This window comes from Nicotiana tabacum, chromosome 3, assembly GCF_000715075.1.
Source record: "Nicotiana tabacum cultivar K326 chromosome 3, ASM71507v2, whole genome shotgun sequence".
In the NCBI taxonomy this organism is placed as follows: Eukaryota; Viridiplantae; Streptophyta; class Magnoliopsida; order Solanales; family Solanaceae; genus Nicotiana; species Nicotiana tabacum.
This window is the reverse complement of record NC_134082.1, coordinates 101,441,103-101,513,191: the sequence shown is the minus strand read 5'-3', so window position 1 is coordinate 101,513,191 and position 72,089 is coordinate 101,441,103. Positions and strand designations below refer to the sequence as shown.

Genomic DNA, 72,089 nt, shown 5'->3' with positions numbered 1-72,089 from the left:
AATTTACAAAAGTTTCGAGACACGCTAACTATAGAACTAAATTATTACTATTTTTATTATTTTTATCTTGCCTATAGTGAAATATATATATATATATATATAATTAAGAAAATATTAATAATTTTAATATTATTAATTATTAAAAGTGGATATCATTAATTATTAGGTAAGTTAAAAAATAAAAATAAAAACAAAAAAAAACAAAAAAGGGGGAAAAGGGCCTAAAAGCCCATAAAAGGGTTATTGGAAAACAAAAGGCTCCCAGCCTTGAGAGAAATAGAACCCAAGTTCTGATTCATCAAAAAGGGCGGAAGGGTTTTGCCTTAGACGAAGAACAAAACAGTACGAAACAGAGGCTTCTTATCACGCAAGCAACGGAAAATCTAGTGTTCTTCACAAATCACTAATTCTCAAACTCACGTATATAAAATTCCCTATTGTCAATTACCCTACAGTAGAAAGAGGTAAGAACTGAATAGTTATTCCCTTCTTTCTCTATATCAATAGTAAAGTTCCGTATTTAGGTGCGAAATTTTAAAATTAATTAAAATACACTAGTTATTGTAGAATCCATTGTTTGACTGGTGTCAGTTGGGCTGAGACCTACGTATTGGCTCGAGAAGTTTTGAGGTGAGTTGATACAACCCTTTACTAAAGTGGTTTAACTCACAAAAGCACGCATACAAGGTGTTTGATGAATCGCTTAAAAGAGTTTATATTTATTTAATTGGAGCGAGTGAATACCTATTAACTTAGAATTGTTTTAGCAAAAGTTTAGATGATTTATTATGATATACATGCATAAATTTTCAGATTTTTATGTTATTCTTATATGTTATTTTCATGTTGAAAATTTATGAAGAAGCAAGAATCTTTAGAACTACTTTTACATGTTTTTTTCATTTTTATGTCATGCTTTACATTTAAGGATACCAGTATGAGCATGTACATGATGTTCTATAAAGAAAAGATCTAGACTTGAAAAGTCACAAAAAGAAGTTTTAGAAAGAAAAGATGTTTGGAAGTATCCTTTATTCTGAGAAGGAATCATCGTCCAGGCCGAGAGTACTGACCAAGGCGTTGATTTCCTGAAACTGCTTGTGCCAAAGTAAGGAGCACACGAGCCGAGGGTCTCGTTTCTGAGAATTTATTTAGCCATGCTAAGGTATGATACATGAGCGCTGAGAACCATGAAGCGAGTGGCACCTCGTCGATTGGGCCTATTCGACCAGGTTGGGATTGAACCCGTGCCGATCACACGGTGACTGAAACAAAATTAAGTCAAGATAGTTGGAACTCCCAAAGTATAAAGTGAAGTATTTTTTTATAAGAAAGAAAAAGAAAAGAATTTCTTTAGAATATTCATAAACTCCTATTATGCAATTATTTTAGGATTATTCTTATAAGCTTTATGTTTTACATGCATTTAGAACCTTTGCTCATAATGTATATGTTATTAAAGTTTCGACCCTGTTGTTGAAACTCACTGAGTACAATGGATGGTACTGACGTTCTCTTTTGAGAACCTACGTTGGTCTGCGGTACAACGTAGGAACCGGTTTTGCAGGCGAGCAGGCTATTAGTTAGGACTTCCTTCTCTTCTAGTGCTATTGGTGAGCTCCGCTTTTGTTCCTGGAGTATTCCTTAGAGTTATCTTTATTTAGTTATTTCTTTGTTTACTTAGAGAACTGACCAGGAAATCTCATGTCCTGAGCAGTGCGTCAGTTTATTAGTTGAGGCATCATAGACATAGTCGTGGGGTTAAGATTCAGATATTTTTGATAATAACTTAGCAGTAATTCAGTAGTTACTACGAATAAAGTTTTGGAGTTGATTTATTTAAATATTTAAATTAATCAAAAATATTTGGTTAGAGTATTACCTTGTTGCATATAAAGTTTGGAGTTATAATAAATTTGATAAGCAGAGATGGTTCGCTCGATCATGTTTAGTGATCGAGTGCCGGTCCCGGTTTGTTGAGAAAATGGGTCGTGACAATTACTCCAAAAAAGAGTAGACCACTGAGCACATAGAGACATATATCGTGCTCCCCTGAAAGCGAATATTACATCAACCATGCAAAGGCAGACTAATTGATTAGATGTTATAAAAATTATGATATATACTCACGGTTATTCAGTCATTATGGGCCAACAAGCTTGTTGTAAAGAATAAAAACTCCAACGTTGGCGATTATCATGTTAAATACAGAGATAATGGAGCAATCTCCTTAGAGTATTATTCCAAGAATGAGAGCTATCTGTAGGGGTACAAGCAAATCTATCTAAGGAAACAAAATCAGATAAAATCGCTAAATATGTGATGAGGCGTCCTTTGTTCTCATTGATTACTGTCTTCCGAACATACGAGCACTGAATGTACAACTATACCTGCCGCCACCAATATCTAATTTATGTGTTGTTTCTCAGAATAATGAACCAAATGGTGAAGATATACCTGAAGAGGAAACTGTTTGTCGAATATGCCTGGTTGAATTGTGTGAAGGTGCATGAGACACTCAAGATGGAATGCTGCTGCAGAGGTGAACTTGCTTTGGCTCACCAAGAATGTGCTTTTAAATGGTTCAGCGTAAAAGGTAACAGAACATGTGACGTCTGCAAGCAAGAAGTTCTAAACCTGCCTGCATGTCACACTACGTCGCATCCAAAGTGTAAATGTGGGATCTAATAGGTTCCAGCACTTGGAAATAAATGGATACAGGTGAGTGTTATTTGCTCTCGTCTTTATGGGCTAAGAAAACTGAGATATCTCTTATAGTTTTTTGTTGGCGCTAGCTGTTGAAGTTTGGCAAAATGCCAAAGTCCCACATTGGTTGGGAGTTAAGTTTGGGGGGGATTTTTCCCCTATAAAAGAAGGCCTAATGTTTAGGATTGAAACACACCTCTCATTTGCCTTCTCATCTGTTTAAGGCATTTGTATCTTCTCTCTTTAGTATTATTTCACTTGTATTTTTGGAGTGAAATAAAATATTGGTTGTGTCCGAGGAGTAGGCAAAATTAGCCGAACCTCGTAAATTGTGGTGTTCCCTTTATTGTTGCTTTATTGTCTTATTTATTATTTGGTGGCTGTCATAATTTTGGTATAGTAGTTGTGACTTATTCACACTATATACATTTGGCTTCTGCAACAATTGGTATCAGAGCCAAGGTACTGTCTAAGTATGCTCTGTGGTTGCAGCATAGTCTGATCTTCCACATCAGAAAAGATTTATCTTGGTAACTGAGTCAAGGTTCTATCTGAGTATGCTCTGTAGTTGCAGCTTAGTCTGATCTTCTACATCAGAAAGGAAATAATCTTGATTTGTGTCGTCAGCTATTAAATAATATTTGTGTCAAATATGGGGGACAATAAACAAGAAGAATCTACATCAAGTGTCAACAATACGTCATCATTTGCATCTTCGCTTATGACAAGAATTGTGTCAAATGCGAAATTTGCGGTAGAAATTTTTGACGGGTCCGGACATTTTGGGATGTGGCAAGGCGAGGTTCTAGATGTCCTTTTTCAACAAGGGCTAGATCTGGCCATTGAAGAAAAGAAACTAGATGTTATTGGAGAAGAAGATTGGAGAATTATCAACCGTGTTGCTTGCGGTACCATTCGATCCTACCTTGCTAGAGAGCAGAAATATCCATACACAAAGGAAACTTCTGCAAGTAAATTATGGAAAGCACTGGAGGATAAATTTTTGAAGAAAAACAGTCAAAATAAATTGTACATGAAGAAGAGACTGTTTCACTTCACCTATGTTCCTGGTACCACGATGAATGAACATATCACCAGTTTCAATAAGTTGGTCACAGATTTGCAAAATATGGATACAACTTATGATGATGGTGACTTGGCCTTAATGTTGTTGGCGTCACTTCCTGATGAGTACGAGCACCTTGAAACTACTCTACTCCATGGAAATGGCGAAATTTCTCTCAGAGAAGTTTGTTCAGCTTTGTGCAGCTATGAACAAAGAAAGCGAGAAAAACAGAAGGGCGGAGAAGGAGAAGCACTGTTTGTGAGGGGTCGTCCTCAAAATCAAACGAGGACAAAGAAGGGAAGATCCAAGTCAAGATCCAGACCCAGTAAAGATGAATGTGCCTTTTGTCGAGAAAAAGGGCACTGGAAGAAAGACTGTCCGAAGTTGAAGAATAAGGCCAAACATAACAATGGAAAGGCTATTATGGATTCAAATGTAGCTGATTGTGATGATTCAGACTTCTCATTAGTTACAACAGAGTCATCAACATCATCAGACATATGGTTGATGGACTCGGCTTGTAGCTATCATATGTGTCCCAACAGGGACTGGTTCAGTGGAATTTCAAGAAGGAGAATATGGAGTCATCCACACAGCGGATAACAGCCCTCTTACCTCATATGGCATTGGTTCAATACGATTAAGGAACCATGATGGAATGATCAGAACATTGATAGATGTTCGATATGTACCGGATTTGAAGAAGAATCTCATCTCTGTGGGAGCCCTAGAATCAAAAGGGTTCAAAATCATTGCAGAAAATGGAGTGATGAGAGTATGCTCCGGTGCACTAGTGGTAATGAAGGCTAATCGGAAGAATAATAATATGTACCGCTATCGTGGCAGTACAGTTATTGGGACAGCGACAGTAACATCCAGTGACGACAAAGAGGCAGAAGCAACCAAGCTATGGCACATGCGCTTGGGACATGCTGGAGGAAAATCCTTGAAAACTCTATCAGATCAAGGATTGTTAAAAGGAGTAAAGGCTTGCAACTTGGAGTTTTGTGAGCATTGTGTTAAAGGGAAACAGACAAGGGTTAAATTTGGTACAGCGATCCATAATACTAAAGGCATTTTGGATTATGTACACTCTGATGTTTGGGGTCCTTCCAAAACACCTTCATTGGGTGGGAAGCACTATTTTGTAACCTTTGTTGATGATTTTCCCGAAGAGTATGGGTGTATACAATGAAGAGCAAAGATGAAGTGTTGGGAATTTTTCTCAAATGGAAGACAATGGTGGAGAATCAGACAGGCAGGAGAATCAAGTGTATTCGCACAGACAATGAAGGTGAATACAAAAATGATCATTTCAATAAGGTCTGTGAAAATGATGGCATCATCCGACACTTCACTGTTAGACATACACCACAACAGAATGGAGTGGCAGAACGTATGAACCAGACCTTGCTGGAGAAGGTACGGTGTATGTTGTCCAATGCTGGCTTGGGCAAAGAATTTTGGGCTGAGGCAATTACATATGCATGCCACCTCATTAATCGTCTACCATCTGCTGCTATTGATGGCAAAACACCATTTGAAAAATGGTACGGAAAACCTGCTGTAGATTATAACTCTTTGCACGTGTTTGGCTCAACTGTATATTATCATGTGACGGAGTCAAAATTGGATCCAAGGGCAAAGAAGGCTATTTTTATGGGAATTACTTCTGGAGTCAAAGGATATCGCTTATGGTGTCCTATGACAAAGAAAGTAATGTTCAGCAGAGATGTTACCTTTGATGAATTTGCTATGGTAAATAAGGTAACAGAAGATACCAAACAAAATGAAGGTGCTTCTAAGCAGGTGGAGTTTGAGGGAAAATTTATTTTTCCTACACAAGAAGCAGAGGAGGAAACAAATGAAGATTACCCTCTGAAAGGAGAGCCAGTAGAGGAGATTCCAACTCAGGAATCTCAACAACAACTTGAATCAATAGCAACCAGCAGGCCAAAAAGAACAATAACGAAACCTGTTCGTCTCATAGAGACGGTTGCTTGTGCAACCTCAATTGTAGCTGATGATGTTCCTACTACTTACAAAGACGCTGTCCAAAGTTCAGAAGAAGATAAGTGGAGGATTGCCATGAATGATGAAATACAGTCCCTTCATCAGAATCATACATGGAGATTGGCCAATCTCCCGAAGGGAAAGAAAGCAATTGGGTGCAAATGGGTATTTGCAAAGAAAGAAGGATTTCCTAACCAATTAGATGTTCGCTACAAAGCAAGATTGGTGGCCAAAGGATATGCTCAAAAGGAGGGAATTGATTACAATGAAGTGTTTTCTCCAGTTGTAAAACATTCCTCCATTAGAATTATGTTGGCTTTGGTAGCACAATTGGATTTGGAACTAGTTCAGATGGATGTAAAAACTGCGTTTTTACATGGAAACTTGGAGGAGGAAATCTACATGACTCAGCCAGAAGGATTCAAAGTTGCTGGAAAAGAAAATATGGTGTGCAAACTTGAAAAATCGTTGTACGGATTGAAACAATCTTCTAGACAATGGTACAAGCGATTTGACGAGTTTATGTTGCAGCAAGGGTACAAGAGAAGCAAATACGATCATTGTGTGTATTTGCACAAGCTTAAAGATGGTTCCTTTGTATATCTTCTCCTATATGTTGATGATATGTTGATAGCTTCCAAGAATTTGGAAGAAATTGATAAGTTGAAGATTCAACTGAAGAAGGAGTTCGAGATGAAGGATTTGGGTGAGGCAAAGAAAATTCTTGGCATGGAGATAATTAGAGATAGACGTTCAAAAAAACTCTGTTTATCTCAAAAGGAATATTTGAAGAGAGTACTTCAACGTTTTGGCATAGATGACAAGGCTAAGCCAGTTAGTACTCCACTTGCTTCCCATTTTAAGCTAAGTACTACTATGTCGCCAATGGATGAAGCTGAACGAGAGTATATGTCAAAGGTACCATACGCAAATGTTGTTGGTAGCTTGATGTATGCAATGGTTTGCACAAGGCCTGACATTTCACAAGCTGTTGGAGTTATTAGCAGATATATGCACAATCCAGGGAAGGAGCATTGGCAAGCTGTGAAGTGGATTCTACGGTATATTCATAATACTGTAGATGTCGGGTTAGTTTTTGAGCAGGAAGACAATCAGTCTGTAGTTGGATATTGTGACTCAGATTTTGCGGGTGATATGGACAAACGAAGATCAACTACTGGTTATGTGTTTACTTTTGCAAAGGCACCAGTTAGTTGGAAGTCTACTTTGCAGTCAACAGTTGCTTTGTCTACAACAGAGGCAGAATACATGGCTATTACAGATGCTGTGAAAGAGGCAATTTGGCTTCAAGGATTGCTAAAGGAGCTTGGTGTTGAACAAAAAGGTATCACAATTTTTTGTGATAGTCAAAGTGCTATTCAATTAGCGAAGAACCAAGTTTATCATGCAAGGACGAAGCACATTGATGTTCGGTATCATTTCGTACGCGAAATCATAGAAGAAGGTGGAGTCACGGTGAAGAAAATTCATACTACAGAGAATCCTGCTGATATGCTGACAAAGGTGGTGACTGCGTTCAAGTTTCAACATTGTTTGGATTTGATCAACATTGTTGAACAATGAAGATTGAAGATGAAGACACAACCAAAATTTGTTATTGAGAGAGAATTGAAAATGTGGAATTTTGCCAAGGTGGAGATTTGTTGAAGTTCGGCAAAATGCCAAAGTCCCACATTGGTTGGGAGTTAAGTTTGGGGGGGATTTTTCCCCTATAAAAGAAGGCCTAATGTTTAGGATTGAAACACACCTCTCATTTGCCTTCTCATCTGTTTAAGGCATTTGTATCTTCTCTCTTTAGTATTATTTCACTTGTATTTTTGGAGTGAAATAAAATATTGGTTGTGTCCGAGGAGTAGGCAAAATTAGCCGAACCTCGTAAATTGTGGTGTTCCCTTTATTGTTGCTTTATTGTCTTATTTATTATTTGGTGGCTGTCATAATTTTGGTATAGTAGTTGTGACTTATTCACACTATATACATTTGGCTTCCGCAACACTAGCTACATACACAAGGGGCTAGAAGATTAATCCAGCTCCAAAGGAGTATAATTTCGATTGGTGTGGGGAGGATCAACTGATTAATGCTTGATGTAGTATCTTTAATACAAAAAAGCAATAAGGTAATTTGAAAATCTATCAGTTTGTGTTTCTAAGACTTAGATATAGTTGAAAATAAATCAGACATGTCAACACCTTAAAAAGCAGCAAATATTCTTCACTTGGCAATTTCACGACAAATGCTGGTAAAGAAATTTATGCTCCTATGTATTTCCTTTTTGTTTTCTAACAGAATCATTTATCTTTTTATTATTTGGTAGTGAAGAGAAGGTTTGTCTGGGTTTATGCATGAGTTCAGTTCGTCCTCGTGGTATTCTTTGCTCATATGTTCTACTCCTTGGTAAGATATTCCTACAGTGGAGCTCCTGTTTAGGACTATATATTTGTGCAGTTTAATTAGTCTTGGCTGACTAACCCATTTTCTTCCTAGTTTATACTAGCTTTTATATTCTGTTGAACTTCATTACATGTCTTGTATCTGTGGGGGGCGCGCTGCCTCATTCATGCTACAACTTATCATCAAGCTAATTTTTGTTTATTATTTTGTGATGGAAATACAATCTGATTAAGATAGTATCAATCTCCGTGATGGAAATTTTCAGAAATAGCAGCAAACAGAAAAATCTTCCCATTGTCATGGAGGTCTCAGGTGAGGCTCAATTCTCGAAGTACATTTTATTGGATACTGGCAAGGATAATACAAATGAGGCTGAGCACCAAACTTTTAATAATTCAATATTAAAGAAATTTTTTGAGGTCCGGATTAGTATACAGATGTATAGTTTGTAATGACGAGAAAACAAGCTGCTGAAATTTGATAGCACTAGACTTTTTTCTGTTTTCTTAATAATCTCATTGCATTAAAGTGAATATGATCAAGTAAAGATGAAGTTTGATCGTCAGTGTTGCATTGACATTGCTCCTGGATTACCATGCTGCAATTTCTTTGTGACTGAATCGATCCATTCAGAAAGATAATATATGGAAGTTCCCATGTATTATCACAACATTTAGTTTAAAGTCGGCATAACAAATTAAGCATCCAGTTAGCATGGAAGTTTGGGTACTCCCAGTAAAATGATCTAGAGAGATCTTCTTATATCTGAAGTTTCTCAATGTTGTGCATTCAAAAGATGGTGAGGATTACAAATTACAACTCGAAAAGAAGAAGCGTGATGAGGTTTCCTGAAAGATAAGATATCATTTTGGTTTGCTGCTTCTGGATATGTTGTCCTGGCTGCAATATCAACGGTCACAATGCCAATTATCTTTCCTCCACTCAAGTGGCATCTGGTCCTTTGCTCATATCTAATTACCCCTGCCCTCGCCTTCTGCAACTCCTATGCTACTGGTCCCACAGTCTGGAGCTTGGCTTCAACTGATGGGAAGATCGGTCTCTTTATTATTGCTTCACTAGTAGGAAGCAATGGCGGTGTCATAGCAGGATTGGCAGCATGTGGGGTTATGATGTCAATCGTCCCCACTGCTGCTGATCTAATGCAAGATTACAAGACACGGTATCTTACAGAATCATCAGCTAAATCTATGTCCGTCAGTCAATTGGTGAGAACAGCAATACCCCTCACATTTTGGATGTATTGGATTGCTTTTGACATTGGCGCTCCAGATAACACATAGTACAAAGCACCATATATATGCTGTTATGTACCTAGAGATGGTCATTCTCCAAATTGAGGGGTTCGCTGAACTTCCCAAGTATTGCCCTGCATTATGTTGTGGGTTCTTTGTGGCAGCTCTAGCCCTAAACCTCTTGAGATATGTGAGCCCAGCGGAATTTTCCAGTTTCATTCCTATTCCAATGGCAATGACTGTGTCATTATATATTGGAGCTTATTTTGCAATCGGCATGTTTGTTGGTACGGTAATATTATTTGCATAGGAGAGGATAAATAAGAAAGATGCAGAAGATTTTTGCTGGTGCAGTAGCCTCTGTTTGATATGTGGGGATAGTATTTGGACGATACCATTGTTGGCGCTATTGTGTTAAAACAGAAATTAGAAAACTGTTAGAAGAAACTGGAAAAAACTGTATACTATAAGAAATATTCCTAGTCCACAATTTCCTTGTGCGTCCTTAAGGAATTTTAACCCCCTCACAAGTTGCAAAGGTAATGGATTAAATCCTCCCAGGATGAAACGGAATAAACCCTCCTGCAACAGTGGCAATACAAACTGCAGGATACCAACGAACTCAAAGAACGGAGCAAAATCACACTTACGAATTTGAAAGAGAAACTGCGAAGTAGAATGCAGGATTTTCAGAAGGAAGTTCTGTATTTTTCAGTCCTTGAAAAGGAAGTCATGCCTCGGAATTTATAGGCAATTGTCGGAAGAGGTGTGATGTCTGTTCATAATGTGAACAAATATTTGAAAGGAAGAGGTGTCTGTTCAAAAGGGAAAATCAACGTTCAGCATTTTGGTTTTCAGTTAATTCCGTTAATTAACTGACTAGCACTTAATTAATTCTTAAATAATTAATTAAATAAACTTTGTCAAAAAATTAATCTCATCGATCGGTCATTTGACAAATCCGAATCCGAAGTCGAGCCGAGCGACGATGACGGCGCGAGGCTTCATTCTCTTCAACTACTTTTAAGAGCTCTAAGAAGTGATCCTATATATATACACACAAGTCTAGTTGTCCCTCACCAATGAGGGACAAAGTTCATTTGACAAAGCTCACTTGATTCAAATTTTCAAATTTTTCATTTCCCTCAAATTTATTTCCCATCATTTCCCAGTTCACACTTCTAGTCTTTAAAGCCCAATGACTTAAAGTCCAACAATCCCTCACATGAATGGGAATGACTGTAACAAGAATGAACATAGATGAAAGTTGTGTGATTTGCAAGTAAGGATTAATTGCATCTGGATAAGTAGGTTTCCCTTTGAACTTTCCGTAGTGAGCATATGTCGGATATACTCGGTCAATCGGTAGATTTGATATCTTTGAACCGTCGAACTTTAATGTATACTTAGACAACCATATGTCACACAACCAACCCTTAACCATCTTTTGGTTCTTATTGTTGTATTCGTTTCAGCCATAAACACCGTCTGGTTTCATAAGTACGTAGAGAATTGGCCTTACAGAATTCTCATTGATGTGGCTTCCACTTCACACTTACATAGGTGATTTCTAAACGTGTAATCCTTTAGATTGACACTATTTGATAAATACCACATCAAACTTAGGTAATCATTAATGAACGTGTAAAGTTCTATCCTTTTTACTAAATATTGTCTTCATCACGAGAATGGACCAATAATTTTTCTTTGACAATGTTGAACCGGTCAATCACAACTTTGTTTGAGCTCCTTGAACCTAGATCTCGGAATATCCAAAATTCTAGGTAGAGTTACCGCCATGATGACTTGTCCTCGGCCATAGTCCCATTCCCTTAGATGATTTCTCAACTCCCTTTCTAGTTAGGCCTTTTGTAAGCGAATCCGCCACATTATCCTTTGATCTTACATAATCAATAGTGATAACTCCACTAGAGAGTAGTTGTCTAATGGTTTTATGTCTTCGTCGTATATGACGAGACTTTTCGTTATATATAACGCTCCATGTCCGTCTTATTGCAGCCTCACTATCACAATATATGCATATAGGAGCCAAAGGTTTTGGCCAGAACGAAATGTCTTCTAAGAAATTTCGAAGCCATTCAGCTTCTTCGTCGTCCTTATCCAAAGCTATAAACTCTGATTCCATTGTAGAGCGAGCGATGCACGTCTGTTTGGAAGACTTCCAAGATATTGCTCCTCCACCAACAGTAAAAACATATCCACTTGTGGACTTTGTTTCTGTTGAGTCGGTTATCCAATTTGCATCACTATATCCTTCGATAACCACAGGATATTTATTGTAGTGCAAAGCGTAGTCTTGGGTATATTCCAAATATCCCAGAACTCGTTTCATTGCCACCCAGTGATGTTTGTTGGGATTACTTGTGAATCGACTGAGTTTACTTATTGCACAAGCTATATCAGGACGTGTAGAGTTATTGATATACATTAAGCTTCCCAACACACGAGCATACTCCAATTGAGACGTGCTTTCACCTTTATTCTTTACAAGATGATGGTTTAAGTCAATTGGAGTTCTTGCACTTCTAAATTCCAAGTGTTTGAATTTTTCAAGTACCATTTTCACGTAATGTGATTGAGACAAAGCTAGACCCTGAGGAGTCCTCTGGATTTTAATTCCTAGAATTACATCGGCAACTCCTAAGTCTTTCATATCAAACTTACTAGCAAGCATACGCTAAGTAGCTTGAATGTCGGCAATGTCTTTGCTCATTATTAGCATATCATCAACATATAAGCAAACAATGACTATATGATTTGGAACGTTTTTAATGTAAACACATTTATCACATTCTTTAATCTTAAAGCCATTTGACAACATTGTTTGGTCAAATTTCGCATGCCATTGTTTGGGTGCTTGTTTTAGTCCATAAAGGGACTTAACAAGTCGACACGCCTTCTTTTCTTTTTCCGGAACCACAAACCCTCCAGGTTGGTTCATGTAAATTTTTTCCTCTAGATCACCATTTAAGAAGGCTGTTTTAACATCCATTTGATGGATTTGAAGATCATACAAGGCGGCTAACACTATTAGCGTCCGAATGGATGTAATTCTTGTTACCGGCAAGTATGTGTCAAAATAGTCAAGACCTTCTCGCTGTCTAAATCCTTTGACAACAAGTCTTGCCTTGTATTTGTCAATAGTACCATCGTCTTTCATTATCTTCTTGAAAATCCATTTAGAACCCAAAGTTTTGTTACCTGGAGGAAGATCAACCAATTCTCAGTTGTGGTTGCTCAATATGGATTCTATTTCACTATTGACAGCTTCTTTCCAATATTGTGCTTTTGAGGAAGACATTTCTTCCTTGAAGGTTCGAGGCTCATTTTCTAGTAGGAATGTCAGAAAATCTGGACCGAATGAAGTAGATGTCCTTTGACGTTTACTTCTTCTCGGATTTTCCTCATTAGGCATACTATCTGTTGTTTCCTCCCGAGGTCGTTTTGACTTTTGGTAGGACAATTCACTTTCTTTTTTATACGGATAAATAGTTTCAAAGACTTCAGCATTATCTGATTCTATTATCATATTAACGTGGATTTCAGGATTTTCTGATTTATGAACCAGAAAACGATATGCCTTGCTATTGGTTACATATCCAATAAATACACAATCAACCGTTTTTGGACCTATCTTAACCCTTTTAGGTTTAAGAACTTGTACCTTAGCTAAACACCCCCACACTTTGAAGTATTTCAAGCTGGGCTTCCTTCCTTTCCATTTTTCATAAGGAATGGACTGTATTTTACTATGAGGTACATGGTTGATTATTCGGTTAGCTGTAAGTATAGCCTTCCCTCACAAGTTCTATGGTAAACCAGAACTTATCAACAACGTTCGATTCTTTCTCTCCGCAATTCTATTAGATTGTGGAGAGTAAGGGGCAGTTGTTTGGTGAATAATGCTATTTTCCAAACATATTTCTTCAAAAGGAAATTCATATTCGTCACCCCTATCACTTCTTATCATTTTGATCTTTTTGTTTAGTTGTGTTTTAACTTCAATTTTGTATTGCTTGAAAGCATCAATTGCTTCATATTTACTATTAAGTAAGTAAATATAGCAATATCTCGTACTATCGTCAATAAAAGTAATGAAATACCTTTTCCCACCGCGTGATGGTGTTGACTTCATGTCACAAATATCTGTGTGAATTAAGTCTAAAGGACTTGAATTCCTTTCAACGGACTTATAAGGATGCTTAGCATACTTTGATTCCATGCATATTTGACATTTGGAATTAATTCAATCAAATTTTGTCAATACTTCCAAATTTATCATTTTTCGCAATGTTTTGAACGTACATGCCATAAAGTGTTTGACTCAAGTAAGTAAGAAGAAGCATTAACTTTATTGATAGGAACTGTTATTACATTTAGCTTAAAAAGGCCCTCATTCAAGTATCCTTTTCATACATACACATCATTCTTACTTAGTACAACACTATTAGAAACAAAAATACATTTGAATCCATTCTTGACAAGAAGTGAGGTAGACACAAGATTCTTGCGAATTTCTGGAACGTGGAGAACTTGGTTTAGAGTCACAATTTTTCCCGACGTCATCTTCAATGCAAACTTACCAATTCCTTCAACTTTGGCTGTAGACGAATTTCCCATGAAAATTGTCTCGTCGGGTCCTGCGGGGGCATAGGAAGAAAATAACTCCTTGTTAGCACAAACATGGCGGGTGGCTCTAGAATCAATCCACCATTCTTTAGGATTTCCTACCAAGTTACATTCAGACAACATGGCACACAAGTCCTCCATTTCTTTAGCATTTTCAACCATGTTAGCTTGATTCTTCTTCTTCTTATTCTTTTGTACATCATTCTTTGGTGCACGACAGTCCACGACATTATGCCCAGACTTTCCACAGTTGTGGCAATTACCCTTGAACTTTTTCTTGCTTGGTAATTTTTTGGTCCAGAAGCCTTCTTTCTCTTCTTATTTTGTGGCGCCTCCTCAACAATGTTAGCCCTTATTATTGTCGAGTTTCCACGTGACTTCTTTTTAGCATTTTTGTTGTCTTCTTCTATCCTCAAACGAACAATCAAATCTTCAAGTGTCATCTCCTTCCGCTTGTGTTTTAGATAGTTCTTAAAGTCCTTTCACAATGGAGGTAACTTCTCAATGAAAGCGGTAACTTGAAAGGCCTCATTTATGACCATACCTTCAATAATAAATTCATAATTAATAACAAGATAAATCTTATTAATAAAATTATTGATTCGGGTCATACCTTCAGCAAGGAGGTCATGTACAATGACTTGTATTTCTTGAACTTAAGTTATGACCGACCTAGTGTCAACCATCTTGAAATTCAAAAACCTTGCAGCCACGAACTTCTTAAGTCCGGCATCCTCAGTCTTGTACTTCTTCTCAAGCGCATTTCATAACACTTTTGAAGTTTCCATGACACTATAGACATTGTACAAGCTATCTTCCAAACAACTCAAAATGTAGTTTTTGCACAAGAAATCAGAATGTTTCCATGCTTCAGTTACAACAAATCGTTCGTCATCCGGAGTGCCTTCAGCCATGACCGAAGGATCCTCCTTGATGAATCGCTGCAAACACAACGTAGTAAGATAGAAGAGCGTCTTCATTTGCCAACGTTTGAAGTCAATTCCGGAAAACTTTCCGGGTTTTTCTGCTGGTGCCATAGCATGAGCAGGAGTTGAACGGCTCGACGAGGCAGCAACACTCGTAACAGTAGCACCCGTTCCATTAGCATTAGTTTGGTCCTCATTTGCCATTTTTCTGTAAAGTTGGCAACAAACAGAACTTTTTAAAATCAGTGAAGGTTTTATATCTTCAAACTGAATACCAAACCAAACATTCAAAATATAAACGGTGAAGTTTATTATATTCTTCAAACCGTATTCAAATTTAATACCTCGGTAAAGTTTTTATGTTCTTTAAACCGGAGTAAAAAATATAGCGGAGTAGAAAGCACCAAGGCTTTAGTCTCCAAAGCAGTATACAAAATATAGATAATAGTTCAATATAGATTTCAACACAGAAACGTTAATTAAAATTCCTTAAGCTTGTTGTCGCTACTGTGTTAAAACAGAAATTAGAAAACTGTTAGAAGAAACTGAAAAAAACTGTATACTATAAGAAATATTCCTAGTCCACAATTTCCTTGTACGTCCTTAAGGAATTTTAACTCCCTCACAAGTTGCCAAGGTAATGGATTAAATCCTTCCAGGATGAAACGGAATAAACCTTCCTGCAACAGTGGCAATATAAACTGTAGGATACCAACTAACTCAAAGAACGGAGCAAAATCACACTTACGAATTTGAAAGAGAAACTGTGAAGTAGAATGTAGGATTTTCAGAAGGAAGTTCTGTATTTTTCAGTCCCTGAAAAGGAAGCCATGCCTCAGAATTTATAGGCAATTGTCGGAAGAGGTGTGATGTCTGTTCATAATGTGAACAGATATTTGAAAGGAAAAGGTGTTTGTTCAAAAGGGAAAACCAACGTTCAACATTTTGGATTTCAGTTAATTTCGTTAATTAACTGACTGACACTTAATTAATTCTTAAATAATTAATTAAATAAACTTTGTCAAAAAATTAATCTCATCGATCAGTTGACAAATCCGAATCCGAGCCGAGCGACGACGACGACGCGAGGCTTCATTCTCTTCAACTCCTTTTAAGAGCTCTAAAAAGTGATCCTATATATATACACAAGTGTAGTTGTCCCTCACCAATGAGGGACAAAGTTCATTTGACAAAGCTCATTTGATTCAAATTTTCTAAATTTTTCATCTCCCTCTATTTTATTTCCCACCATTTTTCAATTTACACTTCTAATCTTTAAAGCCTAATGGCTTAAAGTCCAACAATCATCGGCTGTCCTCTCCATCTTCCGGATCAACCCACCAATTATGCACACAGCTGAGCAGCAAGTGCAATCCTTTTCTTCCCTCTACAGATCAAGAATACTTAAACAACTATCAGTCCAAAACAAGTTGGGATTGACAAGCTCAAGAAATGTAAATATAATGTGCATCGAATGTTCCAAGAAATGTATTACTTGGGATGTCAGTATTGTATTTAAGGACATATGTTATCTATATCGCTTGCACTCGCTCGTTAATGGGAGTATGTAGTTACTGTTTTACTCTACTAGAAAAGTATTACTGGAATGTCCCATTTTAGCTTTCTTCCTCTATAAATATAGTCTAGCATCTCTATAACAGCCTTGTACTTACAAGTACTAGGTAGCAAAATGTTATATATATATATATATATATATATATATATATATATATATATATATATATATATATATTATAACATAACATGAAATTTAGTTCCGGGAAAACTTGGCTTTTATAGTGAAGTGTTGTTGTATAAAAATGTTGTTATAGAGAGGCCTGACTGTACATATTAGTCCAATTTTAGGTCTAACGAAATGTGAAAGCGATCATTAACATTTTAATTCCTTATGTTATAGCTAGGGGTGGGCATAGTTTGGGCAAACCCGAAATCCAAATTTTTTGGATTTTTGGTTTGAATTTTCGGATTACGGATTGGATTTCGAATTGGATGTTGGATTTGATACTTTGGATTTTTGGATATTCAAAAATCCGAAATGTTTGTACTTTATATTTAGTCCATTATTATATGTCAAATGGTAATAAGTTCAATACGTTACCCGTTAGACTTTATCTCATATATTCAATATTAATTACTACTCCCTCCATTCCAATCTATGTCAACATGTTTGACTAGACACGAAATTTAAGGAAAAAATGAAGATTTTTGGAATGTGTGGTCCCAAACAAGTCAAAAAGGGGTCCAGAGTATTTGTCTGGTTATAAAAGTTTTTCATTAAGGTTTAAGCTAAATTGTTTCCTAATTAAGAAAGTGGTCATTCTTTTTGGAACGGACCAAAAAGGAAATAGGTTCACATGAACTGGAACGGAGGGAGTACTGATTAAGTTACTATCAGAACACTTTCTATTTGGACATGATTTTATTGTTTTTACTTCTTATCCACCTTATTAATGTCTCTATTGTATTTTTTTGATGATGATTTCATTACTTGAAAAGAAATTACGGTATCTTTAAGGGAAATCGGTTAAATTTTCCTTATACTATTAGAAATAGAACAATTTTGCCTATTTATTAGACTTTTTGTTTAACTAGTTTTAATTTGTGCGTGTACCCTCGTCTTAGTAAATGATTTTTTTTTAAAATTTATATAAATATTATATTAACAAATTGCATTTGAGTTATAGAATAGAAGTTAAAAAATAATAGTTGCTAAAAATTGCGATTGTTGATCTTATTTAGCTAACTCAATAAAGGAGCGATAATAATATAAGTGCTCAATCTTTTTAAAAGGTATATAATCTTAAGTTCATTCTAGAAGATACAAACAAAATCTAGAAATCTTCTTTTCTCGCAAGCAAACAATAAATTATTCTATTTCTTTGATCAATAAAAAACACTATACAAATTATAAACAACTCAAAAAACGATTTTTTTTGTTGAGAATTTGGCCAAATAAGCTCTATGTTAGAGAAATGAGGGTGGCGAACATTGTCAATTAGATTAAGTTTTATATCCAGTTGGGAAAATCATTATAGGGCATTAAAGCTCAAACAACATACTTTATATATGTATCAACTATGTATCAAACAACATGTTGCATTCCTTACAATTGCAAGAGTCCTCCTTTCCAGGAAATTTCGATATCCTCGCCCTCTTCTTCGGATATAGATTACAGAGTGAGCAGAGCAACTCAATTAAAAATAGTAAGACAAAAGAGAGGCCCTAACAAATTAAGGATAATAACTTAGTCTCTGTTGGGGTCAAAATCAATTTACCCAATTGAATATCATTAGGATAAACTTTTTAAAAATTACATAATGGTAATGAACAAAAAAAATTAGCGACAGAGCTATCTAGTTAAAAAAATACGCATACCAAAGCCCTGATTCGAGCTACTGGGTTGACTGATAAATTTCTGCGACATTACTGCTCATGCCATCATGATATTTTGGTAACATTAGCATGCTACTCGAAACCTAATGGTTTTCGAGAAGCCATTCACATGCTTGTTGATCTCTTCTATTGGAATACCACTATCTATCTATCATTGTTTCTATCGGGTTTGAATTTCACAACTTTAAGTAGTACTGAAGTGTCGATTGTTCTATTTCCCAACTTGACAATAGTTTTCCAAACTCAATTAAGAAGAGCTAATCAGCAAGATAATAAAATAAAATAATAGTTTCAAACTATCAAAGATAGTCAATAACTAATAGAACAATGTGACTTTTGAATAAGATGTACCATTTTTAGAATATTGCATATCTTTTATATTACCCAACAATGAGTAAACCAAACATAAATAAATATTAATCAAATATAAATCAATTAAACCATAGCAGAAGAAGAACTGTATCTTGAAAAAATTTGTCCCAGAAAAGTATAAACATCGAGTATTAGAGAAAGGGACAAAACATACCTATTCGAGAAAAATGACGGGAAAAAAACCCATAACCATAGTAGTAAAGTTCCAAAGACAAAGAATTGAGTCCAAGTGTTCTATTAACTAGTAGTTAGGATTTTATTAGTCCTTTATTTTCTCAAATATATCTCATTATTCAAGGAGTTTGTTCAGTAAATAGTTTATTCCTCCTCTTCTAGAGGAGTTAGTTTAGGGAATTAGTTTTTCATTCTTGTATTTAAAGGCTGTTTTGATTCAATAAACACATCAGCTTTTATGCTTTATTATTGTTCTTATATGGTATCAGAGCTTGTGATCGGGGCAGCAGCATCAGAGAGTTCGTCAGCTATGGATCGCATATTTTGCAAATATTCAGTGACTGATTGGGAGTCTTTTATGAGTCTCGCAAGTCGATTGCGAAGACTGAAAATTCTGGTTTGGGACTTGTTCGCATATGTAGTGTGCAATACATCCCAGGATATTTTTGTTGAATCAAGAGTTGGAATAGTAGTGGCAATTGTTGGATCAATAAATGCCATAAGTGCGTTTTGAATGAGTTGGTCTTGACGGAATCAAAGAGCAAATGTAGGATTGGCACTAAGGATTGTGTCAGTTGTGATAGTGTGAGATGGAGCAGGAGTAAACTCATCTAGATGACCATAAAGATTATGACCATGCATAAGCATGGAAAATTGCGCCTTCCAAGTTGCAAAGTTCTATGGCAGCCATATAATTTTATTGGCAATTGTGATGCAGGATTAAATTGAACGACCATCACACCAATATTGTTATCAGTTATGTGGTGAGATGCTTCAGAGTCGAGAATTCAAGGATTTGCTTATGTGTGCATTCCCGAAACATAGTTGGCCTTAGCCTCAAAATGATTGTGAGATTTGGATCTGCATACACTTGCAACATAACCTAGTTTGTTGCACAACTGGGAGCGAACATCATCATAAAAGTTGCTGGTGTTCGAAGATCGCCACTGATTTTATAAATTAAAGCGATTGTTGTATCGCCATTGTTGGTTGCTGCCACTGTTGGAGCGACGACTGTTGCGATTATTCGAGTTTCCAGATTTGTTGAATGTAGCAGTAGTACCAACAGTAATCTGGCTCGGAGCTTTCTTTGACTCTTCATGTTTAAGGAAAAACTCATATCAAGAAGCTTCTCATAGAGTTCTTCGTACGTAATAGTGGAGTCATGAGCACGAATTGCAGCAGAAATCCAACGAAACTCTGGTCCCAGACCATTTAGGATCTTAACAAACTCTAACGAGTAAGATACTATTTTTTTTTCTCTCCCACCCATCTCCACAAATGGCCAACCTACTGGAGTATATATGTGGGGCTCAAACCGCAAAGTGGATCCTCAGCTGACTAATTTGGAAAAAATGTTAGAGAATTAGTAATTCTATATTCCGGTATTTCTTCACATTCGTTAGCACTTTAGTATCACCAACCTAGTTGAACAATCACTCGTATGGGCGGATAATGAGTATGCAAAATGGATTATGTTAGCACTAACTAGTAACGAGAAGGAGAGCCTTGGAACAACGGTAAAATTGTTGTGTGGCCTAAAGGTTACAGGTTCGAGCTGTGGAATCAGCCATTGATGCGTGCATCAGGGTAGGCTGTCTACATCTCACCCCTTGGGATACGACCCTTCCCTTGTTGCTATGTGAACGTGATATGCTTTGTGCACGGGACTGTCCTTCTTACTGTTTGCTTTTTGACTTTCTTGACTTGAAGGGTATCAGCATATATAGAAACTTAATAAGCTAGTAATTGCTCCAAAGGATCTTAGAGACAAGTGAAAGTCCTCTCCTAAGAAAATCCGTTTAGTGCGGCAAACATGGAGAGGCTGTTCAATTATGGTGAAGGCAAATCAAATTAGGTACAATCCACTTATCCAAGAAAGTGAGTGCATGTACAATCCACTACTAAACTAAGTAGTAAATAAGCAGATATGACTGCACTTTGTCATGCAAGCGTGAAGAAGATGATGAAACATAAGATGATTATATATATGACTTTGATTGAACATCAGAACTACTCCCCACTCTTTAATTACTAGTTTTTTCTTGCCAATTGAAATAGAGATTCAATTTATGTAAGGATGAGGAACTTGCATATAAAGTAAACTGATACAGAGTAATTCCATCAATATATACTTATGGGCTATGGCCATTGCTTATAATGAGTAACTCCACTATATCAGAATGAACATAAGAATACAAAAATCATGTGAAAAGAATTAATTTCTTGTAAATTTTACTCAACATTCCTATTCTTTAATATTTGATGCTCACTCTCTCAGAAAATAAAAGTGATCGGTAAGTAGGTGTCATTGTGATGAAAAATAAGTGGAAATGGGAGCTGCATAAGAGGATCCTACACCTGCAAATTCTCTACATTTAGCAGGAGATATCATACGCGGAATGGCACATGAGCCCATATAATGCAAAGTTGGATAAAATTCACAAATAGTCACTTTTCAGCTTCTGTAATTGAAATAACCACTGTCATGGAGTTTAAACTTTCGCACGTGAAACTCCAGGACATTCAACAGTGAATTGGTTGTGATAAAGATCATGGATTGCATCTGGGATTGTTCTACTGGAGAAGGCCAAGTCTTGCTTTTGGAGGACATCTTTTGCCACGGCTGATGAAGATATTACCACCGTCGTTATTTGGCCCAATCTGAGGCTGATTATTGGGCCATATTTTTCAGCTAGCTTTGCGAGGGACTGGTGGGGCTGATCACCAAAAGCAATGGTAGGGGAATTAGTCCTGGTGGAAGTTTTTTGTTACATCTTTTGCTTATTGAAAGGCAAGAAATGCATTGAAACAACGGAAAAGGGCCAAAATACCCCTCTACTATGTGAAATTGAGGGCATCTGCCCTTCTTTAAAACTTTGGCCTTGGCCTACCCCTCCCTTAATACCTTGGGCCAAAAATGCCCCTTTTTCGTTCCCCACCCAACAGAAAACCTCTTACCTCTTTTCACCATAGTCTTAGGCACATTTAGGTCATAACTAGTCTCCAACTCTCCTCTCATATCTTTTACCTTGTATTGAGGATTATACTGAAATCTACTCTTAAATATATGAGCTAATGTTTTGGCACCTGCCATAAGGTTTCTAAACACAGGGTCACAAATGTGATTAGGATTCAAGGTTTTGATTCTAAAGGTGTCACTCCTGCCATCGTTTGATATGAAACAGACAAAAGGGCATTCATCTTGGCACTTATATCTGGCCCTAGTATTATCACTTTTTTTAACCTCAAACCTTTACGATTAGTTATTGCATAGAAGTTTATTACTTTTCTGGCCTCAGTCATATCCTTAAATGTTTGACCCTTCTCTAATTCCATATAGTTCTCCAATTTATAGCTCATATCCCTCCTTCTTTCTTGGCTAAAAGCCTCAAGTTCTTCAGAATTATAATAAGATGAAATTGAATCATCAGAGTCACAAGCACTTATAGTACTTTCTTGGTCAGAAGCTACATCGACATTTACAATGTGTGTTTCAATGTGGTATTTGATATCTTGAGCAAAAACCCTCAAATCCGAATCATCTACAGCAAAGAAATTTATAACTCTAAACCATACTGCAAGATCCTCATATCATCATCATCTGTTACCAGGTAATATCTTCCAGAAGTCCGGTTACTAAAAGTTGTTTGATTTTTGTAAACCCTAAGTTCTTTGTAAACTCATCACAAATAAGAGCAAATCGAACACCACCAGATTCATAACCAGACAAAACATGCAACATATTCTAATTTTATAGAAATTCAGATAAAATTACCCAGTTACCCCCATAGTGGAAAACCAAGTCAACTTTCTCAATCATCTTCAATAGCTTTCACATGCAAAGGAACAGAAAAAGGGGACAAAAAATGAACCACATCAGTAACTGCACAATAACAACCATCAATTACAAATCATAATAAACCCTAAAAGACAAGAAGCTGGCTCGGGACCATAAAATATTCCAATACAAACATCAAAAAACTAAACTTTAGATATAAAACCAAGTTTTAAAATCATTTACTCTTACAACAACACCAAAAAGAAAATATTTCTTTAAAAAGAAAAGGGCCAACCAACCCTAACTCCACGATAAAAAAGTATAACAGTGATTAGTAGCATACCTTGATTTTCCAGATTTCACTATAAAAAACTTGATTTATGTTCCACTTTCAACCAACAAAGCCCTCACAAACGAGCCCTAGAACGAGTAGCAGGGTTGGGTCGGGTCAACTCAGATTATAATGGGTCAAGTTAAAAAGTAATTTAAAATATTAATTTAAAAGTCAAATAGTTAAATCTATTAATTAATAATATAATTAACTTTAATGAGTCCCTAAATTATTTTCTGTTGGGTGGGGAACGAAAAAGGGGGCATTTTTGGCCCAAGGTATTAACGGGAGGGGTAGGCCAGGGCCAAAGTTTTAACGGAGGGCAGATGCCCTCGATTTCACATACTAGAGGGACATTTTTGGCCCTTTTCCGTTGAAACAAAGTGCAGGCAAGTATTAATCGTCAACAGATGATGAAGAGGGGTGAGTTCCAGGTAGACTAAAACATCCAAAGCAATCCAAAGTTGAACCAAAATTTCAAATACAACTAAGAAAAGTGAATGCCAAACAGTTTATTAGGGACTTGTTGATAGATACTGTGCAAATTTAGTACAAAGCACTAATCAGCGTAATAACATCAATAGTAGCTTGAAGAATAAATAATGTCACTGAATTTTGACCTATATAAATTATAAAAGGGAGGAGGAAAAAAAAAAGGAGGAAGAGAATTACATACTGGTAATTTGAACTATCTACATGGAAGGTGGGTAAATCTAGAATAGTTTGTTATACCCTGATCTCCAAAGAGATGCAAAGAAAGAGAGCCCTTTTACAATCTAAATTTGATCTTGAGAGATAAGTTATGATATTTAGACTTCTGATACCATGATAATATAAGCTCCTGTCATTATATACAAAAAACAAAAGCATCCTTACTTAGGAGGGCTACAAATAACAAATCATAAACTAATGTGGAACTTCAATATTCATGCCTGAATCAAGACTCCCCAATGCCTTAGTTTGGGGTGTTGTCTTGTCAATAATAATGGTATTACATGACCAATTTGGAGCAAACATTTATAGCAGAACAGGTACAGCTCGTAAAGGACGTGCTCTCGCTAGTGTAATACCAAACCTTTCTTCCACATCCAAATCCGCTGGTGCAATATCACCTTCAGCTTTCCAATCAAATGAATTCAATAATGAACCCAACATTACAGGAACTGTTCTATTTGCCAAAGGTAACCCGGGGCAAATTCTCCTACCAGCACCAAATGGAATGAATTCAAAATCCTGGCCACGAACGTCCACTTTTGAACCCCAAAATCTCTCAGGCTTAAATACCAAAGGCTCTTCCCATATAGTTGGGTCACGACCTATTGACCATAGATTCACTAACACTTGAGAAGCTCTCGGGACAAAGTACCCACACGCCTCAACGTCTTGATCTACCTTGCGAATCATAAAGGGAACTGTTGGGTACATCCGTAAGGTTTCTTTAACTATGTACTGTAGATAAGGGAGTCTAGCAACATCAGCTTCTTCTACTATCTTGCCTTTCCCAATAACTTCTGCAAGCTCGGCTTTAGCTTTTTCCATTATGTCTGGTTTTCTCATGATCTCTACCATTGCCCATTCTAGTGTATTTGAAGTTGTGTCAGTTCCAGCAATAAAAAGGTCCTGCAATATAACTAACTATAAGGGATGCAGACAGAAAGTTTATACTTACTATATGTGATAAATCATGGTGATGTACTCGTCTAAATTGAATGTGCCACTGATTCTTTTCTTTACAGATTAGCTTTTTATAAGATATCAAGTACTCCATATAACGGACCCTTTCATAATTCTGAGGCGATTGTTGAAATTTGGCAAAATGCCAAAGTCCCACATTGGTTGGGAGTTAAGTTTGGGGGGGATTTTTCCCCTATAAAAGAAGGCCTAATGTTTAGGATTGAAACACACCTCTCATTTGCCTTCTCATCTGTTTAAGGCATTTGTATCTTCTCTTTTTAGTATTATTTCACTTGTATTTTTGGAGTGAAATAAAATATTGGTTGTGTCCGAGGAGTAGGCAAAATTAGCCGAACCTCGTAAATTCTGGTGTTCCCTTTATTGTTGTTTTATTGTCTTATTTATTATTTGGTGGCTGTCATAATTTTTTGGTATAGTAGTTGTGACTTATTCACACTATATACATTTGGCTTCCGCAACAGCGATAAATATGTGTATTCTTTTCAACGTAAATACAACAATGTGGCAAACGACTGTCGACAATAGCTCTTCCCCTATTATCCATTACACTTCCTATTGTTGAAGTTTGGCAAAATGCCAAAGTCCCACATTGGTTGGGAGTTAAGTTTGGAGGGGATTTTTCCCCTATAAAAGAAGGCCTAATGTTTAGGATTGAAACACACCTCTCATTTGCCTTCTCATCTGTTTAAGGCATTTGTATCTTATCTCTTTAGTATTATTTCACTTGTATTTTTGGAGTGGAATAAAATATTGGTTGTGTCCGAGGAGTAGGCAAAATTAGCCGAACCTCGTAAATTCTGGTGTTTCCTTTATTGTTGTTTTATTGTCTTATTTATTATTTGGTGGTTGTCATAATTTTTGGTATAGTAGTTGTGACTTATTCACACTATATACATTTGGCTTCCGCAACAATTGGTATCAGAGCCAAGGTACTGTCTAAGTATGCTCTGTGGTTGCAGCATAGTCTGATCTTCCACATCAGAAAAGATTTATCTTGGTAACTGAGTCAAGGTTCTGTCTGAGTATGCTCTGTAGTTGCAGCTTAGTCTGATCTTCTACATCAGAAAGGAAATAATCTTGATTTGTGTCGTCAGCTATTAAATAATATTTGTGTCAAATATGGGAGACAATAAACAAGAAGAATCTACATCAAGTGTCAACAATACGTCATCATTGGCATCTTCGCTTATGACAAGAATTGTGTCAAATGCGAAATTTGCGGTAGAAATTTTTGACGGGTCCGTACATTTTGGGATGTGGCAAGGCGAGGTTCTAGATGTCCTTTTTCAACAAGGGCTAGATCTGGCCATTGAAGAAAAGAAACCAGATGTTATTGGAGAAGAAGATTGGAGAATTATCAACCGTGTTGCTTGCGGTACCATTCGATCCTACCTTGCTAGAAAGCAGAAATATCCATACACAAAGGAAACTTCTGCAAGTAAATTATGGAAAGCACTGGAGGACAAATTTTTGAAGAAAAACAGTCAAAATAAATTGTACATGAAGAAGAGACTGTTTCACTTCACCTATGTTCCTGGTACCACGATGAATGAACATATCACCAGTTTCAATAAGTTGGTCACAGATTTGCAAAATATGGATACAACTTATGATGATGGTGACTTGGCCTTAATGTTGTTGGCGTCACTTCCTGATGAGTACGAGCACCTTGAAACTACTCTACTCCATGGAAATGACGAAATTTCTCTCAGAGAAGTTTGTTCAGCTTTGTACAGCTATGAACAAAGAAAGCGAGAAAAACAGAAGGGCGGAGAAGGAGAAGCACTGTTTGTGAGGGGTCGTCCTCAAAATCAAACGAGGACAAAGAAGGGAAGATCCAAGTCAAGATCCAGACCCAGCAAAGATGAATGTGCCTTTTGTCGAGAAAAAGGGCACTGGAAGAAAGACTGTCCGAAGTTGAAGAATAAGGCCAAACATAACAATGGAAAGGCTATTATGGATTCAAATGTAGCTGATTGTGATGATTCAGACTTCTCATTAGTTACAACAGAGTCATCAACATCATCAGACATATGGTTGATGGACTCGGCTTGTAGCTATCATATGTGTCCCAACAGGGACTGGTTCGTGGAATTTCAAGAAGGAGAATATGGAGTCATCCACACAGCGGATAACAGCCCTCTTACCTCATATGGCATTGGTTCAATACGATTAAGGAACCATGATGGAATGATCAGAACATTGATAGATGTTCGATATGTACCGGATTTGAAGAAGAATCTCATCTCTGTGGGAGCCCTAGAATCAAAAGGGTTCAAAATCATTGCAGAAAATGGAGTGATGAGAGTATGCTCCGGTGCACTAGTGGTAATGAAGGCTAATCAGAAGAATAATAATATGTACCGCTATCGTGGCAGTACAGTTATTGGGACAGCGACAGTAACATCCAGTGACGACAAAGAGGCAGAAGCAACCAAGCTATGACACATGCGCTTGGGACATGCTGGAGGAAAATCCTTGAAAACTCTATCAGATCAAGGATTGTTAAAAGGAGTAAAGGCTTGCAACTTGGAGTTTTGTGAGCATTGTGTTAAAGGGAAACAGACAAGGGTTAAATTTGGTACAGCGATCCATAATACTAAAGGCATTTTGGATTATGTACACTCTGATGTTTGGGGTCCTTCCAAAACACCTTCATTGGGTGGGAAGCACTATTTTGTAACCTTTGTTGATGATTTTTCCCGAAGAGTATGGGTGTATACAATGAAGAGCAAAGATGAAGTGTTGGGAATTTTTCTCAAATGGAAGATGATGGTGGAGAATCAGACAGGCAGGAGAATCAAGTGTATTCGCACAGACAATGGAGGTGAATACAAAAATGATCATTTCAATAAGGTCTGTGAAAATGATGGCATCATCCGACACTTCACTGTTAGACATACACCACAACAGAATGGAGTGACAGAACGTATGAACCGGACCTTGCTGGAGAAGGTACGGTGTATGTTGTCCAATGCTGGCTTGGGCAAAGAATTTTGGGCTGAGGCAATTACATATGCATGCCACCTCATTAATCGTCTACCATCTGCTGCTATTGATGGCAAAACACCATTTGAAAAATGGTACGGAAAACCTGCTGTAGATTATAACTCTTTGCACGTGTTTGGCTCAACTGTATATTATCATGTGACGGAGTCAAAATTGGATCCAAGGGCAAAGAAGGCTATTTTTATGGGAATTACTTCTGGAGTCAAAGGATATCGCTTATGGTGTCCTATGACAAAGAAAGTAATGTTCAGCAGAGATGTTACCTTTGATGAATTTGCTATGGTAAATAAGGTAACAGAAGATACCAAACAAAATGAAGGTGCTTCTAAGCAGGTGGAGTTTGAGGGAAAATTTATTTTTCCTACACAAGAAGCAGAGAAGGAAACAAATGAAGATTACCCTCTGGAAGGAGAGCCAGTAGAGGAGATTCCAACTCAGGAATCTCAACAACAACTTGAATCAATAGCAACCAGCAGGCCAAAAAGAACAATAACGAAACCTGTTCGTCTCATAGAGACGGTTGCTTGTGCAACCTCAATTGTAGCTGATGATGTTCCTACTACTTACAAAGACGCTGTCCAAAGTTCAGAAGAAGATAAGTGGAGGATTGCCATGAATGATGAAATACAGTCCCTTCATCAGAATCATACATGGAGATTGGCCAATCTCCCGAAGGGAAAGAAAGCAATTGGGTGCAAATGGGTATTTGCAAAGAAAGAAGGATTTCCTAACCAATTAGATGTTCGCTACAAAGCAAGATTGGTGGCCAAAGGATATGCTCAAAAGGAGGGAATTGATTACAATGAAGTGTTTTCTCCAGTTGTAAAACATTCCTCCATTAGAATTATGTTGGCTTTGGTAGCACAATTGGATTTGGAACTAGTTCAGATGGATGTAAAAACTGCGTTTTTACATGGAAACTTGGAGGAGGAAATCTACATGACTCAGCCAGAAGGATTCAAAGTTGCTGGAAAAGAAAATATGGCGTGCAAACTTGAAAAATCGTTGTACGGATTGAAACAATCTTCTAGTCAATGGTACAAGCGATTTGACGAGTTTATGTTGCGGCAAGGGTACAAGAGAAGCAAATACGATCATTGTGTGTATTTGCACAAGCTTAAAGATGGTTCCTTTGTATATCTTCTCCTATATGTTGATGATATGTTGATAGCTTCCAAGAATTTGGAAGAAATTGATAAGTTGAAGATTCAACTGAAGAAGGAGTTCGAGATGAAGGATTTGGGTGAGGCAAAGAAAATTCTTGGCATGGAGATAATTAGAGATAGACGTTCAAAAAAACTCTGTTTATCTCAAAAGGAATATTTGAAGAGAGTACTTCAACGTTTTGGCATAGATGACAAGGCTAAGCCAGTTAGTACTCCACTTGCTTCCCATTTTAAGCTAAGTACTACTATATCGCCAATGGATGAAGCTGAACGAGAGTATATGTCAAAGGTACCATACGCAAATGTTGTTGGTAGCTTGATGTATGCAATGGTTTGCACAAGGCCTGACATTTCACAAGCTGTTGGAGTTATTAGCAGATATATGCACAATCCAGGGAAGGAGCATTGGCAAGCTGTGAAGTGGATTCTACGGTATATTCATAATACTGTAGATGTCGGGTTAGTTTTTGAGCAGGAAGACAATCAGTCTGTAGTTGGATATTGTGACTCAGATTTTGCGGGTGATATGGACAAACGAAGATCAACTACTGGTTATGTGTTTACTTTTGCAAAGGCACCAGTTAGTTGGAAGTCTACTTTGCAGTCAACAGTTGCTTTGTCTACAACAGAGGCAGAGTACATGGCTATTACAGATGCTGTGAAAGAGACAATTTGGCTTCAAGGATTGCTAAAGGAGCTTGGTGTTGAACAAAAAGGTATCACAATTTTTTGTGATAGTCAAAGTGCTATTCAATTAGCGAAGAACCAAGTTTATCATGCAAGGACGAAACACATTGATGTTTGGTATCATTTCGTACGAGAAATCATAGAAGAAGGTGGAGTCACGGTGAAGAAAATTCATACTACAGAGAATCCTGCTGATATGCTGACAAAGGTGGTGACTGCGGTCAAGTTTCAACATTGTTTGGATTTAATCAACATTGTTGAACACTGAAGATTGAAGATGAAGACACAACCAAAATTTGTTATTGAGAGAGAATTGAAAATGTGGAATTTTGCCAAGGTGGAGAATTGTTGAAGTTTGGCAAAATGCCAAAGTCCCACATTGGTTGGGAGTTAAGTTTGGAGGGGATTTTTCCCCTATAAAAGAAGGCCTAATGTTTAGGATTGAAACACACCTCTCATTTGCCTTCTCATCTGTTTAAGGCATTTGTATCTTCTCTCTTTAGTATTATTTCACTTGTATTTTTGGAGTGGAATAAAATATTGGTTGTGTCCGAGGAGTAGGCAAAATTAGCCGAACCTCGTAAATTCTGGTGTTTCCTTTATTGTTGTTTTATTGTCTTATTTATTATTTGGTGGCTGTCATAATTTTTGGTATAGTAGTTGTGACTTATTCACACTATATACATTTGGCTTCCGCAACACCTATGATGGATAAATCTCTACAATTTGGCCAAAGAGTAACTGAGGAAGGGTAAATTATGTGAGTAGCATATGCTAATAAAGGTCAAACACAGATATTACCCGACTTCCAGCTAATTGTCAAATAAAGCTATCTGTGCTAAACTTTCAAGCTTGAAGGAGTTCTTTGAAGCAAATATTCCAGTAATTCAAGCCTGCATAGTATACTTGACTTTTTTTATGTCCAATACCACAAAAAAGAATCCCCCTAAAGCTCAACTCTGTTAAGGTATTTGGGGAATCGACCTTTCTTTCTCTTCTTGTTGGTCCGATCAATTGTGTTCACGTAATGGATTGCTCATATGTCCATTTCGTTCTAGCTCAGGAAATCAAGCTTGTACATTGACTTTGACAGGACAAAAGAATTTCTACTTTAGAAGTAAATCCCATTGAACTGGATTTGTATATGAAGAAAAATTAAAATGAACAGGAACCTAATGAAGCCAACTAGAGCAGCATGTGGCAAATAAGCAACTTAATGAAGATAAGTAGCTGAAATAAATACCAGGCATAACCGCTCTATGTGATTTCTGTCGATTGCCTCCGGATCTTCTTGGCTAGTATTTAACAAAACATCAAGAACATCTATGCTATCTCTAGTTGGCGATTTCCTACTTTCCTCCAACCGTTCATCAATCAATACCTCAATCTGCTGAAGCAATTTATCGAAATTCTTGCCAACGCATCGCCTTATCCCTTGAGGATCTATCCTTTTCAACAAGGGGAAATAATCAGCCAAATTGGGCTTACCAGCTTCTTCCGTGATTTTGCACACCGCATCCTTGAATTCTTTACCTGAATTTGCATAAGGGTCCACTACATCCTTTGAAAAAATAGTACTCGAAAGTAAATTCATAGAGGTCTCAAAAGCAGCTTGGCCTATATTCACTGCATCCCCTGTTTGGCTACACCGACGGCAATAAGCTATTAAATCTTGGATCTTTTGGGACCTGAGATTAGAAGTTGCAAAATCGGCAATTTTTCTTAGTAATATAAACCTAAATACACAAAATTAGATTAGGAAATTGGAAAATATAAACCTGGAAGAACTTAACCTGATAATTTAAGAAAAAAACATAAGTTTGTGCATTTCTCTTTTAAACAAAACAAAGTAAAATTGGATCATGTTTAGTCGATCGGATTTTGACCAGCTATTTGACTCATCTTAACCCAACTCATTTTGACTCAAGCAAACTTTATTGATTTGATATATACCTGAGATGCTGATTTGCGTCAAGCCTGTTGCCAGAGAAGATATAAGTATTCATGATTTTCCGGAGGCTTCTCCACCGACTATGAACTGGCAGCCATATAACAGAGAATTGATAGTGATTAAGGGCATGGATTGCATCTGGGATTGTTCTGCTGGAGAAGGCCAAATCTTGCTTTTGGATAACTTCTTTTGCCACCGCTGATGAAGATATTACCACCGTCGTTATTTGGCCCAACCTGAGGCTGATTATTGGGCCATATTTTTCAGCTAGTTTCGTCAGGGACTGATGGGGTTGACCACCAAGTATGTTGTGAAGATTTCCAATCAGTGGTAGTGGAATTGGTCCTGGTGGAAGCTTTTTGTTACATCTTTTGCTTGTTGAAATCCAACAAATTAATTGAACGAAAGTCCAGGCAAGTAATAATCCACCGACAATGGCTATGTAATCCATAAGTATAATAATCCAGAGTACGAGCTTTACATTATCTAGTGGTTAAATACATCATGTTCTGCTAACTATGAAAAGGAGTATCTCTGAAGCCTGAAGGTCAACACAATTGCTTGCTCCATGTATGATTGATGCATTATACCAATATTAATAAAAATATTCTTGCGCCATGTGAGCCCTGCAGCATTATTCAAATATTTTTCTTCAAGGGGGAGGGGAGCTAATTACAGAAACCTCCCTTGAGGTTTAGGATTAACAATACTACTATTTTTAACATGGTTTCACATATTACAACTTTTGCTTTGTTGATTTAGTATTTCTTTTTAACGTTCCGAAGTTGTCCACAAGATGTACCACTAGTTCTAGCACGGGGTTTACGCCCCATGTCCCCGAAGAGATGCGCAGAAATCAAACCCTTCTTCAATCTGAAGTCACTAACGCCTCTGAAATAAGTCAGAATCTTTAGACATATGATACCTTGATAATATGAACCCTTGTCACTATACTTACATAAGAGTAAACAAGTACAAAAAATAAGATCCGTGCTTAGGAGGTTTGCACACACAAATCATAAACTAATTTAGTAACATGTGCAACTTCATTATTCATGACTAAGGTATAACGTCAAGACTCCAAATTAATTATTAGGTTTTGGGTGTTGGCTTGAAGCTGACATTATATTTATAGCGGAATAGGGACAGCTCGTAAAGGAATTGATCTCGCTAGTGTAATGCCAAACCTTTCTTCGACATCCAAATCCTCTGGTGCAATATCCCCTTCAGCTTTCCAATCAAATGAATTCAACAATGAACCCAACATTACAGACAATGTCCTGGTTGCCAAAGGTAACCCCGGGCATATTCTTCGGCCAACACCAAATGGAATGAGCTCAAAATCATGGCCAAAAAAATCCATTTTCACATCCCAAAATCTTTCAGGCTTAAATGCCAAAGGATCCTCCCAAATAGCTGGGTCGCGCCCCATTGACCATACGTGCACTAACACTTGGGAGCCTTTTGGAATAAAGTATCCACACGCCTCAACGTCTTGATCTACCTTGCGTATCAAAAGGGGAACTGCTGGGTGTATTCGCAAGGTTTCTTTAACTACGCACTGCAAATAAGGGAGACGAGCAACATCAGCTTCTTCTATTACCTTGCCTTTGCCAATAACTTCTGCAAGCTCGGCTTTAGCTTTTGACATAATATCTGGTTTTCTCATGGCCTCTACCATTGCCCATTCTAATGTATTTGAAGTTGTGTCAGTTCCAGCAATGAAAAGGTCCTGCAATATAAATAACTATAAGGGATGCAGAAATAATTAGTAAATAGAAAATTTATACTTACAATGTGATAAATGATCATGGTGATATACTTGTCTAAATTGATTGTGCTATTGATTCTTTTCTTTATAAATTAGCTTTTATAAGGTAGCAAGTATATAATGGATACTCTCATAATTCTGAGGCAGTGAATAATGTGTATTATTTTTTTCAACATAAATGAAACAATGTGGCAGACGACTTCCTTTACCGCATACTCTATGAAGGATTAATTTAAAATTTTGATTGTTTATTTCCATCTTTTAACTATTATATTACTTGCGTCAATTTCTCTTTAAAAATAATTTCTTAATTAGGGTTATTTTGCAATAAAAGATCAACAATTATTCATTCCTCAAGTTAATTCCTCCATTCAATTCGAAAACGAGATTTGAGCAGATGAATTGATACTCTCCACTTCTGGCTATGGTTAGAAAAAGGGAATGAGTATGGCTTGAGGAACAAAAATCTTTCATCTTTATGGCTATAATTATAACGTTTAATTCGGTGTGTTTCTTTAAAGGTTTGATTGATAATTTATAATTTTTAGCTATGGTTGGAATTTGATTAATTAGGCAAGTATCTCTACAAATTCCTTTACAAATATATAGTATCTATTAGGATAAATAGTAGCTATTTGAAGTCATTATTTGTTGAGATTTGTTACTGTCAACAGAACTATGTACTTTTGTGCTTTTGTATTCGCTTAACTTTATGTCAAAATATTTTTACGTATGTGTGCATCTTTTTATGGTGTTTAACTAATATTTATTGATGGTCAAAGAATTTTCCACTATCAGTTTAATTTTACCTACTTTATTTTCAAAATTATAAATCAAGTTATTTGTAGATATTTTTTATGTGACCTGATAATATAAAATATTATTGATTTTGCCTTAAGTTAAACTTTTTATCTTTTTATATTATCTAATATGCAGGATTACTGCAATAAAGAGATGAGAGAAATTTGTGTGTAAACTTATTTAGGGGAATTATACCAATAATAAATAATAATATAATATAATATATGATGGATCAACTTTGCTGCTTATGTTTTGAGGACATTTTTTTGGGTATGTCTCTTCCTTTATATCAATGAGTATAATTTTTTTGATAATAGCATTAATAAATTTATCATTTTCACAAACTTGAATTATCTTTTTATTTTATAACTCATATATATTTTTATAAAAACTATTGATGTGATTACAAAAAGTTTATACTCATTGATATATATTTACACATGCAACGCGCGTACCCTAATTAAATCTCTATAATGTAGGACTTTTTATTCTTTTCTCTTCTTTTTTTGACTCTTTACTTTCAAAATTTCCATTTTAATTATTTAAAAACCCCATATGTAATGCCATAACTCACTTGCACCTTTTCATTGGGGTCATGACTTTTTTAAGGGAAAATTTCATATAAGAATAATTGGGCTTTTTACTTTTCAATTTTATAGCTCATATTTCAATTTACAACCAACTAGCCCAAAAATAATAGGCTAATACATTCAACTCCAATAGATTCTCGAAATTACTATTTAATTTCTAAAAAAGATTGCTCAAACTTTTAAGTTAATTTTTGAATCAGTAATTGTGACTCAAATATTAGTTCAACAAACCAAATCTATTTGGGTGGTGAAAATTAGATTTTTAACAAGCTTAAATATGTGGATTTAAATTTCAAATTTGATTTTGTGAGAAATTTAGAGTAGGTGTTATTTAGACTTGTTAGAAATAGTATAAGGAGGTTGTATATAAAATTTGAAGTCATTTAATGGAGATTTGGACTGGTTTTGAACAAGAATTGTAACTGAAAATCGTGAAAAAAATTCGTCTACAGACGCTTGTATAAAGGTGTATAATAGTGTATAAATGTGTTTATACACTCATATACACTATTATACAAGATTATACAAAATTATACAAAAAACTGACTTCGTCTTCTACCTTGCGTCTTTTCTGAAATTTAACTCAAGTCTACTCCAAATCACTTCAAATTTAAATTTTGAACTTCTTTTGATATTTTCAACCAATTGGAACAACACCCAATCCAAATACCTAACAAACTCAAAAAAATCCTATTTTCGAAAGCAAAGCTTTGAATGGCCTTCAATGGTGGGTTTCTACTCTTCAATTTTCTAACATTGCAAATAGGAGGAGAAGCAGAAAATACACAACCCCTTGAAGCATATGTAGAAGATGCAAGAAGAAGAGAGAGTGAAAACAATCGTTGTGAGATTTAACTCCATAGCTTTTAGAAGCAATAGTTGTAAGAACACACATTTTGAATTTGCTAATGCTTTCAAAATATGTACAATATGAGCTAGGTAAGGTAAAACTTAACAATATGGGCCATTTTTTTGTTATGGTGTGAAATGTGTATTTTTTTGTAATTCCTTCGCTTTTTAATATCCATAACCTCCAATTTATTTTTTTCTCATCGTAACCTCCAATTGTTTGACTCTTCTTATTCATTACAGTAATACATGAGGCTCAATAGTTGCAACGTTTACTAGTCCAACTTTTCAAATTCTCGACCTCCTTATTTCTTGCATTCTTCCACCACTAGAAGTTCGGCAAAAACAAACCGCGGTCGACCGACCAATTTCGGCCAATCAAAAAACTGGCCAAAAAATCGACCAAAGTTAGTCGGTTTTTCAAAATATTTTTTTTAATTTTTTTTAATAAAATCGACTAACTTTGGTCGGTTTTCTTTGGCGCAAAAATGCGGGAAACTATTTTTGAGTCTCGCAAAATTTATTTTTCAAGAAACCGACCAACTTTGGTCAATTTTTCATTTAAAATAAATTAAAATTAATATTTAAAAACCCGACCGAAATCGGTTGGTTAATTCAGCCGGTCATTTTTAAAAACCGGTCGAATTCGGTCTGTAATTTTATTTTTTAATAAAATCGACTGACATTGGTTGGTTATTTTCGTGCAAAAATACAATTAAAGAGTATAAATAAAATAAAAGACAGTCTTAAAACAAAATGCACCAATGGTCTAGTGGTAGAATAGTATCTTGCCACAGTACAGACCCCGGTTCGATTTCGAATTTAATTGACCGACCAAAGTTGGTCGGTAATTTCCGACCAATGTGTTCTTATTTGTTCTAATTCCATAGACATATAGGCGTTAGGTGCGCTTGAATAGGGAAGTAAGAGCTCGACAGATTCTTATGAGCAATATTAACCCTATTAACCAATAGACTAGATAAATTAGTTAGTCAATTCAATTGAAGAATAGAATAGGAATGTTAGATAGCCCATAACCCTAGAACGTTTTCATCACATTGATAATATAAAAATTTGTTCTTCCTCTATTTAAAGTTCATTAGTTATTTTCTTTTTAGTTTAATTACTTTAGCATCACTTCTTTTGGGTTTAACCCTTGTTTAGATAATTAGGATAGTCTAACTTAGTTAATAGTTAATCACAAGTCCTTGTGGGTTTGACATCCGACTTTTAGTCATTTTATTACTCGACGACCGCGTATACTTGCATGTGCGTTTGCCCGCAATAAGTTTTTGGTGCCATTGCCGGGGACTTAGAAATTAACTATTTTTCTAGATTAGACTTTTACTTTTATCTTTACAAGTTTTTTTTCCTTTCTCTTTTTGTAAATATTTTATTTTACAACTATTTGATTTTTGTCTTAGTGTGTTTCTAGTTCTCTCAGCATGACATAGAGGGATGAAATATTCGGAGGTAAGGTTATTACAGAAGACGCTTGGTTAACAGAAGACTTTTATGGTCTGTATTTTTGAGCTTGCCATCGCTTGACCTCTTGGAGATCTGAATTTAAATATGGGAGTAAGGGTGTGTATTGAGACAGATATTCTAGATTAGGGGAATATGTCGAACGACGTTATTTATCAATAACGTTGGTGAATGATTGGTCTAAGGAGAGAGATGAGCTTGCACATAAAATTGATAATTTTGGCTTGGCTGTGTATAACTTGGATGCAAATTTGAGCGCAAAGGTTGATGCGCATAATGTCTAACAATTTACTGATGAATTGTGTGAAGCTGAAAAAAAATCTTCTAGACCAAATTGAAGAGCTAAAACGAGAATACCAATCATTAGACCATGTTTTTCTTGAGGATGCCAATATTGAGAAGAGTGTTCTAGAGTCATGTGAGGGAGTAGATAACATTACTTTGGGAGAATTGAGTGTGTGTATAAATGGGGATATAAATAGCAGTACAATTCATGAGTCAGGGCGCATTAGACCTCATTCTAATCATTTTCCACACTGTGTTTAGATAGTAAGATAGTAATCGAGCCATCTGAGCCTGTGAAGGAGTCAAAGGGTGAGGATGAGAGTGCCTATATTCTTGAATTTATTGTGCCAAAAAGCATAACTGGCATTCCTCGTCCAAAGGCCGAGAAGTATAGAGTGAAAATTTTATTGCTTGGCCTGGTTATTTTTGTAGCCCCACCACTGGAGCATAGCCGTAGACCGGATGCCATGTTAGGGGGTACAATTCATAAGTTTAAGGTGGAGAAAAAAGTGATACACGTCGTGCCGCGACGTTAAATTAGGCGCTTGTTGGGAGGCAACCCGGCTTTACTGTTTTTTTTAAAAATTTTGTTTATTTATTTTTCTATTATCTTTGTAGTGTTGTTTTATTTTGTAGGATTATGAGTATAGGAAGAAAAGTTACTGAAAGTGTGCAAAAGCGAGCCAGATGGTTGGAACTAGTGTGAGGTACCCGCACAAAGGATTATCCTTTGGAGAAGTCTGAGTACCCCGTGAGCTACTATTGCTTCGGCCTTTGGCCTTTCAGGGAATTTCTTGTCCACTCTTATTATTTTTGCTTTATTTGTGCTTTGGGCACATTGCACTCTTTTAAGTGTGGAGTGAAAGATTCTCTGATCTTTGTATAGTATTATATTAGTATATTGTTAGTTTCTTATATTTTTATTATTAGCTAGCTTCTTATATTTAATAGCATAGTTAGTAGAATTAATGGTGTAGTATAGTAATAGTAGTTTTAGTAGCTTAATTAAAAAAAGATTTAAAAAATCAGAAAAATCAAAAATAAAAAAAAATTAGACTTTTCCGACGATGGATCTCCTAGACAGTTTTCTAGAGGGATTAAAGTCTAACAAAAAACACACAAAAAAATTTAGAAAATAGAAAAAGTCAAAGTACGTCATTTAATTTCTTTAAGTAGTAATAATCCCCCGTGATTTTTCTTTATGCCTCGGTTCTTTTTCATGGGATGTAGTTTGAACCGGGTAATTTTTTTCCTTTTAGAGTAGATTCGAATTTAGGGAATAAATGGAAGAAAGATGAGATTCCTAGGCGCTCCTGACTTGTTTGATAGTAGCATATTTAGGCTTTGGCATGTGTAGTACATTTCCTATGTTTTAAAATTGATCATGATACCTTTATAAATTGGATAGTATGTTTGTGGTGTCTATGTCTCGTTTACTTGACTTATGTTCACTTTGTGCTTAATGCTTAATATCTCATGGATTTGTGAATACTTGCATTAGTTGAGAGTCAGAATGTGACCGTCCTTAGTGAGTCATGTGCTATGTGTGGTGAGATTTTTGTGTAGTCTGTGTATTGTACTTGTGTCTATGACTTGCTCGATATGTGAGTGGAAGCGAAAATTTTGGTGATGCTCGGTTTTAAAATTAATTTTAGGCTTTCTTTGATCTTTTTGAGCTTAAATGCTTATCACAAATAAATTTATCCCTAGTTAACCCTTTTGAGCCTATAGACATTTATTTGACACCCACATTACAAGCAAATACCCTTTTTATTCTTAATTGACATTATTTTTATCCTTTTACAAAACATTTTAATTGTAAAATGAGCGCTAAAAGAAATAAGAATGAACTAAGTGTGGGGTGGCTTTCGAGTGGAACTAATACAAGGGAGAACGATGCACTTATTTTTTTAAAATAATACACCACTAGCGAAAATTAAAAAAAAAATAATAGTTGAAAAAAATGAATAGAAAAATCTAGAAAAAGGAAGAAAAAAATGTAGATGAATAAATTGTTGTCTTGTTCTTGCTAGTGGGGGTATAAATTGAAGTGGTGCTTAAAGAAAGAGAGAACAATTGATGGGAGTGATTTTAGTTGTGGAATTGAAGTGGATTGAAGAATTTGAGCTTAAAGTTTATCATATGATGTGTTAAAGTGCTTAAGAGGTTAAGTCATTATTCCAAAATATATCCTGCCCATCCCTTATCCCACATTACAACCATGAAAAAGTTCTAGTTGAATTTAGACTGACCAAGCCTACATTAGTAGAGATTTACATTAAGGGCAAGCCTATGGTATCAATTGCATGCATGTGACTTCTTTTGTGATGGTGGGTGATACTTTGATATATATGAGTCCTTAAAATATATTTGAGCATTTGATTTAAGTGTGTGCATTCAACTTACTCTTTTGTTCTTGTTATGAAGGCGCATGGTTTCATGAGGGATAGGTAATATTATTAGACTTCTCTACGATGTTAAGTGTTCAAGCCATTAGTGCATTGTGACATTGAGTCGATTTTTGAGCTAGGATTGTTATGAGCATGTTGTCTTTGTTTGAATATTTTTGAAGTTTGACATAAGAAAAAGGGAAGTATATGTGATTGCATATGCTAAGGTTTAATTTTTGCTATCAACCATGGTCATTGGTGTAGTGTGCTTCAAATGTGTAAATATAAAGTGCTCAAGAATAGTGTAAATTGTTGGTTGACTCGAGGACGAGCAACGTTTAAGTGTGGGGTGGTGATGTCCGGCCAAATATTGTTACCTTATATTCTAGTACTTTGAATCATCCTTTGAGTACTAATTATATTACTTTGTGCTAAATATTATGTTTTAACTGTGTAGGAATAAAGCAGTGTGAAGATAAAGAAATTTGGAGCAAAATTAAATAAAATATGAAAGAAAAAAATAATAAGACAAGGGGGGGACACCCTTTAGGTTTTGTCCCCCAAATGGAAGACAAAAGAGTAATATATAAAATGCAACTCAAAACATCAGTGCTTTCTGCGCCAGGTCCAGCGCTAGGCACTGGTCGGACGCTGAGCCGGGGAAGTCTCCTATTTTGCACAAGACAAGATTATTTCGGCCTTATACGCTCTCAACTCATATAAAAGGGGTCTTAAACCTATTTTGGAGGGGGGAGGGGTGTTTTTTAGAGTAACTCTTGACGAAGGGAGAGTTCATAACCGTCGTGGAGGTCGAGTTTCATCTTTTCTTTCACCAAATTTTGTAATTTTTATGTTTCTTTGTATGATTTGTTGTTCGGCTACCATGTCTATGTAAAGCTCAGCTTCACATTCTAGGGTTATGGTTCTTTCATGATTATTGTTATTCGAATATTGATTTTGATTTCTTAGTTTATCGTATTAGTTTATTTATTCAATCTTGCGCAAAATTATTTAATTGCTTGATCATCAATTGAATACTATCTATGAATCTAGAGTTGAACTCGAAAGTGAGAATTCTAGATTGCATATATGATTGAGTAGAACAAGTTCTTGAACCGGCACCATCGGGGAACGGATTCACGGTTAGGATAACCATATACCTAATTGCATTGCTTGGTTGATTTACAGGAATTATAAATGCGTTCTTGTTAGTTCTAATTCTATAGACATATAGGCGTTAGGCTAGCTTGAATAGACGGGTAAGAACTGGACAGATTCTTATGAGCAATATTAACCCTGTTAACCAATAAATTAATTAGTCAATTCAGTTGAAGAATAGAATAGGAATGTTAGATAGCCCATAACCCTAGATCATTTTCATCACATAAATAATATAAAAATCTGCTCTTTCTCTATTTAAAGTTCATTAGTTATTTTCTTTTTAGTTTAATTACTTTAGCATCACTTTTTTTGGGTTTAATCCTTCTTTAGATAATTAGGATAGTCTAATTTAGTTAATAGTTAATCACAAGTCCGCGTGAGTTCGACATCCGATTTTTAGTCACTTTATTACTTGACGATCGTGTATACTTGCGCGTGCGTTTGGCCGCAATAAGGAACTTAACGAAGAAGTTGAAAACATACCAGACATAACCGTTCAATGTGATTTCTGTCAATTGCCTGTGGATCATCTTGGCTAGTATTTAACAAAACATCAAGAACATCGGTGCTACCACTATTTGGTGATTTCTTCCTTTGCTCCAAACGTTCTTCAATCAATCCCTCAATCTGCTGAAGCAATTTATCCAAATGCTTGCCAATGCGTCGCCTTATACCTTGAGGATCTATCCTTTTCAGGACGGGGTAATAATCGGCCAAGTTGGGTTTACCAGCTTCTTCCGACATTTTGCCCACCGCATCCTTGAATTCTTTACCTGAATTTGCATAAGGGTCCACTACATCCTTTGAAAAAATGATATTCGAAAATATATTCAAAGAGGTCTCAGAAGCAGATTGTCCTATATTCACTACGTCTCCTGTTTGGCTACACCGACGGCAATAATCTATTAAATCTTGGATCTTTCGAAACCTGAGATTACAAGTTGCAAAATCAACATTTTTGACCAAATGTTTTGAGGTTTAAACATATATTGGGTCAAAACAGATCAAAATACTGTAACTCGACTTATAAAAATGTAATCTAAACCCGAATACACAAAATAAATTTGGAAGTTGGAAATTGTATACATATGAAATAACTGTTTTTGAGAAGCTGAATAAGGTGGCGTCTCTCTAAAAGCACATTTTAAAATCTTGGTCAAGCACTCATTGTTGCTCTAATAATAAAAAAAATATCTTTAAATTAATTAATCGAACACAAATTATTATTTTTTGGAAGTACTTTTAAAAACCCACTTTTTCAAAATAAGAAAGAAGCTTGGCAGCTAGGCCATGAGTTTGTTTATTGATTTGATCTTCCCAAGTTTGACTCAGCTTTCCAATTAGCTCTATATATACCTGAGATTCTGATTTGCATCAAGCCTGTTGCCGGAGAAGATATAAGTATTCATGATTTTCCGGAGGCTTCTCCACCGAGTATTGACTGGTAGCCATATCACAGAGAACTGATAGTGATCAAGTGCATGGATTGCATCTGGGATTGTTCTACTGCTGAAGGCCAAATCTTGCTTTTGAATAACTTCTTTTGCTACGGCTGATGAAGATATTACCACCGTCGTTATTTGGCCCAACCTGAGGCTGATTATTGGGCCATATTTTTCAGCTAGCTTCGCGAGGGACTGGTGGGGTTGATCACCAAGAATGTTGTGAAGATTTCCAATCAATGGTAGTGGAATTGGTCCTGGTGGAAATTTTTTGTTACTTCTGTTGCTTATTGAAAGGCAAGAAATGCATTGAATCAAAGTCCAAGCAAGTAGTAATACACCAACAATGGCTAAGTAATCCATGGTTTACTGCCTTCCTCACAGAACAATTAGCTAGTGGTTAAATACTGCTCTATCCTGTAAGTTGAAGGTGTTAATGCTTGACCCCAGAAGCAAAAAAGTGAGCTGGTTGGTTGTTATTCAAAGTTTACTCCATTTGGTCGGTCTGGACATTATTGGGTTGAAGTTGATAAAGAGTATTTAGATGGGAAGCGGCTCCTCCCATTAGAATTTGCTCCGGTAGATGTTAATATAGGTTTGGGTAACTAACACGTGTTCTTGTTAATTTTGAAAGGATGAGATTTGTTTTTTAAATTATTTCTCTATTATTATGTTTAAACTACATCAATATTAAAAAATATTAATTAAATTAAATTGTGATCAGTCTTGTTTGAACATATTAGATCGTATTACTTTAATAAATTTCAATTGTTATCTTATTTGTTAATACGATATACTGATAAGAAAAAAATATTTTGCATAAAATTAGTAATTAATTTAATTTTAATATTAATATTTTTATTTTTCTTTGCAGGAGTATAATAATTTAATAATATAATCAACAATTTATCAATTAAGGAAGACATTCTCAAAAGAAGATCCAACGTCAAGACAAAATGGAAAAAAAGAAGAAGAAGAAGAAATGGAAACAGAAAACAAAAGTTTGCTCAAGACAAATAAAAAAGGAAAAGAAGTTGCTGCTTATCAACTTGAAATGGAAAGTTGTCAGAAATAAATTTATGAGCACACAATTTCAAAACAAATGAAGTTGCAAGTTGTCAAGTTAGATGAAGAAGTTCAGTGAACACATATTCGACAAGTTGCCAATTTGGAATAAAAATTGTGAGAATTCAATGTATATAGTCCTGGGAACATCTATAAATAGAGATATATTGAGCCCCAACAGCAGTGTGGGGAGACATCTATAAATAGAGAGAGGAAGAGATCGAGACAAAAAAATTGAAATCTTCTTCTCATTAGTCTTTTTCCTTTTTCTACTTCTTAAGTTATCCGGTATAGGAAATTACTTTAGTTTCTATTTTGAATTAAATAGGAAAATTATTCTTTTGAATATTTTTTTTATTTTCTTATTTAATGAGCAAGAATTTTTCCGTTATTAATACTAATTCCATTATGGAGTAACTTTTCTTGTGCTGGGAAAATGGCGGATCTTAATATTTCTATATAATAGTAGATATTATTCCTCAATTTCGCGTGTTTGAGCTGAAACTTTTCATTCAAATTGTATCTGCTTTATAGTTATGTGTTATTTAATTTGTTAACATCTATCTATTTCATACTACATATTAACTTCTTATTAATTCTGTAATCGAGAGAAGCGGAAGAAGTAATATAGTTAATTTTGGTATTGATAGATGTTAACCTTTATTTATTGACATCTAGCTGTTATATGTTAAAATTGATTTTATACTAATTTGTAATCGAAAAAGGCGAATATTGTAGCAATCAGTTATAACAAGTAAGGTAACCGAAAGGGACTTACTAAAAGAGAGCATGTTTCAGTTTAAGCATATATTTCTGGCTCTTTAATATTAGTATTTTGACTATTAATTTGTATAACCGAGAGGAGTGCAATTAATTGTTCAACTTAAGTAATAATATATAAATGTAATTGTGAGAGACATTTATACATTTGTGAGAAATACAAATTGGAGGAATATTTTATCTATTATATTATAGAAATATTAAGTGAAGTTATGATCCCAACATCTTTTTATTATATTTGTGAAAAATAAAATCATTTCCTACTGCTCTATTCATGCATTTTTAGTTAATTAATTCACAACTCAACTTTTTCCGATTTTCTCAAATAGTAATTAAGACAAAAAACGACTGTAGAATAGATAAACCAATCTCTGTGGGTTCGACATCTTTCTATACTATTATTTGACAGAGTACGAGTTTAAATTATATACACGCCAGACACCCGTCATATACCCAATAATAAAATTTCTATTAAATTAAAGGGACTTATATAGTCATTGAATAACTTTTTTGTTCTATATTTTTCTTTATTATTATCCATCGTGTAATATTATTACATTGTCATGACCCAAAAATTCACTAAAGGTCGTGATGGCGCCGGACACTATTGTCAGACAAGCCAACACTAAATAACTAGTAATTTCTCGTTTTAGATATTTTTGAATTCACTTCTTTTATACATTTAAGCAATAAAGAATAAATTCCACTGAATAAATAATGATATCTTTAACAATTTCAAAATACTGACTACTCCCATAGACATCCCAGAACCCGGTGTCACAAGTGCATGAGTATTTACTAGAGAATGCAATAAATATAGTAACTGTCCGGAATACAAGTAGACAAAAATGAAAAACACAGTAAAATACTCTGAACGGGACTCTGCTGGCTGCGGGTCATCTCGATAAATGCAGCTCACCTAAGTCCCCGTATCAACCATGCCGCTATGCCACTAAGCCACTAGCCACACTTGAACCTATGCAACAAAAATGCACAGCAAGTGTAGTATGAGTACGAAAACAACGTGTACCCAATGAGTATCTCGTCTATTCTTGAAGAAGTAGAGACGAGAGGTCGACTTCGACACTTACTAATGGTCCAACAATGATACGTCAATAATATAATAAATTGAAGATTTCCATAACAGGATTGTAATTCAATAGAATGAAGCAAGTAAATAATTCTTTCTTTTATAGAAAATTCCCAAATTTCTTTTCATCATTTATACATTTATTCTCAAATCAGGGAGAGCAAATATCAACATATATAAATTCCAAGGCAAGCAATACAAGCATGCACAAATCATGCCGAGGACGTACGGCCCGATCCAATAATATTTAAACTGTGCACTGCTAGAGGGTCGAATGACGCGAACCATAGATGCATCTATTTAATCTACCGAGGCGTTCGGCCCGTTCCGAAATTAAACACATACAGTCAGTCAGTCAAGAAGTCAACAGGGAACAATTATCCAAAGAAAAGCCAATTCTCTTTTAATAATTTTATAAAATGAAGTTTAATCCTTTTAGAAATTCATTTACCTATTCGGTAGAATTAAGCAATTCAACTGTCAATAAGATTACAATTATTCCAAGTATAGCATGCTTTTGGGTCCTAGACTACCCAGACATAAACATAATAGTAGCTACGTACGGGCTCTCGTCACCTCGCGCGTACGTAGCCCCTACAAATAGGAGCACATAACCAATTAACTCACATATGGGGACAATTCCCTCTTACAAGGTTAGAAAGGAGACTCACCTCGCTCCGAAGCCTATATTCCGATTCTAGAACGTGCTCAAACCTCCAATTCGGAGCCGAACGATCCAAAACTGTTCAAATAGGGTAAGAACTAGTCAATACATGCTCAAAAGTTCATATTCTAATTATTAAACCAATTTCCCAACCCTAAATACAAGGTTCCTAAAATTCATCCCCGGGCCCACGTACCCGGATTCCGGAAATTTTTGAAGAAAGTTGTTATCCTATCCTAAGGATCAAGAATATATAATTTTTACTTTATTCCCTAACAAATTTCGTGGTTAAATCTTGTTTTTACAAAATTCTAGGTTTTTCGTCAACAACCCTTGATTTTCCCTAATTTCCACATGCTAATCTACCCATAATACATGTATTTAACTCCTAATAAGTGAGGATAACTTACCTTTCCATTGAATGATGAAACCCCCTCTTGAAATCCTCCAAGAATCGCCCAAGCCAAGAGAAAAATGAAAGAAATGGGCCAAATCCCGTCTTAAAACAAGTCACTGCCCAGCACTGCCCTTCTTCGCGAACGCAGAAATGCCCTCGCGTTCGCGAAGCACAACCTGCTTCAGCCTTAAAATTTCTGCATCGCGTTCGCGACCCCATGCTCGTGTTCACGAAGGCCAGCTCCCCGGACCCTACGCGTTCGCACTCCAGGCCTCGCGTTTGCGAAGGCCAGCTTCCCGGCCCCTACGCGTTCGCGCTCCAGGCCTCGAGTTCGCGTAGGCTAACGGCCTCAGGCCCCGCTCCCCTCTTTCCTTCTACGCGTTCACAATCTCCCATACGCGTTCGCATAGTCAACTCAGCCTACCCCTTCACATTCGCGATTTCTACTTCGCATTCGCGAAGGCCAGATGCAGCAGCCTCCCACTTTCCTCTTCGCGAACGCGGGACTCCCTTTGCGTTCGCGAAGAAGAAAACCAGATACCAGCAATCAACAACAGCTTTTTATCCAAATTCGATCCGAAACCACCCCGAAACATACCAGGGCCCTCGGGACCCCGTCCAATCACACAAACTAGTCCCATAACTTAACACGGACTTGCTCGAGGCCTCAAATCACATCAAACAACATCGAAATCATGAATCGTACTCCAATCCAAACTTTATGAACTTTGAAATTTCAAACTTCTACATTTGATGCCGAAACCCATCAAATCACGTCTGATTGTTTGCACACAAGTCATATTCGATATTACAAACCTTCTCCAACTTTCGGAATTGGAATCCGATCCCGATATCAAAAAGTCAAACTCTCGATCAAACTTCTCAAAAACCTTCAAATTTCTATCTTTATCCAAATGACTTCAAAATGATCTACGGATCTCCGAATTCACTTCCGATCGCGCTCCCAACTCCAGAATCACCTTACGGAGCTACTCCAAGACTCGAAATCCCAAACGGACATCGATAACACTGAAATGTACTTCAACCCAAACTTATGAAATTTCTTCCAAAATGCTAACTTCCACAATAGGCGCCAAAATGCTCCCGAGTCATCCAAAACCCGATCCTGGCATACACCCAAGTCCGAATCATCATACGGACCTACTGGAACCTTCAGATCTCGATTCCGAGGTCGTTTACTCTGAATCCAATCTTAGTCAATTCTTTCAACTTAAAGCTTCCGAAATGAGAATTCCCTTTCCAAATCAACTCTGAATTCCCCGGAATTCAATTCCAACCATGCATACAAGTCATAATACCTAAAGTGAAGCTGCTCATGGCCCCAAACTGCTGAACGATGCACTAGAGCTCAAAACGACCGGTTGGGTCGTTACATTCTATCCCACTTAAACATACGTTCGTCCTCGAACGTGCTAAGAATTGCGATAGAGTTGCCCGAAATCACTCTTTAACACCTCGAGCGCCTACTTGTGCTACCACAACTTAGCTGGGCACCCTAGCTCGATCAATCTGAAGATACCCTTTTTCACTTAGGCAAATAAGCCTTAGAGCCCAATTCCAATATCCGAAATTCTCTGCCAGGCCTGTTCCAACATACGCTGACCGAATCAATAACTACATGCAGCACCAAAACATGACTGCATACCTTGGCTGAATTTACACATTGCACCACTTTACTCACAGGACCACAATAACATTCTCTGATCAATTTATTCGAAATTCCATGAATCTGATGCTCCCATTGCACCTCATGACATACATAGGTCCTCCTCTAACTCTTACAATACCGCCACGACGGAAGAGATGTGTAGAAATTCATAACTAACTGTCGAATCATCAATTCATTGGGTTTATACTCATGACAGGAACCATTACCTCATTCTGAACCAAATAATGGTATTTGCTCCTTAATATACTTCATATAATGAGATTGCAATGATCCTAAATCCAATGATCTCGTCTCACCCCATACGAATTGCTCAGGCAATAAGCCACCCTGGACATGATCAAAAAGTCTCATATGCTATCACAATGTGCCAATAGGCTACCAATTCGAACATGATACATAAAGGAAATGAACTCAAAAAAGGAAATCCAATTACCCCACTCGCGAATCATACATGCGACGCAGTTAACATAATTGAACAGACACCCCGCTCGCGAATCATACATGCGACGCGGGCACACAGCTAATATGAGTTTTCCTCATAAAATAGGAAACAAAACACATAAAAATAGATATAGGGAACTGTACTCAACATCACACTGTTGCGGCGTGCAACCCGATCCAAATAACATACCCATAGCGGCGTGCCACCCAATCCACACATAGAATTCACATAAGGAGATATACATCGAGCTAAATCTCTTATCACAAGAAAATACCGAATATCAGTCACAAGCACGCTATGTGCATAATACCATCTCAAGGGAGACATATAGCGCCACAAGCTACAAAACTCAAGCATGACTGAGGTGCGGTATACGATCTGAATCTCAAGAGACATCCTGCTCATATAACATCATCTCTACGCGGAACCTCAACACATAAGAAATTCACCAAGCCATCTCACAACTCACATGGCTCAATACATCATTACATCAAATAGCTGACGACGAATTAACACCCCGACTACCCTTCCATAAGGAGCGCATTGCTGAAATGAACACATCTGGCCTGATATAGAGCCTATATTTACATTTAAATCCATCAATAGACCTCAAGCTGATTCTGATCACACCGGACTAGGCCAATAACCTTTCATGGGTCCATAATCACCCCCTTTTTTCTCATAACACACAAGAACAACCATCATAACCGGAGTGATCCTCCATAGTCCACAACCCCGAGTGCCCTCAAGGAATCAATTCTCAATTTAACGACATCACTACAATCTTCATACTTGGTTTAACTTCTTCAATCAATCAAGTGACTACATGCCACACTTAAACAACCTTCCCGTGGGACACGCTCCCACAACCTTCCGTAACAAATAGCAAGTCTGTACATTCAAACCACCGGCCGCACTAATGCTGAAAAGTGATCAAGAATCCTTAACCAGGATGCAAAGCCTTTTCCAAAAACGCCGATCTCAGGTGACACCGAAGACAATACCAACTTTCCTTAAACATCGAAACTCCTTTCCTGCTCATCCGAACTCGTGACATCCTTGTCAACACCGAACTGCAACCTTGATCTTCACTTCAGATTCCATACCACTCACTGCCCCCAACATGCCAATATATGATAGAACATGATTTTTGTCATAACTCCGGAACCACTAATAGATTAACACTTCATCATATAAAAACATTTCACTTAACTCTCTTCAGGAGAACCATAGCAACACACAAGTGAATTCTCATAACTATAGAATATACAAACCTCTAAGTAGTGGTCTAAGCCACCATAGCCCTTACAGGATCCGCCTACACATGACAGGCCATAACAGAAGAATATTTTTGAATAATATCAATTACGGCGGCCAACAAGCCTCACACGCATCGTCACAAATCACTTGCGTAACTTGATCATGCTGGATGAACTGATCACTACCAGTAATATGCCAATTCAACTATGGCTAACCAACCTATCTTCTTTCCAATTTATCCTTGATTTCCTTAGAAATGATAATAACTCCATTCAACACATACACACTCCATCCGCACTCATCCCCGGTGACCTTGAATCACGAGACCATGTTGTCTCAAATCCCACAAACCATTTCATTCCTCTTAAATACTACAATTCAAGTCAAAACATCATAGAACATTCTGTGCCCATTCTCATAAGCTGCTACAAAGCTTGATTCTTAACCATACCTATAGGCTCGCAATCATTAGGCACCACACTTTGCCCCTTTGAATCCACTAGGACCGTTGTTGAGAGCCACCCGCTCTGACTTGGCCCCGAATATAATCAACTCCATGAATCTTCTAGAACATGAGTACCCTCTCGACGAAGCACCCGGCAAAATCACTTCCCTTGAAACCCGCATCTATACAAGGCATAAATCCTGAATCCTTCCCCAAGTTTGAGCATAAGCCAATAAGTCAAACCATAACACACCTTTAACAATTCTTTTGCTCAAATTACCACTTTTGTTCTTTCCCTGTAGCTTAAATAACCCATCAATATGCTAATAACCACAAACCTCGCAAGTAGTTAACCGTGCAACCCAATCATAGGCGGTGGGACACTCCCACTTATCTTGAAGCCACTATTACACAACTCTGGAATTCTCCAGGATTCTTTATCTCTTATTGACATAACCTTGCGCAATCAACCGCCAAAATTCTCGGAATCTTTCTGTAAAACCCCTTTTTATACTCTGAATCATCAACCACATTCGCACGGCCGATGTTTTTTGCTGTATATCCAATAGAATTCTTCGCAGAAGCTTCGCCAACCATGTGACCGCCAATCTGCTCAATGGAGATAACCCACCTGTGGAATTTACGTGCCGGTATCTTCCAACGCTGCTGCACGGGATACAATCATTACGACATCAATAACCCATCCTGAGTCCGAGCTCACTCTCTAGCTGCACAAGTCCATTCACCCCTTGTGGTCATCAATTAAATGTGCAGCAACATCCATCCAATTTGAAGTTATGTTGTATCCTTCTTCATTTCAAGCAGCTCCTTTTCTTTATATCAAATCTCCTACCGTATAATAGCCCATACTTCAATTTAAATCCGTAGACCCCGATCACCAATCACTAAAATTCCCAAATCATTCCAAACTCTCCTTAAGGTGCATAGTCATCCTACCGCAAAGCTCATATGCAACTCTTCCACTCTCCCACTTTGGCGGAACTCACCCCTTTAATCGACTACTCGACCTTTGCTTCTTATACTTGGCCTTCTAAAAGTTTTAACCACCGCCTGACACTCCCCATATGTCCTTCCTCATCCTTTGTTGCTCAGCTGTTACCTTAAATAAAATCCATCTTCATAGATCTTGAACCCACGAACCGCTACTAACTTTAAATCTCCCCGAGGTCATCTTTCTTGGGCCATCAACACTGGATGTACCGATTCAATCCTGAACCACCGCACATCGCGATCTCTAGCAGTCACCTCTCAATTATTATTTCACAATATCCTGCCCCAAAGGCGAATTGAAGGAAACCATAACACCGACGGACTCAACATATTCAATCGAGGATGACGATACCACGTCATAGATAAAAATTCCACCATGCTCGAAAATACCAAGTCTCGTTACTCTATCAAACAAAACTTGAACATTTATAGCCTGATTGCCTCTCTTCCACCGGGAAATAAAATTCTGAATCTCTGAATCTTGCATTAAGTAAACATCCTTCCAAGTCATTCACTACTTCAACGCATAGACAAATACTCTACCATTACACCAATATTGTGCGATAACAATGCACGAATCGTCATAACAATTAATGCCAAATCTCAAAACCTTTGGTAATACTGAAACTGAGCTGAAATGACAGAATGGCCTTCCGCAAGGCGACGACAATAGCCCGATCAAATACGCAGGGAGGAACATCCTGCACCACATCTGTAGTACCATTACATTTCTTAATTCCCGATTTATAATGAATGCTTCACGTTGCATAAGATTGAGTAGGAAAGAAACAAAGGCATAAGCCTCAAAGGATCAAGTCGCACGATGAGGAAAACAAGAAGGGAAGTGCTCCTAATAGCCCTGTAGCCTCCCGAAGATAAGTACAGACTTCTTCGTACCGATCCGTGAGACTCTACTAGACTTGTTCATGACTCCTGAGACCTAAGGGAACCTAGTGCTCTGATACCATGTTGTCACGACCCAAAAATCTACTAAGGGTCATGATGGTGCCGGACACCATTGTCAGGAAAGCCAACACTAAATAACTAGTAATTTCTCGTTTTAGATATTTCTGAATTCACTTCTTTTATACATTTAAACAATAAAGTATAAATTCCACTGAATAAATAATAATATCTTTAACAATTTCAAAATACTGACTACTCCCATAGACATCCCAAAACCCGGTGTCATAAGTGTATGCGCATTTACTAGAGAATGCAATAAAATATAGTAACTGTCCGGAATACAAGTAGACAGAAATGAAAAACACAGTAAAATACTCTGAAGGGGACTCTGTTGGCTGCGGGTCGTCTCGATAAATGCAGCTCACCTAAGTCTCTGTATCAACCATGCTGCTATGCTACTAAGCCACTAGCCACACTTAAACCTGTGCAACAAAAATGCACAGCAAGTGTAGTATGAGTATGAAAACAACGTGTATCCAATGAGTATCCCGTCTAATCTAAAAAGAAGTAGAGACGAGAGATCGACTTCGACACTTACTAACGGTCCAATAATCCATAATATAATAAATCAAGGATTTCCATAACAGGATTGTAGTTCAATAGAATGAAGCAAGTAAACAATTCTTTCTTTTATAGGAAATTCCCAAATTCCTTTTCATCATTTATACATTTATTCTCAAGTCAGGGAGAGCAAATATCAACATCTATAAATTCCAAGGCAAGCAATACAAGCATGTGAAAATCATGCCGAGGACGTACGACCCGATCTAATAATATTTAAGCTGTGCACTGCCAGAGGGTCGAATGGCGCGAACCATAGATACACCTATTTAATCTACAGAAGCGTTCGGCCCATTCCGAAATTAAACACATACAGATAGTCAGTGAAGAAGTCAACAGGGAACAATTATCCAAAGAAAAGCCAATTCTCTTTTAACAATTTTATAAAATGAAGTTTAATCCTTTTAGAAATTTATTTACCAATTCGGTAGGATTTAAGCAATTCAATTGTCAATAAGATTACAATTATTCCAAGTACAACATGCTTTTGGGTCCTAAACTACCCGGACATAAACATAATAATAGCTACGTACGGACTCTCGTCACCTCGCGTGTACGTAGCCCCCACAAATAGGAGTACATAACCAATTAACTCACCTATGGGGAGAATTCCCTCTTAGAAGGTTAGAAAGGAGACTCACCTCGCTCTGAAGCCCATATTCCGACTCAAGAACGCTCTCAAACCTCCAATTCGGAGCCGAACGATTCAAAACTATTCAAATAGGGTAAGAACTAGTCAATACATGCTTAAAAGTTCATATTCTAATTATTTGACCAATTTCCCAACCCTAAATTCAAGGCTCCTAAAATGCATCCCTGGGTCCACGTGCCCGGTTTCCGAAAATTTTGAAGAAAGTTGTTATCCTATCCTAAGGATCAAGAATATATAATTTTTACTTTATTCCCTAACAAATTTCGTGGTTAAATCTTGTTTTTACAAAATTCTAGGTTTTTCGTCTACAACCCTTGATTTTCCCTAATTTCCACATGTTAATCTACCCATAATCCATGTATTTAACTCCTAATAAGTAAGGATAACTTACCTTGCCATTGAATGATGAAACCCCCTCTTGAAATCCTCCAAGAATCGCCCAAGCCAAGAGAAAAACGAAAGAAATGGGCCAAATCCCGTCTTAAAACAAGTCACTGCCCAGCACTGCCCTTCTTCGCGAACACGGAAATGCCTTCGCGTTCGTGAAGCATAACCTGCTTCAGCCCTAAAATTTCTTCATCGCGTTCGTGACCCGACGCTCGCGTTCGCGAAGGCCAGTTCCCCGGACCCTACGCATTCGCGCTCCAGGCCTCGCGTTCGCGTAGGACAATGGCCTCAGGCCCCGCTCCCCTCTTTCCTTCTACGCGTTCACAATCTCCTACACGCGTTCACGTAGTCAACTCAGCCCACCCCTTCGCGTTTGCGATTTCCACTTTGCGTTCGCGAAGGCCAAATCCAGCAGCCTCCCACTTTCCTCTTCGCGAACGCGGGACTCCCTTCGTGTTCGCGAAGAAGGAAACCAGATACCAGCAATCAGCAACAGCTTTTTATCCAAATTCGATCCGAAGCCACCCCGAAACACACCCGAGGCCCCCGGAACCCCGTCCAATCACACAAACCAGTCCCATAACGTAACACAGACCTGCTCGAGGCCTCAAATAACATCAAACAACATCGAAATCATGAATCGTACTCCTGTAAGCACGTGATTTTTGACCCTCCCCGAGAATTTTCACATTTTTAGCGTGAATATGTGAAATTGGGTCCAGTATAGCTATTTTAACTATTTTTACTTTATTTCGTTGCAAAAAAGAAAATCACAAAAAAATATATATATAATTTTAGTTTATGTATTCTCATAAACTTGAAAAATACAAAAACAATTGTACTTTATTTTGGTACTTTATATAAATTCGAAAATTACAAAAAAAATATAGTTCTATTAACGTTTGCAGTCATTACAATTTTGAAAAATACAAAAAAATATTACTTCATATTTTTGTCTTTATTAAAGAACGAAAATTACAAAAATATAGTTTTATTAATATTCTATAGTCATTTTAACTTTGAAAAAATACAAAAAAAATTACTTCATATTTTATCTTAATATTTAAAAAAAACGAAAATTACAAATAGTTTTATTAATATTTTGTAGCTATTTTAAATCTTGAAAAAATATTTAAAAAGATAGTTTTGTTTAAATACTAGTCTTATTTTTTGTAGTTATTTTACTTACATAGGACTAGTTAAGCAACGTGTTCCTATTTCTCGGGTCCGGGCAAAAGAATAATATTCGGGTTCAAACTACCCAGTTTTAGGCCTAATTTTCGGACCTAGCCCATAATAACCGTGTCCAGGACACATGGGGAACCCCACCGCGCGTGGGGGACATATGCCTCGAACCCCACCACGCGTGGGTTCATTTTTCTGGGCAAAACCCAGTACAAAACACGGACAAAAGCAAAAAGGAACGGAGAGACATTGGGAGGGACTTTGAAAATTTTGAAGGGCATGCTACTGTTCACGCATCTTCTTCTTTGAGAAGAAGAAGCAGAAGCCCAGACTCGATTTTTCCGGACTTCCCCCCCCAGCACCGGACCAACGAAAAGGGACTGGAAAAAAAAAATTAGAAAAGAGAACGGACTTTAAAATTTTGAAAAAGGGGGGACTGTTGGTCTTTCTTCTTTAGAAAGAAAACCTGCAAAAAAAAGGGAATGAACAAAAGAATTTTGGAAATTTTGATGTCATTTGACCAAAAAAAAGGGAAATTTTGAAAAAAAGGGAATGAACAAAGGGAATGAAAAAAAGGGAAATTTTGACCAACGAAAACCCTCACCCAAACCATCTCCGGCTGCTGCGTCGTCCAACCACCCCCCGTCGTCAACTGCCCAAACGACCTCTCCAAACGCAGCAACAACCAGCTCCTCGACACCACACGAACGACCCTCCATAGCTGCTTCTTCCCTCATCTCCAACGACCCCTTATGTTGCAGCTTCACGCAACAGTTGTTGCGTCGAAATACAGCAGCTATTGCTGCGTCGCTGCATTGCTGAGTAGCTCAGTCTTTGCTTCAGTCCGGTGAGGTTGTTTTGTTCGTCGAGGTCCGGCGCGTCGAGTTTGTTCGGTGAGGTCGATGTTGAGGTTTGGTCCATGGCTCTATGCGTTTCTGTTTATTCAGGTTAGTAAGCCTCGATGTATTGGATTAAAGAAATTTTACGTTCAATGTTTGAAGTTGCAATATATCAATTGATATGATAATTTTCTGCTTATGTTTCACCGTATGCATTTTAGTTCATTTTTGTGTTATGTTATTATTGATTACTTGATGTCATTTGATTTAGTTGTATTAGTAGTCCCAAGATTAGTATTGTTATTATTTACGTTCAATGTGTTATGTTATTATTGTCTTAGTTTATTTGGACAAAATTAGTATTAGTACCTGTTGTTGCTACGCCCGAAACACTCATTCGCTTAACTTCTTTTAGCAAATCTTGACAAGTTATGAGATTGTAGTTGTGAAGAAGCCGTAAGGTTTAGCATTGTTAAAGGCGTTAAAATGGCATCCTTTAAAAATAAATAAATAATTATAAAAAATAAAATAAATAATAAATAATAAAAATAATAATAAAAAAAAAGAGAGACGAGCTTCGCTAAATAAAAATGTACAAATTGCGGAGCCCTCGCAAAATATATGTGTTAAATACTTAGATTCCGGGACGGGCCGTTTAGTAAATTTCACGGCCCTACCCCAAAATAATAATGCGCTAGTTGCTTTAGGCGCGCCTTTAATAATGTTATCTCCCTAAACTCGGGTGCACATTTATGTGACCCAAATCCAAATCTCAACGGAGTCGAAATATGTCTCTAGTCACGGGCGCATTGATTGTGGCGTGGCCCGAGACGCATTTCCATGACGTTGCAAATTCCTTTTAAAAAAATAAGAATGAGACGAGCCTCGCCGAATAAAAACACAAATTGCGGGGCCCTCATTAAATACTTGTTTTAAATTACTTAGAATTCAGGAGGGCCGCTTAGTGAATTTCGTGGCCTTCCCAAAATAATAACGCGATAGTCTTTTAGGGCGCGTGTTTAATAATTTACTTTCTTAAGCTCGGGTGTGCATTTCATGCAACCCAAATCCGATCCCAAAACATCAAATAAAATGTGTTCCGGATTGTGGGTGCATTTCATGTGACGCAGTCCAAAGACGTGTTTTAAGCGATGTTCACATTCTTGTAAAAACAATAATAATAAAGCGGTTAAAAGTCAAAATTTGCACATAAGTTCATACTTGTATAAAATCAGATAATCAAGCCGAATATAACAATTGAGCGACCGTGCTAGAACCACGGAACTCGGGAATGCCTAACACCTTCTCCCGGGTTAACAGAATTCCTTATCCGGATTTCTGGTACGCAGACTATAATATAGAGTCATTATTTTCCTCGATTCGGGATTAAAATTGGTGACTTGGGACACCCTAAATCTCCCAAGTGGCGACTCTGAAATAAATAAACAAATCCCGTTTCGATTGTCCTTTAATTGGAAAAAACTCCCCCTGCGCCCCGCGGGCGCGGAAAAAGGAGGTGCGACAGCTCTGGCGACTCTGCTGGGGAGTAACCCAGAACCACTGGTTCAGGGTTAGAAATTCGAGCTTAGATAAATTGTTATATTTGGCTTTATCTGATTTTTTTTACATGTTTTGAGCCTAATGTGCTAAATGTTGCTTTTACCGCTTTGATATTATGTGAACTGTATATAAACTGTGCCGAAACCCATATCCTTTCTGAGTCTTCTAAATCATGAAGAAGGGTGTACTTCGTACGACTTCTTTTCTGTATAGTGTCAAATCCCAATTTAGAACGAGGTTCGGACAAGTTGCTAAGCCGGCGAAGCTTCTGTATTCCCGGTACGCTGCCCCCCCTCGGCTCGAGCTGTCCGCTCGGGTAAGCCAGGTCTAGAACAAACACCCAGGTCTGAACCTAGTATAACAAAGCCACATGCCGGATCTCTAGTAGGAACGTTTATTTGCATCATGTGTATTTGACTTAGGGGACTCAACACAGGGGTTGGGTCCGTCTAGGACAAGCAACCTGAAAATAATAGACAATCTTTCGGCATCCTATGTGCTACATGTTGTATTTAGTCAAGGGCGTATGGGTCATTGGGTCATTTCCAGCATGATGTTATTTTAATCAAAGCATGGGGAACATTTGTGGAATCCAAGAAGCCTTGGAATTCCCTATGTCCCCCACGCTTGCTTTTTGGGAAAACACATGGGGAACATTTGTGGAATCCAAGAAGTCTTGGAATTCCCATATGTCCCCCACGCTTCATATGTTGGGAAAAGCGCATGGGGAGCATTTGCGGAATCCAAGAAGTCTTGGAAATCGTTATGTCTCCCATGCCACATTTTTGAAAGAAATAATAAATAAAAAAAAATTACAAATAAAACAAAGCATGAAAATTCAAAAAGATTTTGTATGTTTTCATTATTTTCCACAGATTAAAAATAAATCGTGAAAAAGAGGAGAAAATAACAGCATAGAAGTCCGAGTAGAATCGAAACTCTGCCGAAATTTTAAAAATGAAAAAATGTCTTGTTAGTTTGTTATATTAAAAGCAAAGGAAAAATAAAAAAAAAATCACCATTGTTCTGTCTGTTTTTTAAAAAATATTAAAGAAAATAGTTTGTTTTGCCATTAAATGAAAATGAAAAAGAGTTTGTTTTTTTTTTAAAAAAAAATGTTTTATTTTATTTTATTTTGTTTGTCTATGAAAATGCCAGAAATAAAAATAAAGAGTTTTATTATTTGTTCCAAAAATAAGTATATATATAATCCAAAAAAAAAAATCAAAAGAAAGTTCAAAATTCAAAAAAGATAAAATAGATAAATAAAAATCCGAAAATATTTTGATTCTTCTTTAGAAAATTCAGAAAAAAAAACATTTTAGAAGCATTTCTTTTATTAAAGGTAAAATTCCAAAAAAATATTTTCTTCTTCTTCTTTAGAATAAAAAAAAAGCAAATGAAATTCAAAAATATATCTTAGAAGTGTTTCTTTTAAAAAGAAAATCAATCAAAAATAAAAAAATATACTTCCTTTCTTCGTTTAAAGTAGTTCTTTCAAATTCAAAAAAAGTTAGTTCATCTACTTATCCTTATTTGCCCGAACTACGCGGGTTTGATTCTCACCGGATGTGAGATACGTAGGCAACCCTCATCGGGTCCAACCCCACCTTCTCAAAAAAAAAAAAGAAGGAATGTTTTATGTTTTTCGTTAATTTGTTTGTTTGTTATCAATGAAAAATAATAGTCTATTTGATTGTTGTGAAAAAAATAATAAAAACAAAATATATAGAAAATGGAAAAGGGTCTTCTCAAAAATAGTTTATTTGCCCGAACTACGCGGGTTTGATTCTCACCGGATGTGAGATACGTAGGCAACCCTCATCGGGTCCAACCCCACCTTTTGCTAAAAAAGCCAAAAACAAACAAATAATGAAAAACATGTCGAATTTTAAAAGAGTCATAAATAAGTCAGGTGATGCTGTTTTGTCATAAATAGCCGAATGTTCCCGAAAGGGACGCCGGAAGGCTGACTTGGCATAAACAGCCACCTTTGGGTCATTTTGAGATATGGACCCACACAGCCTTATAAATCTTCGTCCCCGAGGCTCTGAAGGGCCGTGTTTACAACGCCAAGTCTTTTATTGTAATTTTTAAAAGAAAAGAAAAAAAATCAAAGAGTCAGCGGTCATGTGAATACCGTCTTTTGTCATAATAAGCCGAGCCAGCTTTGGCCGCATCTTAAACCGTTCTTGCCGAAGTAGCCTTAGAGTATCTTTCAGTTGTCGAAAGGTTATTTTCGTAAAAGAATGGACAAGTTTGTAAAGTGTCGAAATAATCCTCCCCGACCTCAAAATTCATGTGAAAATTGGAAGGGGCCACATTTGCAAAAAAAAATAACCATTTGGTTAAAATTAGCAAACAGAGGAAGGAAGTTAGCCATTTGTTTTGAAGTTTATAAATCTTTTGTCTAGAATATGCGGTTTGTTTAATTTTCAAGTTTGTGGGTAATCTTTAAATCCTTGAAACCCAGTTTGTTTTAAATTTTAAAAAAAAATGTGTGTTTAGTATTGTTTATCTTTTATTTGCTCCGAACTACGCCAGGTCTGATTCATGCAGGGACATGATACGTAGGCAATCTCCATAAGATTCGACCACCACTAAAATGAAAAAATAATAAAATAAAATAAAAAAGAAAAGAAAATAAATATGTAATAAAAAGAAAATAATAAATAATAAAATAAAAATATAATAATAAATAAATAAAAGAGAGTGTGGAAGATTTTCAGGGGGCACAATTGTCTAACTGCTTAGGTACATTGTATCTCTGATATATGATTGTCTGTCCAATGCCCTAACACTAACGTGATGACTTCCCTTTGATGTGTCCATATATAGAAAGCGGTTGGTTGTGGTAACTCCTCCCTGCAAAGCAAAATCAAAGGACAATGGCTCAAAACCGCAGAACCGAGTGGGTCAGTACTGATGACCGACAACAATTGATCGAACGGAACAGCGGGTTGGTAGAAGAAGTGAGATTGCTGAGACAGTATGTGGCAGACATGTATCAGGCATGGATAACAGGAAAAGCACCACCCCCTCCACCGCCAAGTCTCTTGAACTCGGTCAATTCCCAAGCACCCAACACCATAATGGAAGATCCCCCATACTCTCCATCCCAACCCACTTATGGCAGCCTTTCCAGCTACCCGAGTAGCTCCATCACTCCTCAATGCTTCTCCGCTCCCCAACACCACTTCTTTCCCCGCCATACTTCACTTTCCAAGCACCCGGCTCCACAAAATGCCTACCCACCTACACAAGCCTACCAAAAGCCACCTGGATCAGGTTTCCGGCCCTGTCAACATGCAAGAATGAAGAGGTTGCTGAAACGAGGAAATGCTCTCGCCCCCATCGGGGTATCTTATACCAGTCTGTTTGAAAGGCTAAGGCATGTTGGTTCGATTGAGCCACTCCCCGCATGTACTATAAATCCGCTTGCAAGGAGCTTTGATCCGGCAGCACGATGCGCCTACCACTCCAATGTCATAGGGCACAACATTGAGAGCTGTCATAGCTGGAGAAAGGAAGTAGAGAAAATGATCCGAGAAGGGCGGGTTGCAATTAATAACAGTGACATGGGGCACTCGAACCTCCTCGAGAATTTGCCGACGGAGGTTGATGAGGTTGAAGCTGGTAATGGTCTCGGCAGTATTGATGCAAAGCTCAGTGGCTAAAATGCCAATTCTGATAAAGTGGGAGGACGTTTTTGTTCCTGGGTCAGCAAGAGAGAAGCTTGTGGTGGCTCATTTTGTTGTCATTTCTGTTGTTCAGATTATTAGGGTGATGAGTCGGATGTTGTCTTGTCCAGTTTGTTTTTAGGATTTTGTTCTGGATTGTTTTGCTTGTTTTGTTATTTAAACCATTTCACCGGTAGTCTAATACAAAGTCCGGTCTTTTATTATTTCCAGTCATTCTTTTGTTTAGTCCTTTTACCATTTTCTGTTCAATGCCGATTCTAGGGACATGACATACGCACACACTTTGGGCCTAATCTTAAAGTTAATCATAAAACCCCGGAAAGGCGATCAGACCATTTAAAGAAAATAAGGACAGTTTGAGATTATTCAGAGCTCGAGTCATGTGGAACTGGGGCAAGTTAAGCACAAAGAAAACCGTTAAAAGCAAGATTCGCCAAACTGGCATGAGGGTTGTTCAAGATAATGAGAGTTGGAGTGTCGCCCAACGGTGCGTTAGAAGTGACAAATGAACAAACATATGTTGAATATAATTGTCAAGTCCAGCACCATCAGAAGAGACTACAAATTTAAATCGTGTTGTTTGCACTTAGCATATTTTGAAGACTGGAATGACGAAGGCATTTTGTTCTGCTACCCAAACACTTTATCCTTCGTTACCCCTTTTAAGCCTTATTTATTTTCTTTCATACCCCTCGTTCGGAATTAGTAGCAACGAATAAAATACGCAAGCATGGCAGGTAAGAGAAAAGAAAGAAAAGAAAACAGCAAAATGGAAAAAGAAGAATAAAAGAAAAAAAGAGAAAGAAAAAACGACAAAAAGAAAGGAGAAATGAGAAAAGAAAAGAGAAACGAAAAGAAAAGTGATAACAAAAAAGAAAAAGAAAAAGAAAAAAAAAGTCAAATGGAAAAGAGGAATTGGGAACTACGTTTGACCTGATTCCTCAAAGAGGATACGTAGGCGCTTCACGGCTCGGTCATAGTTTTGAAAAATGAAAAAAAAACAATTAAAATATCCCCAAGCAAGAAACTGGGGCAGATGTTGCGTTTGATGTAAATAAATCTAATTCCGAAGGTTGTAATTAATAACCCAAAATGAATGCATTTTTGAGCCTTTAATACCCTTTCTTTCTAGCCCAATCCAAAAACCCACATTACGGTCCAAAGAAAGACCTTCCGATCAGTCTTCAAAAGATGCCAAGTCAGACAAATGAAGAGTCTTACCGGCGAACATAACATTCTGTTCCACAGCAGAAAGGACTCTAATCTCCAGCAGAAAGAGTCGTACCGGCGACACTCCAAATCCCCAGCTGGAAAGTGATACAAATGAGAGAGTCTTATCGGTGAAAACCTTCACAGGCACCATAAGGCGATGAAAGCTGAGAGAAAACCAAGATGAGAGAGACTTGATAGTGAAAACCCTTCGGGCACTACAAGTCGAATAAGATTGAGAATCAGAGGGGGAATCGCCAATGGAAGATCTTGAAAGATGATTGACGGTAGAGGATAGGCCACATACGCATGTCATGGCCATTAGAGTCGGTATTTGCGTTTGATAGGTTTTTATTTATAGTTTCTTTTGTAAAAGAGTCATCGTGTCCTTTGTCTTTTATTTTGTTTCTGTTGTTTTTCTCCTTTCACAAAAAATTTCCCCAATAGAGTCTGTCCGGTCAGAACAAGTATGAAATGACTTCAAAAATATGCCATCAGCTTTCCAAGATGAGATCTGACTAGTATATCCAAATGGTATAGTCAGCAAGGAACAAGCGCGAGGCCAGTGTCAAAAAAGATATCCCCAGCAAAGGGAATTGACAAAAGGATTGACGAGCATCAAGAGGGATATCCTTGCCAAAACCAAGGTTATAAACCTCAAAGACAAGGCCCGTGAACAGAGCAAGGAGAACAGTGAGCATGATTTGGCGAAATCCATACTAAACTAAAAGGTCGGGAAAATGCCAGTTTCCGAGCTATGCCACAAAAGAAGATGGATATCCCCAGCAGGAAGGGATTATCCCCAGCACATAATATCATCCCCAACAAGTTGTGGAACACAGAGCAAGGAGGGAGAAAGGGAACACCATCCCAGCAGGAGTATCACAACCAACCACCATGTTTTAAACTAACAATTTTGTTTGATTTGAAACAGGTAAGGGAAATGGCATTGAGGCAGAAACGCATGCCACAAGGGATATTATCAAACTGGGGCAGAAAATTTTCCTTCCATTTAGAAAATTTTCTGGAAGTCAGGTACCCCCAGCTGATAACATTTTACCCCCAACAGGTAAGTAAATCAAGGGAGGTAGTCTTTGAAGGAAGAAGCTATGCAAAAACAAAACAAAAAAGGAATATAAAAAAAAAGAATAATAATAAAAATTTGGGGAAGGTAGAAAAGGAAAATTCATAAAAATGGGGAAGGTAGAAAAGGAAAATTCATCCCAATCCCCAGCAAGTATTCAAGGTAAGACATTTTCAAGTCTTAAAGATATTTTGGGTTCATCCGCCCTCAAATAGGATATGTCGGGTTCATCCGCCCTCAAATAGGATCTGTTGGGTTCATCCGCCCTCAAATAGGATCTGTTGGGTTCATCCGCCCTCAAATAGGATATGTTGGGTTCATCCGCCCTCAAATAGGATATGTCGGGTTCATCCGCCCTCAAATAGGATCTGTCGGGTTCATCCGCCCTCAAATAGGATCTGTCGGGTTCATCCGCCCTCAAATAGGATCTGTTGGGTTCATCCGCCCTCAAATAGGATCTGTTGGGTTCATCCGCCCTCAAATAGGATATGTTGGGTTCATCCCGCCCTCAAATAGGATCTGTCGGGTTCATCCGCCCTCAAATAGGATCTGTCGGGTTCATCCGCCCTCAAATAGGATCTGTCGGGTTCATCCGCCCTCAAATAGGATCTGTTGGGTTCATCCGCCCTCAAATAGGATATGTTGGGTTCATCCGCCCTCAAATAGGATATGTCGGGTTCATCCGCCCTCAAATAGGATCTGTTGGGTTCATCCGCCCTCAAATAGGATATGTTGGGTTCATCCGCCCTCAAATAGGATCTGTCGGGTTCATCCGCCCTCAAATAGGATCTGTTGGGTTAATCCGCCCTCAAATAGGATCTGTCGGGTTCATCCGCCCTCAAATAGGATCTGTTGGGTTCATCCGCCCTCAAATAGGATATGTCGGGTTCATCCGCCCTCAAATAGGATATGTCGGGTTAATCCGCCCTCAAATAGGATCTGTTGGGTTAATCCGCCCTCAAATAGGATATGTTGGGTTCATCCGCCCTCAAATAGGATCTGTCGGGTTAATCCGCCCTCAAATAGGATCTGTCGGGTTCATCCGCCCTCAAATAGGATCTGTTGGGTTCATCCGCCCTCAAATAGGATCTGTTGGGTTAATCCGCCCTCAAATAGGATATGTTGGGTTCATCCGCCCTCAAATAGGATCTGTTGGGTTCATCCGCCCTCAAATAGGATATGTTGGGTTCATCCGCCCTCAAATAGGATATGTTGGTTTCAGTCTTTACTTTTAAGTGTTGAAATTGGGAGCCCGCCCAGATAATAGAGGCATACATTCAGTCTTTTTATTTTCAAGTGTCGAAGTTGGGAGCCCGCCCAGATAATAGAGGCATACATTCAGTCTTTTTATTTTCAAGTGTCGAAGTTGGGAGCCCGCCCAGATAATAGAGGCATACATTCAGTCTTTTATTTTAAGTGTTGAAGTTGGGAGCCCGCCCAGATAATAGAGGCATACATTCAGTCTTTTATTTTAAGTGTTGAAATTGGGAGCCCGCCCAGATAACAGAGGCATACATTCAGTCTTTTATTTCAAGTGTTGAAATTGGGAGCCCGCCCAGATAATAGAGGCATACATTCCACGTCTTTACCCATAGGAGATGCATTTCCTCCTAAGTTCAGTTTTACCATAGGAGACGCACTTCCTAGGGTTCATTTCACCCATAGGAGACGCACTTCCTAAGATATGTTTCACCATAGGAGACGCACTTCCTAAAGTTCAGTTTCACCATAGGAGACGCACTTCCTAAAGCAAGTTTCACCAATAGGAGACGCACTTCCTAAGCAAGTTTCATCAATAGGAGACGCACTTCCTAAGTCAGTTTCACCATAGGAGACGCACTTCCTAAAGTTCAGTTTCACCATAGGAGACGCACTTCCTAAGTTCATTTCACCCATAGGAGACGCACTTCCTAAGTTTAGTTCTACCAATAGGAGACGCACTTCCTAAGTTCAGTTTTACCATTAGGAGACGCACTTCCTAAGAATAGGTTCACCAATAGGAGACACACTTCCTAAGTTCAGTTTCACCAATAGGAGACGCACTTCCTAAGTCCATTGTACCAATAGTAGACGCACTTCCTAACCTAAGTTTCACAAATAGGAGACGCACTTCCTAAAAAGTTTAACCGATAGGAGACGCACTTCCTAAGTTAAGTTTTACCAATAGGAGACGCACTTCCTAGATCCATTGTACCAATAGGAGACGCACTTCCTAAGAATAGTTTCACCCAGTAGGAGACGCACTTCCTAAGAACAGTTATCCCCAATAGGAGACGCACTTCCTAAGTTTATTGTACCCACAGGAGACGCATTTCCTCAAAGTTAAGTTTTACCCATAGGAGATGCATTTCCTCCTAAGTTGTTTTGAAAAAAAAAATGACCTAGTCTGACGAACCTTCTCCTAGGATCCAAATCTTAGTCTGATGAATCTTTCTCCTAAGATACCAAAAACAAACAAGACCTAGTCTGATGAACCTTCTCCTAGGATCAAAATCTTAGTCTGACGAATTTTTCTCCTAAGATAGAGACCTAGTCTGACGAACCTTCTCCTAGGATCAAAATCTTAGTCCGATGAATTTTTCTCCTAAGATAGAGACCTAGTCTGACGAACCTTCTCCTAGGATCCAAATCTTAGTCTGATGAATCTTTCTCCTAAGATACCAAAAAAATGACCTAGTCTGATGAACCTTCTCCTAGGATCAAAATCTTAGTCCGATGAATTTTTCTCCTAAGATAGAGACCTAGTCTGACGAACCTTCTCCTAGGATCAAAATCTTAGTCTGATGAATCTTTCTCCTAAGATAACCAAAAAAAAAATGACCTAGTCTGATGAACCTTCTCCTAGGATCCAAATCTTAGTCTGATGAATCTTTCTCCTAAGATAACCAAAAAAAAATGACCTAGTCTGATGAACCTTCTCCTAGGATCAAAATCTTAGCCTGGCGAATTTTTCTCCTAAGATAGAGACCTAGTCTGACGAACCTTCTCCTAGGATCAAAATCTTAGTCCGATGAATCTTTCTCCTAAGATGCTAAAAAAAAAACATTTTGAAAAAAGAGTCATTTTCCTAAATCCAGGCACTCACCTGTATAATGAGAGGAATACATTTCAGTCTTTTTCATTACAAGTGTTGAAGTTGGGAGCCCGCCCATAGAACAGAGGAATACATTTCAGTCCTTACATTTCAAGCATTGAAGTTAGGCACCCACCTGTATAACAAGGGAATACATCCTAATCTAGTGTTTAGTTCACTCTCAGCACTGCATCAGTAGTATCAGTGGGCTACGATTTTGCTAACGACACACAAACCTCCCCAATGCAAACTGGGTTAGGAAATTTTGTTTGTTTTGTTTGTTTTGATTGTCAGGGACCCGCCTGTAGAACGGAGTTTGTGGTAAAAGCAGAAGGACTACAACAAAAATCCCCAGCACTCAATCCAAGATAGAAGCAACAAGAAGCTCGCCCCAAGTATGCGAGTCAACAGTCTGAGAGGGTCAACAAAAGCTAGTCACAAAAAGAAAAAAAAAAGAGAAAAAAAAGAAAAAGAAAAAGAAAAATGAATGAATCCAAAGCACGGAAGTGGAGAACAGATGTGATCTGCTCAAGAACTAGCGCCTACAACTAGCAAGTATCAAGGTTCAAATCCAAAGTCTGCATGAAGCACCATTCAAGACTCAGGACCAAGTTTCAGAAGACTTAAGAGATAGGAATCCTTGTTAGTCTTTTTCAGTTTTCATTTTTGTTGTAACGACAGGACCGCGGATCGGAACCTCAACGGAACGGCACCTCGATCGGCTCTTCAACTCGGTACACTTCACTATCTCTCTCATTTCCGAACTACACGTGGCCTGATTCCTGTATAACCAAGGATATGTAGGCAGCTCGGATACCAGGGCTCGGTCACATTCCCTCCCTTTCCTTAAGTGTAGTCCGTCCAAGTAATGGTCGGGTCAAAAACACATCTAGTCGTTCTTTGTCGGAAAACTCTTCGTGTTTCCAGTCAAAGAGGGGCAGCTGTAAGCACGTGATTTTTGACCCTCCCCGAGAATTTTCACATTTTTAGCGTGAATATGTGAAATTGGGTCCAGTATAGCTATTTTAACTATTTTTACTTTATTTCGTTGCAAAAAAGAAAATCACAAAAAAAAATATATAATTTTAGTTTATGTATTCTCATAAACTTGAAAAATACAAAAAAAATTGTACTTTATTTTGGTACTTTATATAAATTCGAAAATTACAAAAAAATATAGTTCTATTAACGTTTGCAGTCATTATAATTTTGAAAAATACAAAAAAATATTACTTCATATTTTTGTCTTTATTAAAGAACGAAAATTACAAAAATATAGTTTTATTAATATTCTATAGTCATTTTAACTTTGAAAAAATACAAAAAAAATTACTTCATATTTTATCTTAATATTTAAAAAAAACGAAAATTACAAATAGTTTTATTAATATTTTGTAGCTATTTTAAATCTTGAAAAAATATTTAAAAAAATAGTTTTGTTTAAATACTAGTCTTATTTTTGGTAGTTATTTTACTTACATAGGACTAGTTAAGCAACGTGTTCCTATTTCTCGGGTCCGGGCAAAAGAATAATATTCGGGTTCAAACTACCCAGTTTTAGGCCTAATTTTCGGACCTAGCCCATAATAACCGTGTCCAGGACACATGGGGAACCCCACCGCGCGTGGGGGACATATGCCTCGAACCCCACCACGCGTGGGTTCATTTTTCTGGGCAAAACCCAGTACAAAACACGGACAAAAGCAAAAAGGAACGGAGAGACTTTGGGAGGGACTTTGAAAATTTTGAAGGGCATGCTACTGTTCACGCATCTTCTTCTTTGAGAAGAAGAAGCAGAAGCCCAGACTCGATTTTTCCGGACTTCCCCCCCCAGCACCGGACCAACGAAAAGGGACTGGAAAAAAAAATTAGAAAAGAGAACGGACTTTAAAATTTTGAAAAAGGGGGGACTGTTGGTCTTTCTTCTTTAGAAAGAAAACCTGCAAAAAAAGGGAATGAACAAAAGAATTTTGGAAATTTTGAAACGGAGGGGGGCTGTTCACGCTTCTTCTTCAAGAAGAAGAAGAAGCAATACCCAAGCAGAAAAACCCTACTAGCTCACTCCTCCTCAACCCGTCACCTTCCCCGGCAGCCCCACCATCGTCAACCTCCAGCCCAGTCCGTCGACCTCGCCCAAACCACCACCTCCATCAACTCCGGTAAACCACCATTAACGACCCCTACTGTCGCAGCAAGGACGACCACCTACAAACCATCACCTTCCCCAGCTTCCCTCACGTCCGAACCAGTCGCACCACTACACCCTCCTCCTCCCAAACACCACCCCGTGACCCCAACCCAGTCCGTCGACCACCAAGCCTCCCAAACAACCACCCTCCGACACCCCAAACAGCTCCCTCCGTCCCTTCTGTCCCAACGACCAAAACCAACGAAAACCCTCACCCAAACCATCTCCGGCTGCTGCGTCGTCCAACCACCCCCCGTCGTCAACTGCCCAAACGACCTCTCCAAACGCAGCAACAACCAGCTCCTCGACACCACACGAACGACCCTCCATAGCTGCTCCTTCCCTCATCTCCAACGACCCCTTATGTTGCAGCTTCACGCAACAGTTGCTGCGTCGAAATACAGCAGCTATTGCTGCGTCGCTGCATTGCTGAGTAGCTCAGTCTTTGCTTCAGTCCGGTGAGGTTGTTTTGTTCGTCGAGGTCCGGCGCGTCGAGTTTGTTCGGTGAGGTCGATGTTGAGGTTTGGTCCATGGCTCTATGCATTTTTGTTTATTCAGGTTAGTAAGCCTCGATGTATTGGATTAAAGAAATTTTACGTTCAATGTTTGAAGTTGCAATATATCAATTGATATGATAATTTTCTGCTTATGTTTCACCGTATGCATTTTAGTTCATTTTTGTGTTATGTTATTATTGATTACTTGATGTCATTTGATTTAGTTGTATTAGTAGTCCCAAGATTAGTATTGTTATTATTTACGTTCAATGTGTTATGTTATTATTGTCTTAGTTTATTTGGACAAAATTAGTATTAGTACCTGTTGTTGCTACGCCCGAAACACTCATTCGCTTAACTTTCTTTAGCAAATCTTGACAAGTTATGAGATTGTAGTTGTGAAGAAGCCGTAAGGTTTAGCATTGTTAAAGGCGTGAAAATGGCATCCTTTAAAAATAAATAAATAATTATAAAAAATAAAATAAATAATAAATAATAAAAATAAAAATAAAAATAAAAAGAGACGAGCTTCGCTAAATAAAAATGTACAAATTGCGGAGCCCTCGCAAAATATATGTGTTAAATACTTAGATTCCGGGACGGGCCGTTTAGTAAATTTCACGGCCCTACCCCAAAATAATAATGCGCTAGTTGCTTTAGGCGCGCCTTTAATAATGTGATCTCCCTAAACTCGGGTGCACATTTATATGACCCAAATCCAAATCTCAACTGAGTCGAAATGTGTCTCTAGTCACGGGCGCATTGATTGTGGCGTGGCCCGAGACGCATTTCCATGACGTTGCAAATTCCTTTTAAAAAAATAAGAATGAGACGAGCCTCGCCGAATAAAAACACAAATTGCGGGGCCCTCATTAAATACTTGTTTTAAATTACTTAGAATTCAGGAGGGCCGCTTAGTGAATTTCGTGGCCTTCCCAAAATAATAACGCGATAGTCTTTTAGGGCGCGTGTTTAATAATTTACTTTCTTAAGCTCGGGTGTGCATTTCATGCGACCCAAATCCGATCCCAAAACATCAAATAAAATGTGTTCCGGATTGTGGGTGCATTTCATGTGACGCAGTCCAAAGACGTGTTTTAAGCGATGTTCACATTCTTGTAAAAACAATAATAATAAAGCGGTTAAAAGTCAAAATTTGCACATAAGTTCATACTTGTATAAAATCAGATAATCAAGCCGAATATACCAATTGAGCGACCGTGCTAGAACCACGGAACTCGGGAATGCCTAACACCTTCTCCCGGGTTAACAGAATTCCTTATCCGGATTTCTGGTACGCAGACTATAATATGGAGTCATTATTTTCCTCAATTCGGGATTAAAATTGGTGACTTGGGACACCCTAAATCTCCCAAGTGGCGACTCTGAAATAAATAAACAAATCCCGTTTCGATTGTCCTTTAATTGGAAAAAACTCCCCCTGCGCCCCGCGGGCGCGGAAAAAGGAGGTGCGACAGCTCCAATCCAAACTTTATGAACTTTGAAATTTTAAACTTCTACATTCGATGCTGAAACCCGTCAAATCACGTCCGATTGACCTCAAATTTTGCACACAAGTCATATTCGACATTACGGACCTGCTCCAACTTTCGAAATTGGAATCCGACCCCGATATCAAAAAGTGAAACTCTCGGTCAAATTTCTCAAAAACCTTCAAATTTCTATCTTTAGCCAAATGACTTCAAAATGACCTACAGACCTCCGAATTCACTTCCGATCGCGCTCGCAACTCCAGAATCACCATACGGAGCTACTCCCAGACTCGGAATCCCAAACGGACATCGATAACACTGAAATGTACTTCAACCCAAACTTATAAAATTTCTTCCAAAATGCTAACTTCCACAATAGGCGCTAAAACGCTCCCGAGTCATCCAAAATCCAATCCGGGCATACGCCCAAGTCCGAAATCATCATACGAACCTACTGGAACCTTCAGATTCCGATTCCGAGGTCGTTTACTCTGAATCCAATTTTAGTCAATTCTTTCAACTTAAAGCTTCCGAAATGAGAATTCTCTTTCCAAATCAACTCCGAATTCCCCGGAATTCAATTCCGACCATGCGTACAAGTCATAATACCTGAAGTGAAGCTGCTCATGGCCCCAAACTACTGAACGACGCGCTAGGGCTCAAAACGACCGTCAGATCGTTACATACATTGTTAATAGAAATTTTATCTTTCTTTTTGTAATATAAGAGAAGATATATATTTTAATACTCTTTGAATATTATTTTATTTTAAATTTTATTTTGTTGTTCTCTATAATATTATTTGAGTTTTAATGAATAAAATCTATTAAAAGGACTTATATAGGCATCAAATAACGTTTTTCTTCTGTATTTTTCTTTATTATATTATTCAATATTTAATATTATTTTATTATTAGTAAAATAATTTATTAGCATATTTTTTTGTTTATATTTTTATCTGTTACTTTCTTTTGTAATATAATAGAAAATATATATTTTATTACTCTTGAAATATTTTTTTATTTTAAATTTTATTCTATTATTCTCAATAATATTATCTGAATTTTAATAAATAAAATCTCTATTAAATAAAAGGGACTTGTATAGTCATCGAATAACATTTTTGTTATGTATTTTTCTTTATTATATTATCCAATATTTAGTATAATTGCATTGTTAATAACAAAAATTATTAGCATATTACTTTGTTTAATAGTTTTGTCTAGTGTTTTCTTTTTGTAATATAATAAGATATATATTTTATTAATATTAAAATATTATTTTATTTTATATTATATTCTGTTGTTCTCAATAATATTTTTTGGATTTTAAAGAATAAATACACTTTTTATTTTTAAAAGAAGAACGAAAATACTTCTATAAAAAAAGAAACAAAGAAATTAACTAGCATAAACCAACCCTCACCCATGTTTGAGTAGTTACTTTTAGGTAGTTTATTTCTTTGTG

General features: G+C 37.3%; 2 protein-coding genes across 3 annotated transcripts; both read right to left on the bottom strand.

Moving 5' to 3' along the window:
- Positions 1–23,924: 23,924 nt before the first annotated feature.
- Positions 23,925–32,392, bottom strand: LOC107800216 (geraniol 8-hydroxylase-like). The gene is made up of 3 exons (XM_016623367.2): positions 31,612–32,392; positions 30,902–31,346; positions 23,925–24,721 (listed from the first exon to the last, which is right to left on the bottom strand). Exons 1-3 carry the CDS (start codon positions 32,058–32,060, stop codon positions 24,119–24,121), a joined length of 1,497 nt encoding a protein of 498 aa, XP_016478853.1. The 5' UTR covers positions 32,061–32,392; the 3' UTR covers positions 23,925–24,118.
- Positions 32,393–32,541: 149 nt separating this feature from the next.
- Positions 32,542–42,975, bottom strand: LOC107800199 (geraniol 8-hydroxylase). 2 transcript variants are annotated; one of them, XM_016623354.2, is made up of 3 exons: positions 42,298–42,975; positions 41,425–41,869; positions 32,542–33,356 (listed from the first exon to the last, which is right to left on the bottom strand). In XM_016623354.2, the coding sequence occupies exons 1-3, from the start codon at positions 42,744–42,746 to the stop codon at positions 32,739–32,741; spliced, it is 1,512 nt and encodes a 503-aa protein (XP_016478840.1). In that variant the 5' UTR covers positions 42,747–42,975; the 3' UTR covers positions 32,542–32,738. The 2 variants fall into 2 exon arrangements, with proteins under 2 accessions (XP_016478840.1, XP_016478846.1); XM_016623360.2 differs by having other exon boundaries at positions 32,542–33,341; positions 42,298–42,974.
- Between the last annotated feature and the right edge of the window lie 29,114 nt (positions 42,976–72,089).

Excerpts from the sequence above, each read along its gene's own strand:
- LOC107800199 (XM_016623354.2), bottom strand. The coding sequence starts at position 42,746 with ATGGATTACTTAGCCATTGTTGGTGTATTACTACTTGCTTGGACTTTG. Across the intron at positions 41,870-42,297 it reads GATGCAAATCAGAATCTCAG|GTTTCGAAAGATCCAAGATT; the intron begins GTATATATAGAG and ends TTGTAATCTCAG. Across the intron at positions 33,357-41,424 it reads ACATTGAACGGTTATGTCTG|TTATTTATATTGCAGGACCT; the intron begins GTATGTTTTCAA and ends CATCCCTTATAG.
- LOC107800216 (XM_016623367.2), bottom strand. The coding sequence starts at position 32,060 with ATGGATTACATAGCCATTGTCGGTGGATTATTACTTGCCTGGACTTTC. Across the intron at positions 31,347-31,611 it reads GACGCAAATCAGCATCTCAG|GTCCCAAAAGATCCAAGATT; the intron begins GTATATATCAAA and ends TTCTAATCTCAG. Across the intron at positions 24,722-30,901 it reads ACATAGAGCGGTTATGCCTG|GACCTTTTTATTGCTGGAAC; the intron begins GTATTTATTTCA and ends GTTATATTGCAG.